The sequence below is a fragment of the Melospiza melodia genome, chromosome 5 (assembly GCF_035770615.1).
Source record: "Melospiza melodia melodia isolate bMelMel2 chromosome 5, bMelMel2.pri, whole genome shotgun sequence".
Taxonomy (NCBI): domain Eukaryota; kingdom Metazoa; phylum Chordata; class Aves; order Passeriformes; family Passerellidae; genus Melospiza; species Melospiza melodia.
Window position 1 is genome coordinate 43,094,667 of NC_086198.1, and position 72,089 is coordinate 43,166,755.

Sequence of the window (72,089 nt, forward strand, 5' to 3'; positions counted from 1 at the left end):
TCTCCTCCTTCCCTCGCAGCCGCGGGGCTCGGGGTGCCGGGCATTAATAAAGCCCTGAGGGCCGGAGGCCGGCGCCCCCGCCCTCGCTGGGGTCCCCACACGGGGCCGGAGCCGCTCTGCGGGTCCCCCCATTGCAGTGCAACACAGCGCCCCGCACCGCCGGGGCTCCGGCTGTCCCAGCATCACACTGGGGGGGTCCGAGTTACAGGGGCCCCCTCGCTAGGGGGGAGGATGGGGTTAGGAGGGGCCCCCTCCGCAGGAGGGTGTCCCTGGTGGGGGGGTAACTCCTCCTCCAGGCCCCGCCCCTCTCCGGGATCCTCTCCGCCGGACGGGGTCCTGGCCCTGCCCCCTCCCGGGGACCCCTCCTCCGGACCGGGGCCCGGGGGGGAGGGAGGAGAGGGCGGGGGCTGGACTATGAGGGACGGTCGTGTGTCTGACAATTCTTTTTTTTTTTATTATGTCTGTCTGTTTGCGCTGCAGAGTGACGCGCGCCCCCCTCTGCTCCTCCGTCCGGAGGATCCGGGGAGAAGGGCGGGGCCTGGGGAAGGAGTTACCCCCCCAGGCCCCACCCCCCCACCCGGACCCCACCCCCAAGGATCCCCCTCCCACCCTCCCCAACCCCCGGGCCGCCTCTGGAGGAAGGGGACCCCCACCCCAGAATCCCCCAGTGTGATGTTGGGACAGCCGGAGCCCCGGCGGTGCGGGGCGCTGTGTTGCACTGCAATGGGGGGACCCGCACAGCGGCTCCGGCCCCGTGTGGGGACCCCAGCGAGGGCGGGGGCGCCGGCCTCCGGCCCTCAGGGCTTTATTAATGCCCGGCACCCCGAGCCCCGCGGCTGCGAGGGAAGGAGGAGAGGGGAGACAGGAGAGATGGGGGTGGTGAGGACGGGGAGGGAGAGGGGTCGGAGTGAGGAGGGAAGCGGGAGAGGAAGGGAAAGGCCGAGGGGAAGAAGAGGGACGGTGGAGAGAGGAGGAATAGAAGGGAGAAGCGAAGGGACAGGACGGGAAGGAGTGAGGGGGATCAGGTTTGAGAGGAAAGGAGCGTTTCAGGGCGAGGAAGAAAGGGAATACGCAGAGAAGGAAGGACGAGTAGAAGGAGGGGCAGAAGGGGAGGCCAAAACCTACGCGCCTCACCTGTGGAGCCCGCACAGTGGGCTCCTGTGCGCACCGTGCTCTGAATGAGCAAATGGCGATCGAGGCGATTTCCGAGGTCTAAATCAACTCGACCCTGCCCCGCGCAGCATACCTGGGGCCCCGCACACCTGAGCTCTGCCCGCCCTGCACACCTGAGCTCTGGCCCCGCCCCTGGCTCCGCCCTCTGTTCTTTCAGGCCCCGCCCCCCTCACCACGCGGGCGTGCCGCGCTCGCACCGCGCTCCGTGTCCGCCAGAGGGCGCCCTGCGACGTCCCGGCCCCACACGGCGGCTCCGCGCCCGCACCGGGGAACGGCCGCGATCCCGCACCCGGCAGCGACCCGTGCCCGCGGCCGTCCCGGGCCCGAAACCGATCCCGGGCCCGGTGCCACCTCCATCCTCCCGACGGGGGAGAGGCGGCACCGCCCGGGACCCCCGGCACACCCCAGCGGCGCTCTGCCCCCCACCCCGGCCACGGTGGCCGTGGCCCCGCCGCAGCGCCCCCTGTCCGCGCTCCGTGGCCCCGCCCCCCTGCCCCCGCCGGTCCCGGGGCCTTCGCTCGGGAGCCTCGCTCGGTGCCGTGCGAGCCCCGCCCGACGGCTGCTCCCGCCGAGGACCGCTCGGAGCCCGGGGCGCTGCGGCGGGGCCGTGACCGTGGCCCGGGGTGCGGGGGCCGAGCGCTGCCTGGGTCTGCCGGGGGTCCCGGGCGGTGCCGCCTCTCCCCCGTCGGCATCGGGACCGGGATCGGTATGGGACGGGAGGAGCCTGGCTCTCCTGAGCCCGCAGAGCCCCGTCCCGGTGTCACCCTCCGTGTCCCCGTGTCACCCTCCGTGTCCCGGCGCCGCGGGCGAGAGAGGCGGGCAGGGAGCGGGAACCGCCGGCCCCGCGTTCCCGGCCCGCTCCGTCGGGCCCAGGGTCGCCGTGCCCGCACCAGGGTCCCCGAGCACCGGCCGGGACCCGCCCAGGCCCGGGGACACCGCGGCTCCCGTCCCGCCTCCTGCCCCCGGCACCTGCCCGCCCGCCCGGGAACGGCCCCGGGGCCTCCGGCACGCGAGAGCTCGGCGGGGGCTGGGCCCGAGCCCCGAACGCCGGCCCCACGGGCCCCGCAACGCCGCGCTCCCGGCTCGTCACCCGCCGCCCATCGGCACCGGGGAGAGGCCCCGAGAGTGTCCCGGCTCCGGGAACAGCCTGGGCCGGAGCTCGGGCTCCGCTGCGGAGCCCCACGAGGAAGCGCCTGAGCGCTCCTCTCAGCCCCGAAGCCGCTCCCGTGAGGCCGGGCCCGGGCCCGGACAGCGCCGGGCCGGGGCTCCGCGTTCCGAGCACTCACAGGATTTGGGCTCTGTCCCCGGGGCCCAAAATGCAGCACTTGGCCTCTGTGCTCAGGCCTGAGCGAGCCTCGTTCTGCACTCCCCAAACACAGGGCTCGAGTTGTTTTGCGGAGAAAATTAGAAACCTCACAACTTTTTAAAAGTTGTAGAGCCCGGTATGTTTATTTACGACGCGCGCTGGACGCAAGTCCCCCAACAAGGCATGCGTACTTCTGAAGACCTCGGGTCTTCTTTTATCCCCCTTCCAAATGCATATGCATACAGTTTCACAATAAGTTCATACATATTCATTCCGTGTGACATTTAGCACCAGTTCTTCTTTATCAAAGGAATTTCTAAGTCGGGGGCAAATCGACCTTGTGGTCTTTTCTGTTTTTCTTTCTCTGTCTCCTTGCTGTCTCGGCATGCGAGTTCTTCCTTCAGCTTTGGCCTCACAGACTTTTCACCTCTCTTAGACACTTCACCTAATTCAGAATGGATCTTTACTCTGTCTCATTCCCCCCTTTCCTAGGAAATAAGTAAATTCTTTTACTTAATGAAAACCTTCACAACAGTAAGTGTCTTTTAGTGCTTCACCATGTGCTTTTGACAAAGATGTTAGTACAGCTATTCATTGTAGCATTCTCCAGTTCCAAATTAACAATATAATAGATAATCCTAAGTTTACCCCAACTAATAGTAGTAAAACTACAATGGGGTGGCACAACTTATTAAAGATTCCATTCGCAGTTGGTGACCACCCAAAGATCACATCCAATAATCTTAACAAAATTACATATACAGAGATTAGAATGGTTTCTACTAGACAGAATAACATCATTGCTATCAATTTGTACAGCAGCACAAGCAGTTCTCAAGCATACACCCTTTTCCAGTATATACAAGCACAGTTTTCTGGTCAGTGACTGGATGAATTTCGAAGTGACAAATACTCTGCTCAGTGTCCAAACACACATCCTGAGCATTAATAGTATTGCTTTCACAAATGAATCCCATCTGTTCTCTAGCAGTGCAGGATTCTAAGTTTGCTGTCTGCCACTTCCCATTCATCTTTCGTGCCCACACTCCATGTTCTGAAGGATAGAGTATTGTTTTTTCATGGTTTGATCCTAGAGCAACGATGGGATGGATAACATAAACAGTGGCATTATGTATGGTAAGCACAAAGGCAGTTGCCACATTAGAAACAGGATCACAGGTTCACCATAGTCTGCCAGGATTGAAAGTTCCTTTCAAAATCAATTGCCTTATCCCACACAATTTCTTGAATTTCAGCTGGAAAATTACCTTCACCCCTTTCCCATATGATCAGAGCTGCTGTTGCTTGTATCCATAACTGTGCTTGTATACAACTGAAAGGTAAAGACACATTATCTTGTACTATACTTAGTGCTTCTACTATCAGCTTGTGGTCTTGGTCCCCGGCCTTTTCATACTTCCTTACTTTGGCAGTACTTTTGAAATCTGTCACTGGCTAGTTCCTAATGCCAATAGAGATTACTATAAAGGCTGCTTCAATTTTGTTAGGCTACCTGCTGCAGTGGCCAGTTTATTCACCAGTATTTCTGAATCAATTCCATTTAAAACTCCTAATCCTGTCCCTAATATGCCAGTTAGATGTTTGTTATGGGGAACAGGAATTGCTTTCTGTCCATGACCATCCCTCCCTGCCAGAGGGATGTGCTGGGCTCACACTGCAAATTCAGACACACTTCACAAGTGTATCTGACAGAGGTTTAGGTCATATTTGAGGCAGATGTTTGTTCTGAAATGTAGAGACCTCAGGAATCTCCTTCCCCCTCCAGAGCACCTGATTTCCCAGATGTGAGGCAAGCAGGAATGTCTCTCCTGGTCTACGAAACCTCACCCACCTTGCCCTTAGCTTCAGGTCCAAGCCTCAAGTAAATAATGAAGGGGAAGTCTGAGAGAAGAGCCTAAATTCATTGCAGTGCCTCAGAAGAAACTGGGATCAGGTTTCTGCTACTTGAAACACTCAGCACAAAAGTGATGCTCAAAATCCTACAGCCTGCTGCTGAGCTCTGAGGGGGGTCTCTCTCTACCTCTTTTAAGCAGAATCTAACTGCCTCAGACTGGGACAATCACTGATCCAAATCTCAGTAGGAAAAGGGATAGCTTTAAATAAAGAAAATCACCTTTCTTGCTTGGGTTAATTTACCACCTGCAGTTCAGCACCCTTTACCAGCCATTGCCTGAGTGTTCAGCCCACCAGCTTGGAAAATGACCTAAGGAGCTGTTGTTCACATTCTTTACTATGTTAGGTTCAAGTTTGGAGTTTGGGTAGAGTCTGAACTAGTATGGGGTGTATAAGGCCCTACTGTGGTAAAAAGTGCAGTGTCCACTTTGAATTCAAATGAAAGTCTGATAGTAATTCGAGCTCAAAGGCAGGTCACTTCTACAGGCTGTATCAAGGTGAAATTACACCAACAGTCTGATTCACTTAGGTTATCACAGACTTCCTGGTGTTCATATACACCGGGGGAGGTTCAGACACTGGTTTCTCATAAGCTACCCTATTGATGACCTGGCACCCTACTTTGATTTCTTCTCCTCTGATTCCTTGAAGTGTCCACAGTTCCTGTTCTTGCCATTCTTGCTCCTCACATACCTGATTCTCGTGGATTACTACAGTAGATATGTTTAAATCTTTTATCTCAGAAGGTTTTCCTATGGATCCAGTATACTGATTAAATGCCAGGGACCAAGGCCATTTAGCATTACTTTGAACAGAGGTACTCTCAAGTTCTGAAACTTCAGTTATGATTACACACAATACAATTCTACAAACTAAAATATGAGCTACTCCCGACCGCAATATACTCATTTTGCCCGAGTAAGTTTTAATCTCAGTTCATTGTCTCCTGGTGTCACTCCTTAAGGGGTTTCTGGGCCTTCTTCACCCGAGAGTGATGAATCCAGGCGTCCTGCTCCTTGATTTTGATTGCAGTGAAGGTGGTGAGAAGTACTCGCAGTGGTCTGTCCCACTGTGGTTCCGAAGTCTTCTCTGTAAGAGACTTAACATATACATCATCCCCAGGCTATCTAACTCCCTGCTCCGAGTTCCAGCCACATGTTTCTCAATTACTCTGAGCTGTTTGCTTAATGCCACCATGTAGGTGGACATTCTGGACATTCCCTTTGCATTCTATATGGTCTTCTATAAGGCATTCCAAAAGGACTCAGCATTCCTTTAGCTCAAGGTTTAGTTTGAATTTGCAATATTGCTAGTGGAAGAGCTTGGGCTAGGGTAGATTAACTTCTTGCCCCAGTCTTATTCATTCTCTCCACCTGGCCACTTGATTGGGGGTGATATGGGGTGTGAAGTTCCTAATCTGTGCCCAGATGGCTACTAATCTGTTGCACTATTTTGGAAATGAAATGTGATTCTTTATCTGAGGATATTGTGGCTGGAACTCTGAAGCGTGGTATTATTTCTTGTAAAAATAATCTGGTCACCTCTTGAGCTTTGACAGTTCTGGTGGGGAATGTTTCTGGCCACTCTGAAAATGTATCTATCAATACCAGTAAATACTGATACCCCCCTTTCGTTGGGAGTTCTGAAAAGTTAATTTGCCACTGCTGTACAGGCCCATGGCCTCTCCCAGTCTGACCGAGTTTTGGCTGGGGCATATTTTGGGGTTAGTCTGGAGGCAAGGATCACATTGTCGGCTTACCTGAGTGATAGTGGCATATAAATTCCTGACAATGATACAACGATTGTTTCAATCAGATGTGTGTTCTAGAAAGCCTGTGGAAATTACTGCTTCAAAGTCAACACTTCATTTCAATGTACTCTGTATCACTCGCAGCCTTGGTCATTTTGAGAAAGGAGCCACACTCTATAAAAGGCTTTTAAGTAGTTAGGCCCTAGTGTGTTTTCTAGTGCCCTTCCTTCACTAGTAACCACGAAAATGGGAGCTAGCTCTCTTTCAATGGTAGCCCACCCCTTGCAGTTGTACGTCTCTTTTGGTTAGTATTATTGTATTATGGCTTACCTTCGAGAAAAATCTGTACCTCACCCTTTGCTGCTTTCTTTGCCTCTCCATCCGCCAGCTCATTTCTTTCCTCCAATTTTAAGCTCACTCTCTAGTGTGCCTTAATATGCCTTTTCAGGTAGCTGAACCGCTTCCAGCAGCTGGATTGTCTCTTCTTTCCCTGTGAGGTCAGCAGTCCCCTCTCTTTCCAGATGGCTCCATGTGCATGTATGACTCCAAATGCATTCCTTGGGTCTGTGTAGATGGTTATTCTCCTCCCTTTTGCCCTTTCCAGGGCATGGGCAGGGCAATTATCTCAGCTTTCTGCGCAGAGGTACCTGTTGGTAAGGGTCCAGACTCGATTACCTCTCTGCAGGTAGTCACCATGAACTTTGCAATGTCGCTTTCCTGTCAGTGAACCAGGTCTCTGCATCGTCCGGAGGAGCGTCCCTTAAGTCTGGGCGGTGGGAGTAGGTAGCTTTGGTGGTCTCTAGGCAACTCTGGTGTCCACTGAGAAAGGAAGCTGAGTTGACAATATTAGTCACCACTATCTCTACATCGTCTTGCTCTACCATGATGGCCTGGCATTTCAGAAACCTCTGTGGTGAGAGCCAGTGGCCACCCTTTACTTCCAGTGCTGCGGACACTGTGTGGGACACTAGCACAGTCATTTTTGTCCCAGGGTAAACTTGCATGCCTCTTGAATATTCAGCACGACTGCTGCTACAGCTCTGAGGCAACCTGGCCATCCTTTGGCTGTTGCATCTAGTTGCTTAGAGAAGTAAGCAACTGCCCTTCAGTATGGGCCCAAGTCCTGAGCCAGTATTCCCTGGGCAATTCCTTGCGTGGGAAAAATAGAAAGAATGGTTTACTTACATCTGGAAGTTTCAAAGCTGGAGCCGACATGAGGGCACTCTCTCTAGCTGGCGAAAGGCCCATGTGGTGTCTTGTGTCCACTGGAGATCTCTGTTTCCATTGGCAATAAGAGCATAGAGGGGTCTGGTGAGCAGTCCATAATTATAAACCCACAGCTGGCACTACCCTGTCATGCCTAAGAAGGTTCTGAGTTCTTTCGTTGTCTGGGGTTTCAGGGTTTGGCGTATGGCTTCCCTGCCTTAAAGTCTGCTGCTCCGCACTCACTTCTTACCCCAGGTAGATTACCTGCTGTTTCACTACCTGTGCCTTTTCTTTGAGACTCTGCGTCCTTGGGGTCCTAGGAAATTCAAAAGGCTTACCGTCCAGGCTTCTCTCGCTTCCCTCATCCAAGTGGCTACTAGAAGATCGTCCACGTACTGCAACAGCCTCCTTTCCTCTTGTGGAGCTTCCCGGGACTCTGGGTCTTTGCAAGCTGTTCTCCAATCGGAGTGGGGAATCTTGAAGCCTTCAGGCACATGGAGTATGTGAGCTTGAGTTTGAATGCAAAAATTTCCTGGCTGGCTTCATGGATAGGGAGGCAAAAGAAGGCATCTCTTAGGCCTAAAACAGTGAACCAGGTTAGCTCAGGTGTTAAACAAGTCAGTAAAGTATATGGATTTGCTACCACAGGGTATAAATTCTGTGTTATCTTATTGACAGCCTTTAATCCAGTACTATCAGTTATTGGGCTGATTCCTTCTTTATTTTCCTTTTGAGGGTACTACTCAGTTCTCACTAGTTGTGTTCTTTCCTCAAACTTGATGCTCATGGGGGAGCATCTTTCACTCTCCCTGGTACAGCAGAGGCCCATACCCTTGAAAACACTTGTTTACTTATTCTAATATCTCTTTACTAATGTCTTTCTTAATTTCAGTGTCTGTTAATGTTAAGCCTAACATCTTTATATCATTTGCCTCCAGAGTAACCTTTCTCGTTTGAGAATGTTTAGCAAATTGAGCGAATTGTACAAAAGCTTTTAGGTACACATAGTACACATATTACTTTAAAGGTTTGCACAAGGATGCCAGGATGCCTTCTCAGACTGGCCAGTTGTTCAGTTGTTCCCCACACTGCAACATAAACATTTTCCACAGGTACTAAAGTTTTATTTAAAACTGAATATATGGCTCTTGTGTCAACAAAAATTCTTCCCTTTTGGGGAGGTCATCTTTACCCTTCCTCCCTTACCTTGGGAGGAGCCTTTAGCAAATCATATGTACTCATTTTGTGAACTGTGATTGCTTTGCATTTCAGCATGATAATCCTTGCCTGATTTCATACGTTTGCTATCTTATGCTGCATGCTGAACAACATGTTTGATTTGCTTTCTCTTTGCCTTGTTTTCCCTTTTCAAGAAATCTGGGTGATTTCTTAAAACACAAAGACATTTCAGCATACAAAACTCTATCCCATTTATCCTCCTATTTTAAAACAGTACTAACAGCAATGAAATATTATAAATCTTTTTATTTTCTGAGCTGCTCCTACTGGCAGCCTTCTCCCAGTGAGCCCCTCCCAAAAGGGGCTAATATAGGAACCTCTTTGCTCTGGTCAGTTCTCATTATTTATTTCTCCTTGCCCTATCTCGCTTCCACTCAAACCTTTTTACAGACCTTCACAGTAGTTTCTCAACTTTCCTCCTATACACACAGCTCCATGTGGCAGGTATCAGATGTGATTCCCACACACAAGCTCTAAGAGCTTAGGTTCTGAATCCGCTTGACCAGAAACCTCTAATTTACATGTGCCTTGACACTTATTAGAACAGCAAAACCAGTGTTTCTCATAAACACCGCACTGCAATAATAACTGCACATCTAGCTTTTGCTCACAGGCCATTCCCGTGTTCCCTGGGGAGACGGGGCAGCCAGAGCTGTCCCTGTGCCCAGGGGACAGCCACTGTCACCTCACACAGCATGCTAATCAAAAACGTGATATAGACACTATATTCTGATCAAACAAAATATCAGTCTTTTCTAGTTCTCTTCTTGCACAATCTAATTAAGCCCTGTGTATACTTACACTTGTTTTACTGCTTTGCAAAAAGGCTCTGCTAGTCACAGCCGAAACTCTGATATGCCCTCAGACACAAACACTCGCACCCGCACCCCCCCCTTTATCTCAAATTCACTAGAGCCAAGGCTTGAATTGCTGTGAGGGGGGGAATTCTTGGAATTCCTTTAACTCTATCGTAATTAAGCATAAATCATCGTACTATAGTTCTCCTATGTAAAATGCCATCTTGTTGCAACAAAATCTTAAAATCTCCACAAACACTACTATACAATCTGAGAATCAAATTACCACAATGCAGCGGAAGAAAATCACCACACAAAACCACTGGGAAAGGGCATATCTCTCAAAGTGCTCGCTTTTCTCAACACAACACAGCATACCATAATTCAGCATTTACTCACATCAATTTTCTTGGACACAATTAAAATCAAACATCCAAGGCAAAGGAACTCTCTGAGCTCATACTCATACTCACGGTTAAAATGTACCAAATCTACACAAATCACTACATTTAAACACGATAAATACCATCACTGACATTCTTCCACTCGCTTCTCTGCGGGGCACTTCTCTCCCTGCCCCCGTAGCCTGCTGCAGCCGGCGCCTCAGGCCTCACTCGGCTGCTTCAAACACGGGTAGTACTGACCCCCCCCGCACTGTAGATTTATTCTCTTTTATACACCATACACTTATACACTTGCACGATTAGAAACACAGCTCACCGACCACACAATGCACACATTAACCATACAGCAACACAGTGTCTGGACATCACACACACACACAAACAAAACACACACGGGCTCAACAGTTCTGCTCTATCAGAACTATGAACCCCCAATACACACATACACGGGTTCACCCGGCTCACCCCCAGAGCCACTAGCGGTTCCGCTCTATCAGAACGATGAACCCCGTCTCTAATACAGCTGCTCTATCAGCTGAACCCAGACGTCTCTGGGTGGTTTACTCCCTTGCTCTCCTTTCCCTCCCCCGGGGCCCCTCAGTACATACTGTATCTTCCTCCGCAGGCCAGCAGGTCCTTGTCTGTCCTCGCAGGTGGCAAGCGAGACGAGCGGGAGCCCCACCAGGAAAAAATCCTAGGGCGCGCCTTGGAGGTCCGTCTATCCCCCCTGCCCCTGCGGGGACAGAGATCTCCTGGCTGGCTCGCCATAATGTTTTGCGGAGAAAAGAAGAAACCTCACAACTTTTTAAAAGTTGTAAAGCCCGGTAAGTTTATTTACGACGCGCGCTGGACGCAAGTCCCCCAACAAGGCATGCGTACTTCTGAAGACCTCGGGTCTTCTTTTATCCCCCTTCCAAATGCATATGCATACAGTTTCACAATAAGTTCATACATATTCATTCCGTGTGACATTTAGCACCAGTTCTTCTTTATCAAAGGAATTTCTAAGTCGGGGGCAAATCGACCTTGTGGTCTTTTCTGTTTTTCTTTCTCTGTCTCCTTGCTGTCTCGGCATGCGAGTTCTTCCTTCAGCTTTGGCCTCACAGACTTTTCACCTCTCTTAGACACTTCACCTAATTCAGAATGGATCTTTACTCTGTCTCAGAGTCCCCGCTTCACAGCCTGGGCCTGGCCAGATGGGACTGGGCTCAAGTGCCAGCAGCGGAGACTTTGTCCCTGAGCCCTCCTCACCTTCACCACCACAAAAAAAGAACAACCCACAGGACTTAAGACTCAGATTCTGAGACCAGAAAAATGCCCAACTTATTAGTTCAACTCAGTTCACAGAGTCGTGGAATTGACTGCAGACATCCCCACAGATGGTGACAGGGAATGGACCTCTCACATTTGATTCTGTTGTGAGAACTGCTTCAGACTAGCAAAAAACCATATGGGATAAGAAGGTAGGAAGGCTCTCCTGAAAGGATGCCATAAAATGCAGCCTATCTGCAATACCGTGTTACCCCAGCAGTGTGATATCCCATTATCCCCACACCGGGTTTGTTGTGCCGCCTCCGGCTCATGGAGCGATGCCGCTCGTGGCTCCCGGCACTCCCGCGGCGCAGGAACACCCCCGGATCCACTCGGCCCGGGGGAACCGGAGGGGTGCCCGGTGCCCAGGCCGGAGCGGCAGCAGCGGGTGACGATCCGGGCGCTCCTGCCCGGGCCCTGAGCTCAGGCTGAGGGAGCTCCCCCTGCAGCTCCCCAAGGATGGCCGCGCTCCCGTGCCATGGCAGCTGCCTTGCCTCTCTCAGGGACAGCGTGAGCTTTGGGAGAGGAACCGGAGCTCCAGCGGGCGGGGCTGGGCAGCAGCCGGCACGGAGCCCCCTGCATTGAGCGGGAGCAGAGGGACGTGCCCGAGCCTGGGACTCGCGTCCCGCACGGGCACTCGGGAACGCGGGCTCTCTGCTCGGGCTCCGCCAGGAGGAGGAGGCGGATGGGAGTGCCCGGGAGGAGCCGGCACTGCCAGCTGACAGGGCTGGGCCTGAGGGGAGAATTTGCTCTGTGTTCCTTGAGCGGGATTAAGGGATGGCCAGAAGCTTTAATATCCATTTTACAGACTATCACACACCGACCGATACCAACGTGCATGATGCAGAACAGCCACAATGTCTGCAGGCTTCAAAACAAAGATAAACAACGCTGTTCTCCTTTCCTTCTTCATGCAATTGCACGTAGGTAAGATTAATAACACCTGACGCCATTTTCTTTTTAAAACTCTGGCCAATACCATGCCACTGACTAGATTTCAAAAGCAGAAAGATGACAGCCATAAATTTAACCTGATGCCAGATCTTTGCATATTTAGCTTTCCATTACAGAAATCCCTGGCTGGATCCACGTGCTCCTCTGCTCCTATTATCTCAGACTTTGTCTCACTCTAATCTCATTAGGGTGCCCTAAATCCAACCTGTTCTGCTTCTCAGACCAAAGCCTGCTGCCATCTCTGCTCGTGAGGTTTGCATGGCACACATTGTTACCACACTGATCATGGCAAAGGCAATTGCCTCTCCTTCTTTCTGCAATAAACAGTTCAACTTCTGGGGAGTTGCAGCTGTGAGACTCATGAGCAGCTCTCAGCATTATCTGAACGTGGAGCTGCTCTTTTTCAAGTCTTCCCCTGTAGAAAATACACATTGTTGTAAAATGTCACCAAAGCAGGAATTGCTGCTGAAGCTCTCTTAGCGCACAAGGGAAGAGCCATTCACGGGGCTAAAAGGGTCTCATTCCCACTTTTCACTTCTCTTGGATCAACCTATGTGTTAATTTCGATCTTCCTGATAAGTCTTGATCTTTTGTAGTGGAATCAAAGCAAAGCAGAGGTGAGCAAAACCCCACCTGTTGACATGATCCTTCCAAGTGCTTTTATTTATGCTGTTCCAGGCAAATTAAAGAGTCTTTTTATCTCCACGGTTTCTGTTGTCTTTCCCTTGCTCAGACTTTTGCTCCCTGCCCTTTGCCACTCTTGGCACGTTCACCTTTCCAGGATTCCCATCCTCTGCCCTGCCCGGGCTCCTCTGGCTCAGCTCCCTCGGCAGCCGCTGCTTTCACCAGAGCTCTTTGCCTTCAGCTCGTGTCCCTTTCCATCGGCCACGCCTCCCAGCTGCTCCAGCCCGGAATTCCCGCCGTGAACAAGCAGGGATTCCCTCCCCTGGCCCAGGGAAGCCTCACCCCTGCACACATTGCCAAGGGTCAGGGGGCTGCTCCAACCTTTGGGGTCCCAGAGCTCCCGGCTCACTCCCAGGGCAGAGCCGGGAGCCTGTCCTAAGGACCGGGACTGCCGCACGCGGTGACCGCAGAGTCCCCCACGGAGATCGGATCCAGCCGGCAGGAGCAGGCGCAGCCAAGGCAGCAGCCCATTCCTGCCCACTGAGAGATCTCCAGCGCTTCAGCCTGGTGAGGCTGGCACACAAATCCCTGCTCTGGGGCACAGCAGCGACTGCAGCACACTCAGGAGAAGGCAAATGCAGTGATCGTGGCTCAGTTCTGAGGCTGTGATCGAGATTCATTCTCAGTAATTTCAAACAATGATTTCACCCCGCCTTAGTTCTTTCTACAGCTAGGACTCCAATAAGAGGAGAAAGGAGGCAGTTTACTGGAGCTCCTTTCCTGCCAAACATTGAGGCTCTTTCAGGTCCTGAGAGAAAGCACAGCCAGGGAGAGCTGCCCCTGCTCTGCTGGGATTGCACCCTGCACTCACCAGGGAGAGGTGTCTCTGTGAAAATCGGTCTCAGTACTTTTATGCCTCATAGTTTCCACTGAAATGATTTTGACCAGAACTGAGACTGCTGAGCATCAGTGAGCAGCAAAGGAGACTTTCAGCAATCCCCATGACCTGGCAGAAATTATTGCTGCTGATGGCCTGAGCCCTGGGCTGAGAGTTACAGTGGCAGCAGCAGTAACAGCCACCCCGGTATTCCCCAGAAATAGGAGAAACTGCCCCTTCCCTTTGTGGGGAGAATGGCTGTCATGCATCTCCCAGTTACAACCTCAGCACTCACTTGACTTCTACGGACATTAATTCCTTAGATCTCCCTCACAAGGCATCCCTACTATTCCATCGTCTGCCTGCCGGGCACTGCTCTCCTCCTCATTTCAAAGGTGAGAGTGAGGAACTTTGCAATTGCCCCTCACTGAGCTCCTCTCACATCATCTCCCACTCCTTTCATTTCCTTACCAGCAAGGAGAAACATTAAAGAGGGGAAAAAGTGTGTTGTGGTCTATGCAAGGCCAGAAATTGGCCTGAAGAGACAGATTTTGGATTAACTCTGGCTATATAAAACCAAAGTCAATTAGGGTTTCCTCAAAAAGAAAAAGAAAAAAAAAAAAAAAAAAAAGAAAGGAGGGGATTATTAAAACTATTTATAGAGTCAGATTCATGTCTGTTCCTCAAGGTTTTGGCTTTTGGCACTTCTGTAAGCAACACGACAGACTGTGGGCAATTGTGATAGACTGCACAGAGGAGGACTCTGAGGAGGAATTCATTCCCTCATCCAAATCAACTGAATTGACTTGGACAAGGACAGGAATTCCCTCTGGAGTGTCAGTGCTGCCCAGGTACTGGCAGGGTGACTTGCACTGCCACCCTTGGCACCTCTGGTGCTCAGTGGGCACGGCTGAGGGGCTGCTGGGCCTCTCCAAGCTCGCTCCTTTGAAGGGGCACTCGGTGGCATTGCTGAGAGGATGCCCTTCCCTATTTCCCCTGTGTCTGTGTCCCAGAGCAGCCCCTGCTGCTCCCACAGGCCCTGCCTGTGGCTGTGACCAGCAGAGCAGAGCCCTCACTCCCCCTGCAGCTCCCGTGCCCTGCTGGATGTCACATCCCAGGGCTGGGCGGGAGTGGCACAGGGCAATGACCAATGACCTGCTCGGTGTCCCTGCAGCTCCGGCACAGCTCTGCGGCCAAGGGAGAGGAGCCCGGTCCCCGGTGGCTCTGACACTGCTGGCATTCACTGCCACAGGCCTGTGTGGGGTCACCTCACCAGCAGAGGGACTCCATGGAGCCCATCCAGCGCTTTCAGGGCCTCTGCCTGAGGGCTTTGGGCACCGGGACACGGCTCTGACCGAACTCCCCCTGAACGCTCTGCTACAGGAGGGAATTCCAATGGATGCCTGGTTTGCTGGAGCGTTACCTATCAAGTGGCCCAGTGAGGTTTTTCTGTGTACCAGTTTTAGATTGAACCTTTGTAGAGCTAGATTCATGTTTTGTACAGGATGATGTGTCACATCACTCCTGAGCTGGGCTCACCTTTGAACAGCCTCAAGTGCACAGTGCTGCCGAGACCCAAGGCAATAATTTCTTTGGGGGCAGCCCAAAGCCCATTTAGAATTCCACCACTGGACCCAGTGACCGTAAGGGGTTTTTTCCAACCTAAATGATTCTATGATTCCACATTCCCAAACTCAGAGGAATCCAGACAAACAGATCTCATGTAGAGAAAGTACCTTTCAGGGGTGTTTATGTAAATTGCAATTATTTTTCCCCCAACAGATGGACTATTTTCTGCTCAATATAAAAGGCATGTGCATTCCTACTCAAAAGCTGTAATTTACCTGACATCTTCTACCATCCTAAACCAGAGCAGTAAGATGCAGCCACATGGAAAACCAGCCAGCCTCACCACTGCCTCTGCCCAATCCAGGGACAAGTCCAGAACTGGCTCCTAAGAGAGATCTGGAGAGTTTAAGGCTAAAATCACCTGACTGTGAGGACTGGCCTGCTCTCTCCCAGGCTACAGCTCCCTTTTTATTGGGAATTTACTGGGCCATGGCAGAAAATTCTGTTTAGCAATATTGACTTTTCTCCCCTGCCCATGAATGCTTGATTTGTTTTTTGCATTCCTGAGAGCTTCCTGCATCAGCAGCACTCTGTGGTGCCACCTTCAGAGGGTTAAGGGCCTCTCAGGTTTCAAACTGTCACATGGTAACTTCAGCTGCTGACCCAAGCCCTTGAACTGAGGGAACAGGGAACCACTGCTTCTGGAGATGCTGCTCATCACAAGTTATGGGCCATTTATTCTTCCCGTTCCTTATCCCAATCAACCTTGTTCTCATTCTTTGTATCCATGCTTATTTTACTATGCCAAACACTCCAGCCAAACCTGCGGTGCCCCTGTGGACATACATGGAATAAACCGAGTTGGTTCAGGGTTTTTTCAAAATATTTTAAAATTCCTTTGTCTATTTTTCAGCTCCAGAAACACAGATTAGAATAACACAAAGTATCTTTTTTGGAGCTCTTTTGCCAGTAAGGTCCTGCAAAACCTGTTCTGTCTGGAGGGCACCTGTGCAGATTTAGTTATGCAGTCAGGTTCACCGACAGAGTAATCCCAAATGACTGGGAAAACTTGGCACCTGCCTTGATGCCCCAATGTTTCTCAGCTATGACATCCATCAGTTCTGGTCTGCTTCAGCAAAGCTCAGGCTGAGCTTTTGACAGCCCCAGAAGTGCCTGTGCTGAACATCCCCAGTCCCCTTCCAAGAGCAGCTCTCAGGCTCAGCTGATGAAGAGCAGATTAACCCATCACGGATATTCTCACTTGTCACACGGGGCTGGCAAGGAGCAGCTCTGGCCTTTAAGGCAGGAATGTGTCAGGTGCTGTCAAAATGAATCAGAAACTCGAACCAGCTGTGAGACAGCGTTTCCAAGACTGCAGAGAGATCACTCCTCATGCCCCCCAGAAGACCCCGTTGTCCAGGAACAGCAGTGGTGAACACCAAGAAATCCCTGCTTTACTCAAATATATCTTGGTGAACTTTACTGCGCTTGCAAGGAGGGGTGACAATAAACAATGAGTGGTGCAGACAAAGCTCTGTCCCCTGGCAAAGGGACCTGACCTTGTGCAGCTCTGTCACCTCAGCCCTGGAAGATCCCAGCCTTGGCACTGAGGATTGCTGTGTGCCCTGGGGAGGCTATAAGGTGAGTTACAGGAACTGACAGGGAAAAGCTCCCCTTGCTCAGCTATCACCGAGTTCCACACACCCTCAGGTTTCTGTGGACAGAATCTGCTTCTCCTGGAATGGAAAGATTGAGCCTCTCCTTTTACACAGGAAGCAGCACTCGCTGTTACCCCATTATGTGCTGCTTGGTGTCGTGGGGTGACAGCCTTTATCCCAATATCGTGTGTTGTGTCTGGCAGCTGTGCCTTTTCTCTCTCCCCCCCCACCCCCCGGCCGTCTTGCTGCGGCGGGGCAGGGAAGAGAGGAGTGAGTGTGACCGGGCACTTTCGCTTTGGGCTTCTGGCTGCTTGGCTTGGCTTGCTGCTTGCTTGCTTGCTCCTGCCTCGGCCCCTAGCTGATAGTTTTTTTGCTGCTTTTGCTTTCTGCGCTGTTTTTTTTTCTTTTCTTTTGTTCCCTCTTTCTTACCCTCCCCTGAAGATACTGGACCGGCTCCGGACCTGACCTGAGACGTCCAGGACCCCCCCGGAGTCTGCAAAAGAAGCTCAGCGCCCTCCACAACACTGCCTGTTTTCTTTTCTTTTCTTGTGTTGGGGAGTGTTCTTTTGTTACTTGTTAATAAATAGGTTTTGTTTTCCACTTTGCTCCTCCGAGGAATTCCTTCCCAAACCTGGTATTGGGGGAGGGGTGGTTGGAGGTTTGTTTTTTGGGGGGTTCCCTTTTGGAGATTTCCCCTAATTTGTCCTAAACCAGGACAGTATATTTTTTGGTGCATTGGCCAGGAAACGGAGGCCAAAGACAGTGGGATAAAAACCTATAACAATAGTATTTTTGTTTTGGTTGTTTTGTGGGCATATTGGTAATTCATAATATCATTTGGGGTGGAAGCTTGCCGGTATTTCTGGTCCCTAGGGGTTGTTGAAATTTTAATACCTTTGTGGTCCCTAGGGTTATTTCCTTACCCAGAAATAGCTCTGGTGTTGTCCCTAATAAGTAGCTTTTGTAAGCGGGGGGCACTAACCAGAATAGTCATTGGGCTGGTCTTATGTGTGATGATTTGTCGGAAGTTTATAAAAATGCTGGACTTTGTTTCCGAAATGTATGGATTGTTGTTATGGCTGTGTACTCAGTTTGTTGGGGGAGAAGAAGGGGAAGGGACTTTTCAGCCTTTGTCTTCCTTCTTCTCCTCCAAATTGTTGACATCTCTATTAGAAAATACTGAATTTCCCCTGAGTTTAAAAGAAACCATCTTTCTGGCATTTAATTTATTAAGCCTTTTCTATACTGTCTGGAGTGTGTATAAAATGAAAGCTGAGATTTCGAGAGGGGTTAGAGAGACTCCTGATTTAGGAGTAAAACAAAGCAGGAAAAATCTTGACTGGAGTGGGAAATGGGAGGATATGGGCCAGACTTTAAAGGAATTTTCTGATCCTATAGACTGGGACTTTCCATCTGATCAAATTCAGAACCCAGTCGAGGTGGCAAAGTATTTGAGGGAGAAGTGCTATGGTAATACTAAGGAAGAAAGGGTTACTGCAGTGAGCTGGGCCTTGGCGTTTGTTTACCGTACTCTGCTAGATACTGTGGAGCAGCAGATAGCAGAAAGGGAACAGGGAGATAAGTTAGTTACTATCCCAGTGACCCAGGCTGCAGCTAACATCCCAGGCTCCAGGCTAGCAGCTGAATCAGACAATAGGCCACAAACCATGGCTGTTGCAGCTAATACAAGAGGTGGAAAGTGTAAAGGCAAGACCGATCGAAAGGTGGAGGATGATGAGGATGATGCGACCGATCGAAAGGTGGAGGATGATGATGATGATGCAGGAGAAGGACCCTCACCAAAATCAGAGGCCACATCAAGGGGCACAGAATCTGGAGCTAATATTGACTCCTTTTCTCTGAAGGGCCTCAGAGGCCTAAGAAAAGATTACAGACGACAACCTGACGAATCTATAATTAGTTGGTTAGTCCGCCTTTGGGATGCTGCAGGGGAGGTTACGATTTTGGATGGTACTGAAGCGAGGCATTTGGGATCCCTGTCACATGATCCTGTCATCGATCAAGGTATGATGAGGGGGGCTAACCCTCACAGCCTCTGGGAACGGGTCCTGGATAGTGTAGCACAAAGATACTTATGTGCAGATGATCTCTATATACAGCAGACACAGTGGAAGACCATAGAACAGGGGATCCAACGCCTGAGAGAGATGGCAGTGGCAGAGCTCATTTTCTCAGATGATACAACAACTAGGAATCCGGACCTGGTACCATGCACACCTATAATGTGGAGGAAACTTGTGCGACTTGGGCCACCTGAATACGCTTCTGCCCTAGCAATAATGAAGCGGGATGATACATATGAGACTGTGCTCGATATGGCAAAGAAGCTTCGAGCGTATGCAGATGCTGTGCATGGCCCAACTCATGCCAGAATTGCAGCAGTGGAAACCCGACTGCAGAAACTGGAGGACAAAATAGAGGAGAATCATAAGAAACTCCGGGAAGAGATTAAGGAGGACCTTATTCAAATCTCGGCTGTACAAATTAGAGGCCCTGGTATCCAACGCTGGTGCTCCTTTGATGGGGAGAGAAGGTACATCCCACGAGCTGAGTTATGGGTTTTTCTGCGTGAGTCTGGAGAAGACATGAGGAGATGGGATGGAAAACCCACCGCTGCTTTGGCACAACGGGTGCGTGATTTGATGAAAAGAGAAAGCATCACCAAAAAGAGAGCAGCTCCGGTCACTCGTAGCCGAGATGTTAAGTATGCTGATGATGATGACATGTCTGATCCCCTTGAAGGAACGTCTAAGGCATATGCCCAAGGAAAGAAGGACAGTCTGGCTTAGCGGGGCCCTGCCTCCAGCCAGGAAGAGGCACGGGAAAACTGGATTTTTTGGAAGGTGTGGATCATATGGCCTGGCACATCAGAGCCACAAGACTATGAAGCATTGGTTGACACTGGATCACAGTGTACCTTAATGCCATCGGAACACGTGGGGACAGAACCTGTTTCCATTGCTGGAGTGACAGGGGGATCACAACAGTTGACTTTGTTGGAAGCTGAGGTGAGCTTGACTGGGAAGGAGTGGCAGGAACATCCGACTGTGACTGGTCCAGAGGCTCCGTGTATTTTGGGCATAGACTTCCTCCGGAATGGCTATTACAAAGATCCTAAGGGATTCAGGTGGGCTTTTGGAATAGCTGCAGTGGAGATAGAGGGTATTAAACAATTGAATACCTTGTCTGGACTATCAGAGAACCCATCTGCAGTAGGACTCTTGAAGGTAGAGGAGGAACGAGTGCCAATTGCCACCTCAACAGTGCACCGCAGGCAGTACCGGACGAATCGAGATGCCGTGATCCCCATCCACAAAATGATCCGAGAGCTGGAGAGCCAAGGGATGGTCAGTAAAACCCACTCATCCTTTAACAGCCCTATCTGGCCTGTGCAAAAATCTGATGGAGAATGGAGATTGACTGTGGACTATCGTGCCTTGAATGAAGTGACTCCACCACTGAGTGCGGCTGTACCGGACATACTGGAACTGCAGTACGAGCTGGAGTCCAAGGCAGCAAAGTGGTACGCGACCATCGATATTGCTAACGCATTTTTCTCCATCCCTCTGGCAGTCGAATGCAGGCCTCAGTTTGCTTTTACATGGAGGGGAGTGCAGTATACCTGGAACTGACTGCCCCAGGGGTGGAAACACAGTCCTACCATCTGTCATGGACTGATCCAGGCTGCACTAGAAGAGGGTGAGGCTCCAGAACATTTACAATATATTGATGATATCATTGTTTGGGGGAACACGGCAAGAGAAGTGTTCAAGAAAGGAGAGAAGATCATTCATATTCTCCTGAAAGCCGGATTTGCCATTAAGAAGACAAAGTCAAGGGACCTGCCTGAGAAATTCAGTTCTTGGTGGTGAAGTGGCAAGACAGACGGCGTCAGATTCCTGCAGATGTTATTAACAAAACCACTGCTATGTCCCCACCAACTGATAAGAAGGAAACACAAGCTTTCTTAGGTGCTATAGGTTTCTGGAGGATGCACATCCCTGAGTATAGTCAGATTGTGAGACCCCTTTATCTGGTTACCCACAAGAAGAACGACTTCCATTGGGGCCCTGAGCAGCAGCAGCAAGCTTTCGTCCAGATCAAGCAGGAGTTCGCTCATGCTGTAGCCCTTGGTCCAATCAGGACGGGACCAGATGTGAAGAACGTGCTCTACTCTGCAGCCGGGAGCCATGGTCTGTCCTGGAGCCTTTGGCAGAAGGTGCCTGGCAAGACCCGAGGCCGACCATTGGGATTTTGGAGTCGGAGCTACAGGGGGTCTGAAGATAACTATGCTCCAACAGAAAAGGAAATCTTGGCCGCCTATGAAGGAGTCCAAGCCGCCTCGGAGATGATTGGTACAGAGGCACAACTCCTTCTGGCACCCCGACTACCGGTGCTGGGATGGATGTTCAGAGGAAAGGTTCCCTCTACCCACCATGCCACCAGTGCTACTTGGAGTAAGTGGATTGCCCTCATTACACAGCGCGCTCGAATTGGGAAGTTAAATCGCCCTGGGATCCTGGAAATAATTACAAATTGGCCCGAAGGTGAAAGCTTTAGTGTCGCGGATGAGGAACAAGAGCCAGTGACCCGGGTTGAGGAAGCTCCGCCATACAATCAGTTACCAGCAGAAGAAACGCGTTACGCTCTATTCACCGATGGTTCTTGTCGCGTCATAGGGATGAAATGAAGGTGGAAAGCAGCTGTATGGAGTCCCACTCGACGAGTTGCAGAGGCTACTGAAGGAGAGGGTGAATCCAGTCAATTTGCTGAAATCAAAGCTATTCAACTGGCCCTAGGTATTGCAGAGAGAGAGAAGTGGCCAAGGCTCTATTTGTATACCGATTCTTGGATGGTAGCCAACACTCTATGGGGATGGCTGAAGAGATGGAAAGAGGCCAGCTGGCAGCGCAGAGGAAAACCAATTTGGGCTGCGGAAGAGTGGAAAGATATCGCTACTCGGTTAGAGAAGTTACCTGTGAAGGTTCGCCATGTAGATGCCCATGTCCCCAGAAGTAGAGCTAATGAAGAGCCGCTAAACAACCAGCAAGTACACCAGACAGCAAAGATAGGGGAGTTGAAGATAGATCTAGACTGGGAGCATAAGGGAGAGTTATTGTTAGCACGATGGGCCCATGATGCCTCAGGCCACCAGAGTAGAGATGCCACCTATAAGTGGGCACGAGACCGAGGGTTGGATCTAACCACGGACAGTATCTCTCAGGTTATTCGTGACTGTGAGACGTGCGCTGCCATTAAGCAGGCCAAGCGGGTGAAGCCCCTCTGGTATGGGGGGCGGTGGTCTAAGTACAAATACGGGGAGGCCTGGCAGATTGATTACATCACACTGCCTCAGACCCGCCAGGGCAAGCGCTATGTACTAACCATGGTAGAAGCCACCACGGGATGGTTGGAAACCTATCCTGTGTCTCATGCCACAGCCCGTAACACTATCTTGGGCCTTGAAAAGCAGGTCCTTTGGAGGCACGGTACTCCCGAGAGAATTGAGTCGGATAATGGAACTCATTTTAAAAACAATCTTATTAATACTTGGGCTAGGGAACATGGCATCGAGTGGATATACCATATCCCCTATCATGCACCAGCTGCAGGGAAAGTGGAAAGGTACAATGGATTGTTAAAAACCACCTTAAAAGCATTGGGTGGGGGGTCTTTACAAAACTGGGAGCAGCATTTGGCAAAGGCTACCTGGTTAGTTAACACTCAAGGTTCCACCAACCGAGCGGGTCCTGCTCAGTCTGAGCTCCTTAATATAGTAGATGGGGATAAAGCCCCAGTGGCCCATGTCAGAGGTTTGTTGGGAAAGACAGTATGGATCAACCCTGCCTCGAGTACAGACAAACCCATCCGTGGGATTGTCTTTGCTCAAGGACCAGGTTATACATGGTGGATAATGCAGAAAGATGGAACAACACGGTGTGTGCCTCAGGGAGACCTGATTGTGGGATGAGACTCATATATGAATGTCATTGTTTGTTGAAAGTGAGACAGAAGGAAACTGTAAGTGTCAAAGGTCTGAGCAAGTAAGATGAGAGGAATGCATAAGTGTCAAAGGTGTGAGTAAGTGAAATGAAAGTTTTTTATTGTATGTTCATGATATGGGATAAGGGGTGGAGTGTCGTGGGTTGACAGCCTTTATCCCAATATCGTGTGTTGTGTCTGGCAGCTGTGCCTTTTCTCTCTCCCCCCCCACCCCCCGGCCGTCTTGCTGCGGCGGGGCAGGGAAGAGAGGAGTGAGTGTGACCGGGCACTTTCGCTTTGGGCTTCTGGCTGCTTGGCTTGGCTTGCTGCTTGCTTGCTTGCTCCTGCCTCGGCCCCTAGCTGATAGTTTTTTTGCTGCTTTTGCTGTCTGCGCTGTTTTTTTTCTTTTCTTTTGTTCCCTCTTTCTTACCCTCCCCTGAAGATACTGGACCGGCTCCGGACCTGACCTGAGACGTCCAGGACCCCCCTGGAGTCTGCAAAAGAAGCTCAGCGCCCTCCACAACACTGCCTGTTTTCTTTTCTTTTCTTGTGTTGGGGAGTGTTCTTTTGTTACTTGTTAATAAATAGGTTTTGTTTTCCACTTTGCTCCTCCGAGGAATTCCTTCCCAAACCCGGTATTGGGGGAGGGGTGGTTGGAGGTTTGTTTTTTGGGGGGTTCCCTTTTGGAGATTTCCCCTAATTTGTCCTAAACCAGGACACTTGGGAAGGGCTTAGGTTTGAAAATTCCCCTACAGAGTATTTCTAGAAAAGAATCTATGAGGGCTGAAATACCAGTGGTGAGGTTTTATCTCATATCATCACCCACCATGATCAAATGGAATGGTGAAAGTCCTGGCTTTGTCTGTCTGACAAACTGCACCCATCTTCCAAATCTGCTGAATTATCATTTACTGTTTGCTTTTTTGGGTGACCAAACATTTTATTGCTAAAGCTCACACAGCACTGGTTCAGAACCCCCGAGAAACTCAATGTCAAATCTGAAAACATCTGAGTAGGTGTCCCACAGGTGTCCCACAGACACCAACCCCACACCTCCTCATCCAACAAACCCACCCCCAAGACAATCCTCTGCCCAGGAATCAAATAGGAGCCCCAGTCCTGGAGAGGGTCAGCCCTCAGCCCAGGGCTAGCTGTGAATTCCTGCAAGGGAACACAAAACCACAGGGACTGATTTTCACCTACACCCAAATCCACAGCTCTTGGGAAGGCCTGACAAATCATTTCAACTTCTGGCACTGATTGTGGTTCTTAGTGAACACTGAATCCCAAACGTGCACAACCACCCCATTCCTCTGCCTGCTAGGCCTGCTCTGAGCCTGGGCCAGAAGATGCAGGATGGAGTTTTCTGAGCGGAAAGGCCAGAGGGTGTCCCTGCATCCTCAGTGTGTCACAGTGGTGAGATTGGAGATCACCACTGCAGTGCTGTGGCACTTACACAGAGCCAGGGCACCTCTGCCTGCCCAGACTGCTTCGGGCACAGCACCACTCCCACCCCTGCGTGCTCAAACCCCGGCACCAGAGCTCAGAACAGCTGGAAGAGCCGCCTGCCCATTTCCTGCCTACCTGGGTTTCCCACAGGAACCACTGCAACAGCAGGGTCCTAGGCCCATGCTGTTTGAATCTTTGCTTTCTGCAGCTTTTTCAAAAATAAATTAGAACACAGATTATTCTCCTTCCAAACCTGCAGCTACAAAATATTTCTTCTGTAGGAAGCAGAGGCACCAAACCAAAACACCGACCCAGCAGCCACTGGACTTAAGGGCAAAGTTGTGATGACAGAAGGAAAGCGAGCACCAAGATTTTTAAAAGACAAACGTGTCAAAGCTCCATCCTTTACACATCTGCCCTCGCTGATGCCACGTTATGGAACACATCCCCGCTCCCAGAGGTGCAGGAAGGATCCGCGGCAGCGCCGCCGCACCTCGGCTCCCAGCTGGAGCTCCCGGCTGCCGCAGGGCCGGGACGTGCAGTGCTTCCCTCGGCAGAGGGCAGAGAGCAGAGAGCGCCCCCAGCCCGGCCCTGCCCGGGGGCACAGCTGGCACCGCTGCTCGGCTCCCTCCTGCCCTGCCCAGGTCACAGCTGGCACCGCTGCTCGGCTCCCTCCTGCCCTGTCCAGGGTCACAGTTGGCACCGCTGCTCGGCTCCCTCCTGCCCTGCCCAGGGCACAGCTGGCACAGCTGCTCAGCTCCTCCTGCCCAGGGCACAGCTGGCACCGCTGCTTGGCTCCCTCCTGCCCGGGGCTCCCTCATCCCCTGTCCCCCGGCTCGGTGCCACCGGGGCCTGCCCAGAGCAAAGCCCATCACTGACCATGCCCAGGCACAAACCAAAGCCCATCGGTGTCACCATGCCCAGGCACAAACCAAAGCCCATCACTGACCGTGCCTGGGCACAAACCAAAGCCCATCACTGACCGTGCCCAGGCACAAACCCAAAGCCCATCGGTGTCACCGTGCCCGGGCACAAACCAAAGCCCATCACTGACCGTGCCCAGGCACAAACCAAAGCCTGAGTGCTCTGGTTCCTCTCCCCTGTGCCGGAGCCCGTTCTGCTCCTGGGTACAACATTGTTGGAAAAGAAATGAAATTTAGCAAAATATTTAATTATAGTGAGTTGCGTGTGAACTGGTTTGTTAAAAAGTAGTTTTGTAGCCGTTGAAAAGTGTGTTGAGTTTTGTGTGTAACCTAGCAGGTAGTCTTAGGGATTTAATAAATAATTAAACTAGTGCAGGAAAGTAAGAATGCTAACCTGTCTAGAGGCAGCATACAATGCTCTTAGAATAAGATAAGCAGAGGATTAATGATCTTGTTTGTGAACCAAGGAATGTATCACAAAGGGTCTGTGACCAGGCAAGGGGAACGGAGAACTGTTTCTTGGAGGCTAGGCAAGGGGAACGGGAAACTGTTTCTTGGAGACTTTGTTGTGAATCGCATGTATAAGAGGGAAGCACCCATACATGAATTTGGGGGCTCGGACTTTGGGACGTGAGTCCCCCAGTTCCCCGGGCCCTTAATAAAGCACCCACAAAACTTATCCGAGTTTTGTGTCATTTATCAATCAGGCAACAACATGAGGCCCAAAGCCATCGCAGCCCTCTCTGTTCACCTCTTCATTACTCAGTCAAAAAAAGAACATCCATGACTGCAGTTTTCAAATAAGTTTCCTTCTTCAAATTATTTCTTCAGATTTGGCTCAAACTCCCTCAATGCAATAAATAAATTTAATTGGTTCACTAACTGAGGATTTAGCTGTACTTTTCCTATTAAATCCAAACAGTTTCAGTAAAACATGTCCATAGCCACTTTTCTTTTCTATCCTTTGCATCATGACTTGCCTCTTCACTTTATTATAATCAATTTTATATTTCAGATTTCAAGCTGAAGAAAAATTCCTCTCTCTGAAGAAGATTTTCCCATGTGAGCCATATATATTTTTAAGAGGGATATCAAACCCAGCCTGATGGCACAAACACCTTGAGACACCTTCTGGACATGAATGTCTCTTTAGAAATATTAAAGCTCCAAAGGTTTTGAATTGTTTGCAGGTTATCTGAACTGAAAGAATAAGACATGTTGCAATAGGACAAAGTGATGACTCAGGTCTCTAGGACACAATCAATTTTAGAGGATTTCTCCAGCAGCCCTCGTCCATAGGGGTTTGCACTCCTGTTTACCCATTTAACATAGAAAATATGTACACTTAAAAAAGGGTTACCAAAATATAACACCCTTTCTTTAATCCATTAACAAAAGCTAAATGAGATACTTGAGAAAATCCTAATGCAAATAAACATTTTGAGTGTAGCATTTTACTATTGAATAAGCCCTTATTATCTTAGCCAGATTACTGGGGTGGAATCTGGCCTTTAGCTTACATTTTGAACACTAATATTGTGAAATGGGAGGAGAGGACCTTTAGTTCCAGCTGCCTGTGCTGGTTTCTGCTGACCCTATATTGACACCAAATAAACACGGTGCTGGGGGTACATAAATTGCTGCAGTATAAAGAGAACTTCAGTTGTTTCTTCAGAAAGAGTCCCCTACAACACCATAAAATTTCTTCCCAAGCCAAGGGAAGTTTAGCTCCCCTCTATTAATTTTACTGTGTGCGTGCTAGGTGGAAATACAGCACTGTGAAAAGACTCATTTTAGCAGGGATAACAGCTCACACAAGTTATTCTGAGGACAGGGCTGGAGTGAATCCCATTCCCACGTGTGTGTGCTGGCTGGCAGCAATCAATGCTTCTTCCTCTTAGCAAGGCCACTCTGGGGGATGGGGGAATCAGAGCTGTGACAAACCCAGGAAATTCTGCCCGACAGCTCCTGCAGGCAAACCGCCCTGCTGGGCACTGGGAGCATGCTGGGACGTCGGGCCCTGCTGCTGGGAGCAGCCATTCCACAGGGGCTCCTTGAAGGGAAGAAAATCAAAGCCTGGCGTTCCAAGAGGAACAAACCCCACTGGCTGGTGCCCCATCCCATTCAGATTTCTCTCTGGGGCCCAGTTCAGCACTGCTGATGCCAGTGCTGCTGCAGGTATTCCCTGCAGTGTCCCCTCGGTGTGCAGGTGGAATGTGTGCAGCTGAGGCTGCCCAAGCAGTGCTGGTGTTTGAGGGGCCCCTTTTAAAACAGCCCCACCTCACTGGGCCCAGCCTGCCCTGCTGAACAATAATCCTGCCTAGAGTGTGAATATTCCTGCAGGCCCAAGCCACAGCACGTGGCCATTGGATCTGCAGCCTCTGACAGCCCCTGGGAGCAGGGCAGAATGCCTGCTCCTGCCTGGGAATGCTCTCTCCTGGAAGGGAAAAGCAGCATTTCCCTGCCCATCACGGACCTGGCAGCCCCGCCCCTCTGCCCGCCAGCCCTGTGAGATGCAAAGCTGTGTTTCATGTCAGGTACAAACAGGTGATGTGTGTATCTGTGAATGCGAAATGTGTGGACCCTGACAATGGGAGAGCTGTGAACTCTAATAATAACTGAGGAGAATAAAGCATGGAAAAAGGCCTTTGAACCTATCTTTTGTTTGCAATTAACCCTAGTTGATTTAGGAGCATTGGAATTAAGGTGTTAAAGATGTTGCTTTTTGCTTGCATTTAATCCATAAAAAGCTCTGCAATGATAACCTTTTGAAGTATAATTTTAGAATATTACTTGTATCCTTGAAACTATAACTTTGGAATATATATAAAGGAAATATGCTTATCTCACGCCTTATTGAAGCAGAGAAAAACAGCTTGAGAAAGGAAGATGAACATCACCTCAAGGATTTATGGTTTCAACCAAAGGGAAGCTGGACATCACTGTTATGAGATTTATAGTCTCTGCAATTAAAAGGTGGACACACATCTGGGGAGCTGAACCCCACCAGATGGGATTCGTCTTTCTTCTTTCGGAAACTGGACCGTCACCACCTGGGGATGCTCCTTTGAGATACATCCTGAGAAATTAAAATCACAATAGTGTATGGAATTGTGATGTAATAATTTGGAATAAAAATTGCTGATGAGTAAAAGATTGGAAATAGAAACTGCTGAAAAAAACTGATGAGTACCCCTATAAATACCTGTAACCATCAATTGTCGGTGTGCAGTTGGAGGGAAAACTTCCCCCACTGTACGCAGTGCTGTATTGCTCATACTTTGCCATATTAATTAATAAATTGCTGCTTGAATATTGGCCTAGTCAAGCTTCTTATTCATAACAGCCCTGACCCCGCGCTGCTGCGGCTCCTGTGGGAGGGAGCAGAGGAGAGGATGGAAGGTGCTGCTCCAGGGTGGTGCCCACAGCCCCCAAACTGCCTCTGGCCCCTCTCAGGAGCAGTTCTGGGATCCGAACTCAGTGCCTGATGCAGCCCTATCCAACTTCCCAGGACTGCAGCCCATGGAGCAAACGGAGGGAAATCACTGCAGTGATTGCCGGGCTGGTACCAGCAGAAAGTAAAGAAGTGAATGGAATTGAAAAATTACACATTTAACCAGCAGCTGGATGGCAATAACTGCATTAGGCCAACACCAAATTCTGTCTGGGGCCATTAATTGCGTGAGTCAAGCTGCTGATCTGAGTGGAAGGGAGGAGTTTGCAAACCACAGACACCACAGAAAGGATCCCTCCCACCAACAGCCTGTTACCAGCTCCTCAGGATTTACAAAAAAAAAAAAAAAAAGTCCTTTTCCCTGTTGCTAAATGCAGCTTGACAGCACTCAGTGGCCCTGTTAGTCCAGCTCAGCCTCTGCAAACATCCCTCAGTAACGCTGCAGACAAATCACAGCCAACAGAGGCAACTTTGAACTCTGCAGCCTCTGTAACCCACAGCCACAGGGATGGGAAATGAATAAAATGAATAAATGGAGCTGGACCAGTGATGGTCTCTGGCCAGGTGCCAGAGAATGGCACCAGCAGTTACCAACAGGAATCAGAAATGAGGCTGAGGAAAACACCGGGCATCTTGTGCTCCTTGTGGTTTTGTGCTACAGAGATTGGCATTATTTTTTTTCATTTACCACCATGCTGATGAGTGCCTCCAAACTGCACATGGAATTTCCACCAGATTTCCATGGCCCAGCGTTGCTCTCTATCCCATGCTCAAGGCTTCACTGGATCCACTGAGAGGCTGGGAAGGAAGGAGGAGGCCCTGGAGCTTCCTTCTGCTGAAGGAGCCTGGAGGCTCAGGAGGGCCTTTGGCCAGCGAGGGAAAAGGGCTCGGTGAAAAGGGCCCTGTGTGGGATGCACAGGCATGAAGGCACTGCTGCAGCTGGGGTCAGGCAAGGAAAGGCAGAGAGTGCTCCAGAAATCACAACGTTGTAACAAATGCACAAATTATCTCTTGGAGGTACAGAAAGAGGCAGACCTTAAACACATCCTGGTTTAACCCCAGCCAGCAAGGAAGGCTCACACAGCCCCTCCTTCATCCCCCTCAGCTGGGTGGGGGAAAGAATCAGAAAAGTGACAGTGAGTGTGCTGCTCAGCAATAACAAAGTCACTGAATCAGCAACACTGATTTCAGCACAGATCCAAACCACAGCCCTGTGCTAGCTGCTGTGCAGAAAGGGAACTCTTTCCCAGCCAAAACCAGCACACCTATCAAAACCATCTGCACTCAGAATTATGGATTTGCTGTGTCCAGACCAAGTATAGACCAAGTATTTTGATTTTATGTTGACTTACAGAAAAATAGCGCCCAAAAAATCTTTGCTTCACAAATTCCTTTCCCTCACCTCCCTACAGAGGGAAATGCATTAGATGTGAATTTAGATATAAATATTTCAGTTGTTAAGATTTTAGTTCCTACTGCAGCTCTTGCTGTAATGCTAACTTTAGCATAACCCTTCAGCTTCAATAGATTTTTAAAACACAGGAAGTCTTCTTAACACAAGGTTTACTACAAGGAGTGACTTTTGCATTATCTGTACACTTTTCAAATTCTCGTCAAAATTCAAACTGCCTGATGAAATATGTGTTCCTGCCCCTGAAATGTCCACATGGAGTGGTGAGGGGGAAATCAGTTATTACACCACACTTAGTGCCACATACATGAAACACACTGGAATCGTGACATACAAAGAACAAGAAAAAATGTGGCAACTCCTACAAGTTACTGCAAGCATCAGAAATCTTGCTATATTTTCATAATCTCTTGATGAAGGATGTGCACATATCCCAGCAGAGTTTTCCATTCCCAGGTGAACAAGGACCAGCTGTCTCAATACCTCTCCCAGCTTCTTCTGTGCCTTCAAACCAGGAGCACAGTGACAAAAATGTCACATATCTGACAAATCCACAGGGTGATGCAGGGTGCTGTTAATGCTTCTGTGTATTCAGCTCACAGGCCATAAAGCACACCCTGGCTGTGCCTCACAGTTTCTCTCCAAAAACCAGTCAGCCCTTCCTCATAAACAAAACAAACCAAAATCTGAAACAATCTTTGTCTTTCTCACAAATCCCTCAATTTCTCACTTTTAGCCACGATTTCTCCTCCTCATTTTCCAGCTTATGTAGCTTGGATTCAAACCCTCTTCCAGAAAACATGAAAAAATGAGTAACAGCTATTTCAGAATAAACATTGACTGTCACATCTCTTCAAAGCCTTTTCTGAGTTTCTGCCCCATCCTACACCCTGCCACCAACGCCTGCAGAATTCCTTGCAGACCTTCCAAGCCGTGATCCTTTTCTAGCCTCTCTAGCCCGTATCCCATTCAGCTGCTGTGGTCCCACCACCCAAGGGCAATGACAGCGTCTCTGGTGACACTGCAGACACATCCTGCCTTTTCTGTATGCATGGCCCAGCTGCAGAGGAATAATTCACAAGGAGGAGAATGTTCTCTCCCGTAAATGCCAAAGATGCACCGGCCCGGGCTGCTTTTCCCTTTGTCAGGGCAGCCCTCGCACAGAAGATGTTGGTGCCGCTGTTGGTGCCGCTGAGGGCCCGCCCTGCACAGCCCCAGCCCCGGGTGCGGGCACAGCCCTGCCCGCAGCGCCAGGCTGAGGAAACGCCTTCCCGCCGCTCCTGGACAGGCGCCAGCGGCACCCACGGCCGTGCCCAGCCGTGCCTCCTCCGTGCCGCTCCTCAAATGCCACAGCTTCATTTAAAGGGGAAAACCCACCAGCCCCATCCCCCAGAATGTTACACCAGACATCTTTCAATCACACCAAACCATGTGCACCCTCCTCTGAGGCGTTCATGGCTATTGCTGTTGAAGGTACTTTCTAACTTTCCAGCTTTTATGTCCGCAGGAACTTCTGTGGGAAGGAGGAGCTGCTCTCCCTTTTTTAGCCCATCTCTGAGCACGAGGCCTTCTCGCCTTCTCAGCCCCTGGCAGAGCCTGGCAATGTCCCTGCTGTGCCCCCTCGGCAGAGCTGCCATTTGGCAACAGAACCAGCTCAGGATTGCCTCCCAGCAAAATGCCATCCAGTGGCTTAAAGTTTGCAATAAGAAGATGCTGTCGCTCAGTTTTGTATCTAAAATTTTCACTTGATGATGTATTTAAGAAGATGACATGAAGAAAGGCTGCAGTCAGAACAATCCCCATTTGTGTTTCAGAACTCCCAGGTTCTCCATCCCTTTCCGTCACTTCAGTAAATGCCGCTCCTCACCGCCTGTCAAGCACTTGGCATTTCTTGAAATCCAGGCAAATTATTAAGGAGCCTTAGCAAGGTCTGCAGGATGTACCTGTCAGTGTCTTTTCTCCTTTTAAATATCAGGAGCTGCTTTAATTCACTGCATTTCCCATGTAGGTGGCAATTTTCTTCTCAGCTACACCAGGCAAAATCCCAAACTTCCCCGAACTGCAGGGTAAATTGTGTGAAAAGTGCTCAGCACCACATGTAATAAAGTTTAGGATATGGGAAGGTGAGAGTGTGAGGCTTACTGAAAAAAATACAGATGCTGAGATTTGCTTCACTCACTGCAGTGTAACTGGAAACTTTCATGTTCAGAAAAACTTACATCTGAATCTTCCAGTTAGCTTTCATGTCATTAAAAATAATTTGAAAAATGCAGTTTGATGCTCTAATAATTCCAAACGTATGGAAAGCCTGCCAGCTGGACAGACCCTCAGGATAAACTGCAAGCACTTGGGCAGTATCTTCCCTCATCATTTTGAGGGATTTTAGTTAAAGACATCTCTTAGAGCACAGGCTAAAGGAAGGACCCTTCCAGAAGCTGGATCCTCATGCCAGAGCCAGGCCTGGTTTCAGAGCTGCTGGCTGCACAGAGCTGTGGACACAGCAGTGGCTGTGCCAGCAGCGTTCCTGCAGCAAGGAACTGCCTTTGGTCCCTTCTGGAACAAAGCTCTCCTCAGTCACACATTTAAACCGTTTGAGGAAAGAAGGAACGAGACCTAAACACACCTGGAGAAAACCTTCAGAAGCTGCTGCTGCTGCCCTCACAGCTCACACAGAGGGGTACCAATGGGCATAAAGGAATGTCAGCACTTTTTGCTGCAGATCAGGAACTCCCCTCCCAGGGACATCTCACAGGTTCAGGGCGCTCCTACACCCAAGAAACACTTGGGATTTATTAAACATGCAAAAGTGCAGGAAGGCAAATGGATGAACACAAACTAATAAGGCCAAAAGAACCAAATTGGGTAAAAAACCCAATAGTTGCACTATGGGTAAAAATAATGTTCCTCCAAAGGCAGTAGAATAAATTCTAAGGGATGATGCAGCAATACATCTTGCTCTGACAGGCATCCCCTGGCCCTGATAATGTGCACATAGGGTGAAAATACAGAATTCACAATCCTAACAAATTTATAAAACTAAAACACTGATTGCACTGAAAAATCAAACTCTACCTGCATTATGTTATTAACTAATGTTCAATGCCCAACAGAATGTAGTTTTGGAACTGACAGATTGCTGGGTTCTTATCTCCCTTAATTTCTTTTCAATAAATTAAACCCCAGCAATCTGCACAGACACCCTTACAGGTAGAGGGAAGGCATTTGTTTGAGAATGTTCCTAAATAATGGCACTGGGATGAATTACCACTTCCCAAGATTAGAAGATTATTAGGTTGTGGGCTCTATTTTCTACTTCTTCACTTCTAAAGCTGTGATTCCAAGAAGAAAATCCTCGTAGATGTTGCTCCTTTTACAAGAAAGGTGATGTGTGGGGATACAGAAAATCATGGTTCTCTCTTTCCCAGGAGTATTTTGGCAGCCTGCAGGGAAGCCTTGGGAGAAGCAATGCCAGGCAGAAGATGCAGGACAGTCCTAAATCCAGACCAATGCACTGCATTTATGGCAAGGCAGGGGCTGGATTTAACACGAGGATGGTGCAGGGAGACAAGGAAGGAGAGAGGATGAACAGATGTGTGCCTCTGACATTCATTTCCAAAAAGCCACTGAAGAAGTTTGCCTGGATGTGCAGAAATGTCTGGGCATGGCTTTGTGGATCAGGAAGAAATAGGTGGAAAGGACCTGAACCATCAGCCTGGGAGCTTCATCTTTAGAAACCTCATCCATCCCCATGGATGTTCAGTAACAGAGATCTCAAAGCTCCTTTAAGCAGACATTGCAGGGCTTGTGTGCAAAGTATGTGCTCACACAAAGCTGTTATCTTCAAGTTTGCTGGAAGTAAGTACTGCAGATCTGGAGTTTTTATTTAAAACTGCTCTGTTAAAAGAGTAGTAAATTAAAAGACTTAATGCCACTTTTCAAGCTGCCAGTAGAAATTCAGAAATTAATTTTTAATATCTCTAATAGCACGTTTTCCTATACATTACTAAAACCATAGCCAAGGGGAACCATTATTAGCAACATGAGTCCAGGGCATCAGACAGCTAATTAATAGCAGATTGCTCTTCTCCCAGTTCCATGTTTTTATAAATGTGAGGATCTCCATAACTGAATGTCATACAAAACATTATGCAAAGCATCCAGCATTTTCCCAAGTCCAGCAGGAGCTGAGTGCCAGGGAGAGGATGTGCCAGCACAGAGCTGGAGGAGCTCTGATGTTTACTCATTGAAAAGCTACAAATGCAAATCACAGCAGGACTCAGAAGGGAGCCTGAGGGAATGTGAGAATAACTGGAGCCCAGCTGGAATGAAAAATCCTCTGGAGCAACAAATTCAATATGCCAAGAAAAAATATAGGTCTGAATCCAACAAAGTCCTGCAAGCAGACTGGCAAACACAGCAGCAAAAGCTGTGCTCAGAGATGGAAACCAAAATATAAAGGGGGAGGTTACCGTGGTGGGAATGGAGACCTGAAGCACATTAATTAATTGCATTCTCCCAAATTAAAACAAGGACACTGCCATCCCTAAACTCCTGCATGGAACCAAGTGCCTCAGCCTTCTGTCGTCCATGCACAACCAAGCTTTCTCTGTGTCTTCCTAATGAAATATGTGCAATACCCAATTTCCAATCAGTTGCCAATTAAAACCCTATTTCCCAATAATATGATCCTGCTAACTGAATTTCCATGCAGCCCTTGGCACCCTGGTTCATGAGCAGCTCTGCCATCCATCAGTTCTTGTGCTGCCAGGTCTAGGGATGTGCTGAGCAGATGGCCAAGGATGCTGCCTGAATTCCAACTGCTGGTTTCCACACAGGCAGAGGTGGAGGAGGTGGCACAAACATTTCCACGTGGAACACGATTAAAATTGACCCACGAGGTGTCACTGTTGATCCAGAGAAATTCAGCAGCCAGGGGATTTTTCTGGGCATAAGCTGAGACGGAGTGGGGGACTGACTCCAGTGGGGATGCACCAACAGCAGCTCTGGTTACTTTTCCTCCCTTTCCCAAACTCCACACGTGCCCACACCTTTAAAGAGAAATCCAACAGCACCACCCACCCAAATGCTTCCTTCTGCCCCTGGCTCCCTGCCTGCTGTCCTGTTGTCCTGCTGCCAAACCCCCAGGTGGGATGGAACCAGGCTCTGCCATGGCTCCAGCTGCTGGAACTGGCCAAGTGAGGGCAGCGGGTCCCAGCTGCTTCCAGAGCCCACCTGCAGCTGCCTCGGGGAACCAGAGAGCAAAACCAACAGGGAACAAAGTCACTGCTGGTCACAGCACACACCAGGGACCATGGGCTTCCTTGGGCTGCTTCATGCCAATGAAATATTTACAGAAAAAATAAATACTTCAGTAAAACCTTCCAGAACATGCAATTTCAGAGCATGACTGGCTGTATTCAAGCCTACATATTCCCAGTTTTAATCAAAAGAGGGATTCATAGCATTTACCCTGTATGGAAGCACACCTACTGTAAATATTACAACATTTACAGGAGCAAAGATTCAGACTAAGCAAGAGCCCATCCCCACAGTATCAGGGCCAGGCTTCCCTAACAGCTGTCCATGGATTAACTGTGCCAGTTTATTTTTCCCAAGCTCTGAGAGGAGAGAGGTCAGTGGCTCCTCTGTGCTTGAAGATTCCACTGGAACTTCCCAGCACCCCTCTGCAGGTGAATGTCCAGCTATGTCCATCAGTGCTGAAGGTGTGGGATGAAAGGAGAAATAACTGCTCCTTGGGAACAGTGAGCTTCCCTTGGGATGAAGACACTGGCACTCTTAAAAGGAAAAATTCTTGATTTTCATGTTAAATCAGTCTCAAACCCCATGTGCACCATTTTGCATCTTTCCCATCTAGCACCCTTCAGGACCCCTCAGGATAATGTGCTTGTTGGAAATACAAGTGCCAAGGCTTTGTGATTTCCAACACCCCCAAGGACCAGCCACGCTCTCTTTGTCTATAGAAGTTATCCCTGCTACGGATCTGCCAAGGACTTTGGAGAGCTGGAACAGAGTGAACAGGAAGCTGCTCTGTCTCCTGAGCAGTGCCTCTGCTGCTTTGGGATGAGAGGAGGCCCAAGCACCTCCCTGTTAGAGGGCTCCCATAAAAAGGGCTGAAAGAATCAGACCCAGGTTTGGTGCCCCCAGAAGGAACCCAAATTTCCAGTCCAGAGCTCTCCTGGCTGGTGTTCCTTTGGGTAAGACTTTCACAGAGCTAATCCTCAGAACCACAGCCTGCAGGAACACTGGGGTTTAGGCCATGGGCTACAAAGGCACCCCTGGGTTTGCTGAAAGGGCCCCATATCACCCCAAAACTGCAGAATAAATGGACAGTGCTGTGCAAGGTAGAGCAGTCTCAGTATGCCCTGGCCTCTCACTCCCTTTTAATCTGAATGCATTAAAAGCTCTCCAGACCCAAGGCAGCGTCTGTGCCCAGATATTTGTGCATTTATGGGGCACGTGAGGCTTCCACTAAATAAATTCTGGGATCTCTCCTGGGCTCAGGAGTCCCCACAGCTCCTTCCCACAGTGCCAATGGATCACAGCTCCATCGAGCAGGGAGCTGGAGCCCAGACTGCCAGGACCTCATTTACTGAGTGGGGACATGGAGACAAAGCTGCTGCCCCTGGTCCCTGCCAAGTGTCCCAGTCACATCCTACACCAGGGATTCTGTTTCCCTACAGCAGTTGCAGCTCCCACCCATTGTCCCTGTGCCTGCAGAAGTGGCCTGAGGCTTCAGGGGCTGTGCTCAGCCAGGCCTTGAGCCCCTCTGCCACCATGGACAGGCCAGGAAAGGAGGAGGAAAGGAGCCAGTGCAAGAGTTGTGTTCGGAGCTTGCCCGGACAGATGGATTCGTGCCTGCTCCATACCCAGCTCCAGCTTCCTGAGCTCTTAACAGCCTTGGCCTCTCTCAGTGTTAGCCACAGGAATCCTGCTCAGAAAAAGGGGCCATTTCCTTGGCCCAGCTGGGAAGAACAGCCCCTCTACACTGGGAATACCTTTCTCCTGCCTCACTGTCTCAGGACTGTCCCAGCACAGCAAATACAGCTTTGGAACACACATCTGGCCTCTGAACTGAAGAGTTACATGCCTAATGCTAACTAATTGTACTTTAGAGACTACCCAACTATTGCTCTGCATTTGTCAGCACTTCCTAGAAATACTCCTAATACTAGATTATTATGGAAAATGTTTAAAATTGGGTTGCTCCACTTGAATATGTTAGATTACCTTTTCTGCAGACAAAGGACCCAGTAAACAGTGAGCTTTCCTGCAAGATTTACCTGCTGTTTTGAAAACCACAAAGGCCACTCGAGTTACCTCAAAGACATGGGAACCTTCTCTTTTCTAAAGAGAAGAATGACCCATGGATGCTGCAGCAGAAATTGCTCTTCTCCTGCTCATTATCCAGGGGAGGCCTTTCCCTACCACGTTACAGAATCATTCCATTCTATTTCAGAGTTCACTTTCCCCCAGGTGCTCTCCAGTGTGCCTGATATGAATTATTTGTGATAGTTAACATTTACTGAACAGCACTGGAATACCCTGCCAGCCATGGGGAAAGGGAGCCAGGACCTCAGGCAAACACAAAGGGGCTTTCCCTATGGAAAACCAGCTGTGCAATGTGAGGATCACTGATTTCAGCAGGGCTGGCTGCTCCACACCAGCCCTGACCCAGGCAGGGCTGCCTGCAGGAATCTGAAAGGAGCAGTTCCTTACATGTGGTATCCACAAACACATTACAAATTGGCATTACAAAATCCTGACCATCAGCAGGAACTCGGGATTCCCAGTGAGTTTTTCTGCCCAGAAATCTTAAAACCAAAAACTCTTAAAAACAAACAAGTGGGAGTTAAGTGTTGGTAGCACAGACATTACTCATGACTTGGTTTGAAACACACACACAAATAGGAAAAAAACCAACCCTGTCACTAAGATATTTCTGAGTTGTCCCAGCTGATTAAAAAGCCCAGCCCACCTGTCACATCAATATCCAGGTTTCATACTTAGTCCCATAATTGTCATAAAGGCCACCAAGGGAAAGTGGTTTTGCTGCATTTGCCAAGAAGGCACGTGCCAACAGTGTTTAACTACATCCTTTATTTGAGATGGACCAGCAGAGACCCTGCATGTCTCTCTAACCTGGAACTGGGTTTATTTGGGCTGCTCGTACCAATCTAATCCCAGGGAAGTGTCAGGAAAGTCAGAAGCTATCAGAATTTCAGCTTTAGTCTGGAACAGAAGCAGCAAGGGCCTTGCCTTTCATCTCCCTACAATTTCAGAGTTCCAGCACTTGCCAAGTGCTTGGGAGGCACCTAAACAATCTGAATCCTCAAATAACACCATTACCTGGGCAATAAAATCGAATTTTTGTAGATTGTTTAGGATCTCCAGAGAGTACAGGGCAGGGGGAGGGAGGGTGAAGCCTTGTGAATGGAAATACAAAGTGAAATTGGAACTGAGGCATTTTGGGAACATTGCTGAGCTGAATGGCAACTCAAAGAACCCTCACTAAGTGATGGACAAAAGCCCCAAAACAGCTTTAATTTAGGCTTGGCTGCGCAGGGAACTGTGTACTAATAAACGGAATCATCAAAAATAAATTGTTTCCATATTCATTCCTTTAGAATGAATACTTGTAACCACGGTTTCACCACATTCATTAAAGCTTGTGCTCTGACGTTGCACAGGACAAGTTTTGAAGAACTGTTCTCTGTGCAGAATTGTGCTACTTGCTTTTCTACAGGTAAAGTTTCCTCTCCCAGAACAGCAGCCATCCACAATGATGAGGTTTCATTAGGGAAAATTTCGCCTACAGTGCTCAGCTGCAGGGGAAGAATTCTGAGAGGACACTGAGGAATCTGGGCACATAATGCCATTAGCTGAAATACTGAAGGACATTGCTGAATTCCTTTAAAATAAACCAAAATTTACTGCCTAATGCTACCTGCACCTCGGTAACTGGTAGCGGATCCAACTAAGCCAAAGTCCTGTTTAAGCAGCCCTGGTACAGCAGAGGAGAGGGGAAAAGGTGAACATCACAAATGCGAAGCTACTTCAGCATCAGCTGTGTGCACAGCCTGGAGGTGAAAGTCACTGCTCCCAGTAAACGGGACCGGCAGGAAGGCACCTTCCTCCTCCTCCTCCTCCCTGTGCACAGCGCTGAGCTCGGCCCCAGCCCTCTGTGCCAGCCCCACAGGACACTCCCTGCAACGGGAACTGCGAGAGGTACAATCGGCAAAGCCGTGAGGGCTCTGCGGCTGCCCCACCTCAGCTCCCAGAGCCCAGACTGCAGGGGCAGATCATCAGCTTGGCCAGAGCCAGGTGGTTTTTTTTTTGCTTTTTTTTTTTTTTCTTCAAACACAGTTCTAAGCATCTTTCAGTTAGAATTTCACAGCATATTAAACAAGTGATAGCTATTAAAAATGGTTTTTTAAAACCTGGCACTAACAGAAATAAACATCCCACACCTCAGGCTGCAGTGCTGCCCATCCAACCCCATCGCTGAGACCCGAGCACGCCGTGCCTGGAAGTGCTGCTGAGGGACACAAACTCCCCATGAGCATTAATGGTCCCCTGGGGCAGGGCAGTGCCAGCCTGGGCTGCACTGGAACAAAGAGCCCTCGTTACACTTCTGTGATCAATATCTGCCTTGCACTGCTGCAATTATCCACGGGCTTGGTTAAGGGACTGACCTGGATGCAAACAGCAGAACTGGGCTGTTGGTGAGGATGGAACAGGAAAGCCTTATAAATATGATTGCCTGGCAAAAGATTTTGAGAATATAGAAACTATAAGCGAGATTGAAATGAAAGCAAGTTTTGAGATCCCTTAGTTACTGAACAACTAGAAAACAATGGTGTGGCCAGCTGAAGGTAATCCCCTCTTGATGAAACAATACCCTCTGCAAGCAGGCAGGTCCAAGGGTCAGAGCAGGCCCTGCAGCTTGGCAGATGGGGCCCAAAGAGTAAGATTTAGGGTTTAAAATGTAACACAGTATGGCAATGTAGTGATTCTTATAGGATGTATGGAAATGTTATAGGATATGCATGCTCTAGTAGATTGGTTGATGAGAATCTGAATATTCAACACTAAAGATGATTTATTGTATTGTAACGGGAACTTCGCTCTCTTCCTCCGCTCTTCCTCTTCCTCTCTTCCACCTCTCTTTTTTTGCTCACTTCTTCCTCTTCTCCTCTGCACTTCTTCACCCCTCCTTCCTACATGCTCTCTGCTCTTAAACCTTTGCCGTTGACTCTCTTACACTTTAAACCTCTCTTCTCTCGGCCCTGCTCCGAGCTGCGGCTGGCAGCTCACAACAGGGCCCTGCACCCACGCCCTTCGTAATAAACCGATAGTTTCATGACTTAGCTGCAGAGATCTCTCATCTCTGTCCGTCCCGACCGTGCGTGACCCCCGTCACTCCTACAGACACTCCTACAGAAGTTCTTACACTGGCCCATAAGAAAAGAGGAATGGATGTGGGCAGGGCAGCCTTTCAGGGCAATACAAAGAGATGGCAGCACAGGGAAATGCCACTTGTCACAACTCATCATTTTGCCATTCTCCTTCAAATGAAAAAAAACAAGAGGAGATTTGCATTTTTGCATACACAGTTTATACAATCACCCAACAAATGAGAGAGCTTTTTGAATAGCCTTCAGAAAGTTTTAACGGTTCATTTTTTAAAGTGCACCCATAAAGTCATGATCTATATTGGCTGGGATGTGAAAAAAATGGTAACGAACATTTAGCCACAAGCCCTTTTCTGAACAATAAACAACAAGATTATTGGAATAATACTTCAGTCTGTTGTCACTTGCTAGAGAGCAGAGATAAAAATCAAGCAGAGAGCTGGAACTTTTTGAACTCCTGAGGTCTGATTTCTGGAGCATTCAAAGGATATTAAACTGTACTCAGAGTGTACATATCAAATATCTGGGACGCCTCTCCTTTATTTACCACAGTTTCACCCCTGTACTGACCTGAACCAACAGCACTCAGCGTGCCCTCAGTGCATTTCATCTTCCAGCTGCCCTGGGCACAGCACCTTTGGGAGAGGGCAGGGGAGGGCATTTCCTCACCCCTCACCTTACAGGTGGAGAAACTGCAAAGTGAGGGCAGCAATTAGGAATTGTTAGGCTCATGTTTCATGTTCATGAAACCTCATGAAAGAGGTTTCAGAATTGGGTCTAGCTTTAGCTAAGAAACAGAATGTTGTGTGGGCAGCTGAAAAACAGGTAATGTCCTCAACTATTTACCTCTGTGCGCTGCAGGGCTTGGGAGGGAATAAAAACTGCCACAAGAAGGGCACAGTGAGGAGTTAATAAACAAAAGGAAACAGAATCTCTTGGGTTCCACTATGAATGCACCTTGCAAAGGGAAACCTGTTCCTGTGAGCAAACTGACTGATGAATGTGGTTAATGCACAGACAAATAACAAAGGCAATGCAATCACTGAAATGGCATCTCCCTTGCACCCTGGAATTGCTGATGAAAGATGAGTGACACTCTTGGAAAGGCAAGAACACGAACAGTGTTGCCTTGATTTGTTCTGGAGCACCAGGGGAGTCTGCCAATGTCCCAGTAGGCACTGATCTGCTCTTCAGGGTAACATTACACAGATTTGCACTGTTCTTATCTCAAACTGAAATAACTCCTGAAGCCACACAGCAAACAGTTCTGGGGGTGCATTTACATCAGCCTGATCAGGAGGCATGAAAAATGAGCACTCCAGTCAGTGCATGGTGGCTGCTCAGCTTGTGCTGCTGCCACTTCCAGTTCTGCTGCTACAAGCCACACTTGAGCATCACTTAACCCATTTCCTTTACATTCTGACAAATAAATCTCTAAACCACCATCCTTTTAGCTCTCTATCTAACCAAAATACCATCCGATTTAAAAAAAGAAAAACAAAAATTGACATTTAGTGTTGGTAGCACAAAGCCCACAAAACTAAGACTCTGCAATTACTAACCAATAACTGAGGTATTCTGAAAGTCTCAAGCCCTTTGTGGGAATTCCAACCAGAAAGAGAATCACAGGACTAATGCCAAACCCAAAAACCACATCAGTGCCATCACAGCACAAGAGGACAGGAAAAGCCTTTTTGCTCTCTGAAGTGGCTTCTTCAGGGCCATGCTAGAAAATCTTCAGGCCATTCAGAAACTAAATTGTGGCCACTGAATGTTGTAACTCTTCAACTGAACAAAAGCAGATATAGCTCTCCCCATATATTTATTACACATTAACAGAGATAGAAGTCTTTTTGAAAAAAGGTCTCATCTGAAATTTCATAAAAACATGTGAGTTACAGAAATGTGCCAAAAGGATAGCAGGAGTCTTCATGCATCCCAAGACAGCAGCAATGGTGATGCATGCTTTGAATATCTGAATTTCTGTCCATACTGCAAAAAGCAGTCAAAGAGATGTGAGCTGGTGATAACAGCAAAACAAATTAAGCTTATGATAAAATACATTTTTCCCATATTGAACTGCCTGAAGAATTCTGGCATCTCTAGAACTGAAATGCAGAAACAATTTCCTTCTCAAAAAGATACACTTAGTCAAAACTCATCAAGTCCAGTGAGTTCCTGACCTCCAAGGAGGACACAGTGAATGTCAGCACATAATTCCCTTGATCAGACCCTCAAAAGCTGCCCTATCCCAAGAGTGCCCAGTTCCCAGAAACAACCTTTGCCAGCCAGATTGGGTACTGATGTGCAGCTCAAGTGTGCAGACAGCCAGGGCTGCTCCTGGGAGCAACCCCTGCACACAAACACTCCCTCCTCACCTCAGGGATGGGAGGGGGCACAGCATGGAGGGAACGTGGTCTCTGGTAACTCAGCTGAAAGAAATGCACCAGCATTTCCTGCTTTACAATAAAGTCAAGTATTAACTGCAGAGGCAACTGGAATCCACATCTTTCCCTTGTCTCACAGATCTCTCTGACTGCAGCATTCATTCCCACTGTCCTAACAAATATTCACATATTTTACATAGCCTGGGGTGCACTCACTGCAAACAGAGCCAAACAACCCTTTGAAAACCTACCTGGGTATTTCTGACAGGGTTTCCCACCTCCAAAGGTGGTGTTAAGAGCAACAAAAACTGAAGGACAAAAGACACAATATGCACCCCATATCCTGACAGAGAGCTATAAGTGTAAACCTCTGAGTTCCAAAAATGTCACTATTACCTGCAGTCAGCAATGTGTCAGCAAAGGCTTGCTTGGTTTTCCATAAAAAACCCCCAAGCATTTAAAGAGCTGATTTATGTTGTGAGGTTTGTGACTGTGCAATATTCAGGCTGATTTCACCAATCAATAATCAAACCAGCCCTAGAGAGTCAGGAGTTGCTGATTATCTCCAGCTTGCAAATGAATTCCTAAGACAACACGGAGCTGTGAAGAGCAGTGGGGTCCTAATGTGGTAGGAGGGGACAGAAAAGATGGGACCAAATCAAACTGACATTGCTTGTATGGCACAGAGTGCCTGAAATCCTGCTGCTCAAATAAATGAACCAGCAAAATAATACGTGGAGGGGCTCTTAATTGGCTTAACTAACCAGCCATTTAAAAAGAAATTCAGCATGGCGGACTTAATGTTGATTTTTTCAAGCCAGAACCCTTTTGTTTCTGTTATGATTGTTATAATTAATACAACTCTCCCCAGGTTCCCCAGGCCATTTATTACCACGTAGCAGAGATAAAACTGAGCAAGGGGAATGCAAATTAGAGAGGTGAGCACCCTTTACAGCACAAAGCTTTGCAGCCAGAGGTCAGCTCCCCATCCTTCATGCAACATCTAGCAGCAGTGGCAACACATCAGCTCCACTCCCAGCAGCAGCTGGAGAACACAGATTCCCCAAACAATTCCCCTGCCTTGAGCTAAGCCAGGTGAAACCCAATTCAAACAGCCAGGAGATGAGAAGATCTGAAACTCCCATAGTTTCACTTTGGGGTTTAACTCAGCCTGCAAAGATCTGCAGGAATGCTTTGTCACCATCTGTCCCCAGGTATGTGGTACCAGGACACAGCATAAGGACTGGGCTGCATTTTCTGTTCTCTTCATGTGGGGCTGGTGCTTGAATGCACAGATTGGATTCACCTTTCCTTCTCTTTAGACAGAGGCTTCTTTGCTCCTTTTTCTGTTTTCTCCTTTTGCCACCTTTAATCATTTGAAGACTCAGAGTTTAAACTATAAAATATTTATTATGTACACATTCAGAAGAATAAAGATGCTTTGGAGCTAGAGATGCTGGTAACTCTTGAATAATTCAAGCTATGTTTTTCAGGGGAACACCTCAGTTAAGGCAGCAGCCACCAACACCCAGGTGCTCTGCTCCTGCTGCTGTTTTAGCTCCTTCTCATCTCCATTGCCCTAAACAGGCTTCATTTACCCTAGGTTCCCTCTCATCTGCTTCATTTGCAAAAGTGTTTCTGATGAATAAATAACACAGAGGATGAGGTAAATGCACACAGGCAAAGCTGACAGTTGTCAAGCTTCCACCAGCACCTCACATTAATGTTCTACATCTCCCCACCCATCTCTTTAATGTGTTCCTGACTTCTGCACTGAATGTGTTGGGCACAGATGTGAAAAGGCCACTGCAGGGAAGGCAAAGAAATGTTCAAATGCTCAGCAATGATGTAAACCCTGCATATTCTATGTTCTGTGTTCAACTTAGGCTTCCAATTAAAAAGAAAGAGAGGAAAAAAAATTAAAATGGAGAATCCAAAAACATACTAGCACTGCCTGCTAAGCTCAGCTGAAACACTGCCCTAATGCTGTCATTAGCAAAAGGAGTGACATTTGTTAGAACAGTGACAAAGTCATTTAACTGCTAAGGAGAGCTTTGGAAATGTGTGAGCTGCCTTGAAAAGATCTGGCATTTGATGACAGGGGCTCTCACCACAGGGCTGCAGATGCAGCTGGATGGTTTAGAAACCCAGATTTGGATCTGGAGATCATCAATCACACTTTAAACTTATTTAACAGCATAGGAAATATTCAGAGAGATAGACTAGGCTATTTTAAAAATAGATACACCCTTCTAGGAGTTTTTGTGTGTGCAGATGGACTGTCAGTAGCACACTGAGTTTGCTCTGCCCCTCTGTCCCTCACAAGCACTGCTCTGTAAGGGCAGCTCAGAGCCAGCCCCGAGCAGCCCTGGCTGCAGCAGCACCAGGCTGTGCTCCTGGGATCAGGGACACGCAGCTGCCCTGTCCCATGTGTCACTGAGGCTGTGACAGCACTAGGCTGTGCTCCTGGCATCAGGGACATGCAGCTGCCCTGTCCCATGTGTCACTGAGGCTGTGACAGCACCAGGCACCACTCACAGGCCTGCACAGCTCTTCTTTGGGCCCTCAGCACAGCAAGGCTCTCTCATGGCAAATACCAACATTTTACCCACTCCCACCAGTCTGCCAGATGTCCTACAAAACCAGTGAGCCCTGTTTCCCTCTCCAAATTTAATTTCAGGAAGTTGAACATCATGTGCCACATCAGTGGGGTCCCATTTCTTAATTTAGAAGACAGAGTCAAAATTATGGGTAGCCAGCATGAGCCTTGGAGGTACTCCTGAAGTTTTCCTGCCATGCTGAAGGTAGCTGCAATTGATATTCATTATTTCCTTTAACATGAGAAATAATTAGCTATCACATATCCTTCCATGGACACATCCAGAATGGAGTCATAATGTAGTCCATAAATAAACACAGCAATTGTTCACCAGCATGATAGTTTGACATTCCACAAATTAAGAACAAAGAACAAACTACCTAAGAAGGTTGTGTGATTATTTTAAAACTAGAATTAATTATATTTGTAAATAGATTAGCAACAGCAACAGCTCTGGACAAGCAATTAGACAGCTAATTACAGGGAAAATGCAACCAAAGGCTCCAACAGATGACTGCCCATCTGCTCCCCAGCCCAGGTGCTCGAGAACTCTCAGGTTTGTTTGTTTGTTTAGCTTTAAAAAAAAATCTGTTCATGTAACTCAGACACAGCCACAAAGTGCAACACACAGAAGTGAAAGAGAAGCTCAGCTCTCCCACAAACAGTTCCCTTCTCCTTTGTCCCACCGCTGCTGCCAGCCAAGGAACAGTTCTTGTACCACCAAAGCAGAGAAACTTACACGTGAGCTCTGCTCCCTTTCTCCCCTCATAAAACAACTTTCCTGTTGGAAAAGAAATGCTATGATCCTTTACATGGGAACATGCCATTTTTTCCTGGGTTACTGCAGTTCTTTTAAGATCTACTGGTTTACCTCACTAAATACAATATTTGAGAAGGGATGTTTTTCAGTAATTTATTCCCTCAAGAGAAATTTACAGCAACTAAACTGATTGGGCATGAGTCTAAGTAAACATAAAAAGTGCTGATATGCTTCCAAGTGCCTGCACCCACTTAATTAGGTTTGGTTTGTATTTATCTCTCAGCCTGTGTGCAGTCTCCCATGTGGCAGGAGCCCTTCATTTCCTTCCCACGTTCAATGCCACCTCCCCCTCACAGCTCCTGTCCCAGTCAGGAGGGGAGAGTGCCCCAGGCTGTGCCCCAGCAAAGGCAAAAGGAATTATTTGGCTGAGAGCTGCCCAGTCACGGCTCAGGAACCGCTCCCAGCCCAGCTGTGCCTAAACCATTCCGGCAGCTCCAACCCTGCTCATCACGGGGGTTTATCCAGCACAGCCCAGCTCGGCACAGCCGGCCCGCGGAGAGGCTCCAAACGCGGCTGCACTGCCGGCTCTGAGAGGCGGGGATTGCAGGGAAGGGCTGGGAACGGTCAGGATGAGGTGCGGAGCAGCAGGGAACCTTTACCTCAGGTACGGAATCCGAAATGGGCACCGGGCAGCAGCAGGACCGTGCTCTCCCAGCCGCACATCCTAGAGAGGCACAGGGAGCATCCATGGGGTATGGGTGAGCCCTGTGGGGAGCCCCGGACCCACTGGGGGCTCTGTGAGCATCCATGGGGTGTGGGTGAGCCCTGGACCCACTGGGGGCTCTGTGACCAACACCCACAACTACGGCCCCAGCTTCTCCTTTGCCCTCATTTTAAGAAAATGCCACAAAGTTCTCTGTATCAACAAGTGAAACTGGAATTCTGTAACTCAGAAATCCCAGCTCTGCTACTCCACATTTTTCACAGTTTTACAGACAAACAGAAAAGCATCACTTAGCTGAACACCTCTAAATATATCATTTGTAAAGTTATATAACACAATGTCAAGAAATGCAGCAGAAAATAAAAATAAATATTTTTGCTAGTTATTTTTCTTTCAACTGTATTAAAAAGCCCACAAAGGTGCTCCTGAGGACACAAAAACATTGAATTTCTTACCTTAATGATGTGCAGAGTCATGAATCAGGTGCCTTCCTCCTTTCTGAAGTCCTCCCTCATAGCTGGATTCTTTGACAGGATTCCAGTTAATTTTAAATACAACTACTTACCTGCGGTCACATCTTTTTGCCAACTATGAGCTGGCACTAGTGCTAACACACCATATACACCCACTGTATAAAACTTTAAATCCCAAAGGGCAAGATTTCACTCTGCAAGCATAAGTTCTTTAGGGAAAAGTGGCCTCTCCTTTTTTCTACCTTCTTACCATGCTCTCAGAACAACCCCTAAATACCAATAATTTCCATAATGATTCCATGTTTTCCCAGCCTGTGACTCTCAGCCTTGCCAGGAGAGATGGTGGCTCCCAACCACTGGCTCTCAGCAGGAACCACTGTGTGCAAAACAGTGACATACTAAGGGCAGAGCAAGCATTTACACAATAAAGCTTAATTTAAAATCTTCCCTTCTCAAAGTACAAATATTATATGGAAACACTTGGTTTAAACATTAACATCAATTCTAGGGGAAGAAAAAAGATCTCTTGATATTTTTGAAAGGGGAACGTTGTTTCTTAGTTAGCCTTGTTTAAACTGTAGTTTACATTGGCTGTTTGTTGGAGATTTAGGGTTGGCAGACAATCTGGCAATTAAAGCCTGAGACATTTTCTAGCTACCTGAAGTTCACATACCATGAATTAGACAAAAACCTTGCACTTAAAGGAAAAGTTGCTGAGAGCACCTGAGGGCTGCAAGTTACCATCGCCCTCAGCCTCCCTCAAACCCTCCCACACCAAATGGAGACATAATATTGAAACACTTTCATAAAAGCTTTTCTCCTACTGCAAAATAATTATCATATAGATCACACAAAACCATCAGAATTATTACAGACCAGAAAAATTCCAACAAACTTTTGAAGTTTGTGGATATTTACAATTGCTTCCTTTCTCAGTTGTTGCCCGTCTATAATTCACAGCTCTAAAAACAAAGTATTTTAAAAAACGCAGCACACACCCGGTCACGGTGTCACAGTCCCGGCTTCAGCAGAAGGCAGAGGCAGTGGATGAGGAACGCTGGTGTGGGATATCATTGGTCCTTTGCACCTTCACCCCTTGGGCCTATCCAAAGCATTTGCATCAGTTTTCCAGTCAGGTTTCAGTGAAAAATACAAATAAAATAACAAAAACTACAAAGTCAGTGGGATTTTGTGAACAGTCCTCGTCCGGGGCTCCTGCCTTCCCCTCATGCACACGCTGTGCGTCTTTAAAGCTTGCTGATGATTCAGGCAGAAATCATTGAGTCCATTCACATTCAATGACTCCTTCAAGGGCTGTTTTACCACTTTTCGAGCTATAAACTCAATTAGGTATATTTTTTTGTCCACACTTCACAAGGAAATTTCCTCTCTGGAGCAGGGCTGTAACATTGACCGCAGCTGACGGGGCTGTGGTGATGGCGGCGATCCCAAGGCAGGGCCGGACGGGCTCGGGGCGGTTTGAAGGGCAGCCAGGGTTTCCACAGGATCCTGGGATCCCCCATATCCACAGCAATGAGGTTTCCAGGAAGGCAGCCTGGGAGCAGAGCTGCCAGGGATGGCAGCTCCCACACCTCGGTCCCATTTTCACGGGAGGGGCTTTTGCCCTTGAGGTTGAGGCGGCTCTGAGCCGGCCCAAGGGTTCGGCTCTTTCCAGCCACAGCAGCTCGCACTGCCTCAGAATCCAAGCTTTCAGCAAGCAGCAATGAAATTTGCTGGGGTTCTTAAACTTCCTCCATCGAGACTCCCAAGTTTGAAGTGGAAAACACGGGATTCCGAAAGGTGTCACAGAGCCACCTCTCTGCCAGCTGGGCTGAGCCCTCAGCCCATCAGGCCATCAGGCCTCAGAGCCACCCAGCCCATCAAACAGCAGAAACTGCTCTTTCCATGTTCCTGAAACAAGTTTTTTAAAAGAACTTTTAAAAAACTTGGCATTTTATATTCCTGATCATCCTGAAGTAGAAGGCAGTATGTATAGGCCTCCCCTACATCAGCATTTTCTCACTGCATTTGGACTGACACTTTCAGTTTTTTTGTTTTTTGTTTTTTGTTTTTTGTTTTTTGTTTTTTGTTTTTTGTTTTTTGTTTTTTGTTTTTTTTTTTCCTTAGGGAAAAAAATCCTAATTGAAAGTCCCCCAGAGAAGCTGTCAAGTTACATCTCTGACAAAGGCAGCTGCTTCTGCAGGTCGGTTTTCAAATCCATGGCTTGAAGTATGACTGACAGAGTGACACATGGTGACAAGAAAAGAGCTCCTTTTGAAGGACTTTTAAAAATCAGTGTTTTTATAATTGAGCTGAAGTTCAGGAAATGGGAAGACAGAGATGCTTTGCTGCTTTTCCATGCATTTAGGGGCCGTGTTTCAGAAAATGAGTTTCTCAGGAAAATGTCTCCAAGGGCAGCATTTAAGGATACATTTAAGTCCCACAGAGATCCAGCAACAATGAAGGCTGAGTACAGATGTAAATGCTGCTAAAAGGGTTGATTTTCCTGACAGGCTTTCAGATCCACTGTGAAGGGAATATGCTTTTAAAAAGGGGCTCATACCCCTAAGCAGTGCCAATGTTGCTGGCAATAATAAAGTACTGGTATGCAGGCATTTCTGAACCTCAAAGTTCCAAAATTTCCTCTTAGCTGCAATTTAGTCCTTTTTTTCTTTTCTATCCGAAATCTTCTTTCCTTCCAATGCTCATTTTAACTGAGGTTGGTAGATTAGCATATTTTGACAACTGCTGCAGTTCCACTTTTGACTGTAATTAACTTTAGGTTAGGTCCTGAAAAAAAAGTACAGGCTATTTCAATAAATGACTTTTAAAAATCTTAATATCTTAAAAGTATTATGGAACAGTGCTTTAAATGTATATTCAACCACCTTTTTAAAAATTATTCTAAACAGAAGGTCTGGTTTTCCTTGTTTTCAAATGAAATCACTAAGTCTGAAGAATTTCCTTAAAGACATCAAAATTGCCCTTAAAACAATGTCTTTGTATTTTGGGATTGTTTTATTGTCTTTTTATTTTTTTCTTCTGCATTTCTTTAAACACTGACCAAAACCCCACTTCTACTCTCAAAACCTTTATTTCCAAAAGTTTCCTTACTCAACACATATGTTTTCTCCAGAGCCTTTCAGAAAACTCCATAACAATCAGAACTTTTTTTCAAAATTAAAAAAAACAAAAACAGGTAGGTAGAAAAGGGCAGACAAAGGAAGAAAATAAGCCCTGACAAAATGCAGGTTCTTTCAGCTGTTACTTTAATATGGCAAACAAGTCTTCTCTTTTCCCAGTGCCAGGAAATGTTTCAGGACTGCTGGATCCTCAGGCACAGCGTGGTGCTGCTGGAGAATTGTTTTTAAATACCAGTCTGTTGCTGGAGGGTCACAGCAGGACCACAGCCTTGCTAAATGTGTTCAATAAATGTGGCTGTTCAGATGCAGCAGAGGTGCACCCTGCACTCTGGGATGGGGCAACAGAGGGGAAAACCACAGGGATGGTGGCAACAGGAGGTGACATCCTTGTACCTGGTACCGGAGTGTGTCTGAGCCCTGGGTCACTGATACTGGTGATCATCCTGGCCTTGGGGGCAAGAGGATGTGCTTCTTTGGGAGCTTTCCCAAACAGAAATAATTGGCTCTTTTCTCCAAGACACAATGCCTTGTTGCATCGACTGGAGTGGTGAAAAATTCAGGTACCTGGACAAGTGTAGAAGAGAAACACAGATTAAAAGGTAGAGCTATTCTAATCCCCAAACTATTAACTATAAATATTTCTATTCATTATACACAGGGTGTATCATTCATGTGCCTGTAAATGATGAACATAACTGAAATTAGATGTAAGGACATAAAACCACGAGGGCTGTGTTTATAGATAAAGCTTCAGTCAAATGTATGTCACTGGTGTTGTGACTGTGTTGCAGCAGAGTAAGGTGAAAAGCAGAGATCCAGGTTTCCACTCCAGTGCTGTGCTTCCTCCCAGAAGAGCCCAGAGTAATCAATTTATTTATCAGAGCAAAAATAGCTGAAATTTTACTGTTTCCTTCCTATTGATTCCTGCTCACTGACAAGCTTTATAGGGCCCTGATTTACATCCCATTCAGTTCATGTTATCAGTTCATTTAGGGCCTACACCCAGAGCAGCTCCTGACTTCACATGTGGATGGTGACAGAAGCACTGATAAAATGAGCTGTTTATGAAGCTCAGGTACTGATTATTGGAGACTGCTGAAAGGTGCCTTTTATCTGCACAGTATTGCAGACAGACAAGTCTCATCTGTTAAACTTCAAAACTCGAGCCAGGGGTTCCAGTCACAAACCAAGTCTGCTTTTCCCAGACGAAAAAAAAAGGGGAAAAAAACCCCAAAACATGAAGGCCTGTTTCTCCTAGGAAGTAAGAAGCACCTTTGGATGCTGCAATGGGTTGCTTTGTTTAGGAATTCCTCCTTCCTGCTTGACTTCTGACAAGAAACTGCTGTTGAGGCAGTTCCTTTGGTTGGAATTCTCAAGCTAATCCCAGCTCCATTTTGTCTTATCTTTGTCATGAAATAAACACCACTGGTATCTGAAACAGCTGTACTAATTATACTAAAACAGCACCTTTATTTAAGCTTCTTCTTTAGCACTATTACTAAAGAGTAAATTGAGTATTTACACAACAACATATTAAAAAAATGCAGATTACACATACCAAAAAACTCTGCACCTGTCTGGAAACCATTACAACATATGAACTGTGCAATTGATAAAAAATGCAGTTAAGGCAGCCTGGTGGTGGAAGTACCTGACTAATGTTCTCTCTCAAAATGGGCAAGAGTTACATGAATCCAAAGGGATTTGCAGTGCTCCTGACAGAGCTGCAATCAGTTGTAACCCTCCAACCCAAAAGCACAGAAGCTGGGGACAGCACAGCCACGTGGCCACAAACCACATCTGGTACCCATGGATATCAGCAGCCATGAGGAATGGGTCACAGGGAACCAGCACAGAGCAGCAGCACCTTTGGAAAACAAAAAAAAGGCAAAATAAATCAGCCTCAGCAAACAAGGACAAGTTTGTCCTGTTTTGCCTTAAATGTAAGTGTTCTGACAGTCATGAAAGTAAATCTGTTGTCTGCACAGACCATCCATGTCCAAGTGCTACTCCTCATTAACATGGATAAGATCTTAAATTTCTAATTGATATTTTTATCTCATTTACAGGAGAGGAACATTTTAATCTTGGAAGTACTGAATTGGGTGTTGAATATCATAGATTATTCTAAGAGAGGCTTTATCAGAACAGAAGTTTTAGAGTAAATTTGGCTTATTCTTATCAAAACATGCATGCTATTGAGAAATTCCTCCTCCAGTACTCCAGAAAGGCTGATAACTTTGTATCTCCGTGCCTTTGGCACACCTTCTGTAAAAGGGGGTACAAATGCTTCCCAGGACTGTTCTGCTGTCAGCTCATCAGGCACATGAGGCACATTTACAGAAGTGGTTTCCATGATGGGATGATAATAAGGGAAATCATGGAATAGAATGCATTTCATTTCACTATTGTTCATTTTATTGAGTCCCATTTAATGGATTTATTTCTCTTGGCAGTGTTATCTTAGTGCTTCACAATACAGTACAAACTCTGGATTTAATTGATAATTTAATTAATATTCCCTTTGCCTTTTCACAGGATTGTTAAGAAAAATATAAATACAAGATCTAGGAGTTGATCATGAGGTACCAGAACGAGGCCACTTCCTGAGAAAAGTTTCCTTGTCACTTTTGTTTCATTCTCTTGCTCACTTAATTGGTTTCATTCCCTTTTGTGCATTGCAACCCACTGTAAAATTACTGTACACTTAGAGTATTTGCTACAGAATAAATTAATATTGCCAAAATCCAAGTGGGAATAAATTAAGTATGCCCTCGAACAGCTAATATCAGCTATTTCCTAATTTTTGAGGCACTGACTGCTGGTATGGGTTTAATTGAATCCATTTTGATAATATGTATATTTCTTGTACACAGACTTGCTTTTCTGAATTATCTTAATATGGGCTATACCAACTATGATTGTGTCTACAGGGAAAATGTATTACTAAAGTTGTTACTTAATAATTAATCAGATATTAATCACAGTTTTTTGTTTCCAGCCAGCTCAGGCATTAATGTTTTTTCAATATTTACCAAGAAGTGACACTTTTATATAGAAATTATTTTTTCCAGTAGATGGAAGTGTTGAAGATGTATATAGACAAAAGCCCTTTATTTCTCACCATTCTACTCAGTAATTCTCTCTTCATTTTTGCACAACATACAACTCTCATCAAAATCTGAGTTTTCATTTCTGAGTACAATTCACATTTGCCATTTTAAATGGCAGCTCCTGTTTTTAGGCCTCCAATCAGCTTTAAACCCCTTTAACCCCACTACCTCAGAAGTGGGGATTTTCCCCCCTTCTTCTTCCCCTCATCATAACTTTTGGAATTTCTTTGATTTCCCCAGACCTGGCTAGCCCAGACAGCTGCAGTGGATGCTGACTCCATTATCCCGGTGCTGTGCCTGGCTGAAAATTGGCAGAATTAGTGAAGTGGAATGGGAGGAGATCAATAAAACACCTCTGTGCTGTCGCTGACGGACACGAAAGAACACAAGCACACCACCTCTCTCAAGGTGAAGGAAAAAAGGGAAGTTTTATTCTCTGACTCCAATATTTATAGTTTTACAAAAGTGACAGTGGATTGGAAGGTGACAGTAACACCTCTGCAATGACACAGGTCAAACCAACAGTCCATCAACTCTCTCCTCCTCCATAAAGGAATGAAAAACAATGAATTATTTACAGAAAGTGTGTGAGAAAGTTCACTACAAGAATGTCAACATCAGAAGGCTTAGAAAATCTCAAAAAACCAGGGTGACACTGTGCTGTTAGCCAAGTACCTCATATGCTGTGCTCGTGCGCTGCACAAAGAGCAGCACTGTAAAAGCTGGAAATAACCTCCCAGTTGTCTCAAACAGACATTAGTCACTTGGTTTAATGTCATCATTTGTACTTGATACAAGAGGTTTAATATCATCATTTGTACTTGATACAAGACCAGCCAGGACCCAGTGCACAGCCAAGACACAGAGAAAGGTGGATAAACATTATAAATATTAACTAACACATTTCAGGCCATAAACTCACTTTGGATCCCTCTCTTCCTGAAGGATTTATTCTCAAACACAGTGACTGTGTACGTCCTGTCCCATCATGGCTCTCCTTTCAGACAGCTCTTTTCTCCCCTCATGGTATCTCTTCCCAAACTTCTCCCTGAATCTCATCCACAGCAATGCTATGTGCCCATAATGGCAACAGTATTTCAGAATATTTTTGGAAGCCCACTGAAGCAGCTAATTCATCTCATTTTTTTCCCTGAACATTTCAGCAGCATAGAGAACTATGGGGTGAGCTAGAGATCACAGTGAAAACAGATGTTGTGTCTGGAGCTGACCTTTTTGGCAAATAAATTACAAGGAAACAGCCATCCTTCCAAGGCAGGTGGCATTACCCTGCTGTTCCCATGTGCCCCCGTGTACTCAGCTTTTTTTTAGAACAGAATTTTTCAAAATACACAGGATTTTCAACCTGAGTTTTCATTTTTGCTTTGCCCCTTTCTGTTTACTTCTTTCTTTCTGCATTTGAATGCTCACATTTTAGCTTGTGTCTGAATTATCCAAAGGCTTTCCAGAGGATACCAAGAAAGTTAAACCTAAATTCTCTTTCTCTAAATGACAGAAGGGTCTTAATGATTTTTGTTCCCAAACCTTAGCACCAGTGGAGAACAATTTTGTTGGTAAACAACAGAACCTTTTCTTCCTAAATATGTGGGATCAACCACAACTGTGTTATCTTGTCTAAATGAACCTTCATTGCTGCTCAGAACAACAGCAAGTAAATCTCCTCAATCTTGTAATTAGAGAATTTAATAGAATTCTGCATAAAAATGTTATAAAGGAGCACATTCATTGCCAAGTTTCATAGGATTGTCTTCTGTCTCCCTAGATCCTCTGGTACACAGAAAGTACGAACACCACATACTACAAATGTGCATTATACAGTGTAAGAACACTACTTACAAGTGTGCATTACGCAGTGTATCAACACTGCATACCAGTGTGCATTACACAGTGTATGAACACTACATACCAGTGTGCATAATACAGTGTATGAACCCTACATACAAGTGTGCATTACACAGTGTATGAACACTGCATACCAGTGTGCATTATACAGGTATGAACACTACTTACAAGTGTGCATTACACAGTGTATGAACACTGCATACCAGTGTGCATTATACAGTGTATGAACACTGCATACCAGTGTGCATTACACAGTGTATGAACACTACATACCAGTGTGCATAATACAGTGTATGAACCCTACATACAAATGTGCATTACACAGTGTATGAACACTGCATACAAGTGTGCATTACACAGTGTATGAACACTGCATACCAGTGTGCATTACACAGTGTATGAACACTACATACCAGTGTGCATAATACAGTGTATGAACCCTACATACAAATGTGCATTACACAGTGTATGAACACTGCATACAAGTGTGCATTACACAGTGTATGAACACTGCATACCAGTGTGCATTATACAGGTATGAACACTACTTACAAGTGTGCATTACACAGTGTATGAACCCTACATACAAATGTGCATTATACAGTGTATGAACCCTACATACAAATGTGCATTACACAGTGTATGAACACTACATAACAAGTGTGCATTACACAGTGTATGAACACTACATACCAGTGTGCATAATACAGTGTATGAACACTACATACCAATGTGCATTATACAGTGTATGAACACTACTTACAAGTGTGCATTACACAGTGTATGAACACTACTTACAAGTGTGCATTACACAGTGTATGAACACTGCATACAAGTGGGTATTATATTAGTGTATGAACACTACATACAACTGTGTACAAGTATGAACCCCAGAAACTGAGAAACAGCCATCCCTTTAGACTTAACAAATGCCGTCTAATGCTTTTTAATTACTAATGCTTTTTAGGTTCCTAAATGAGAAACTTCATTTGGAGTTTCTCAGTAAAATGAAATAGTCCTCTCAATCATGTCCAGACTTCAGGCAGACAGGAGTTTTTCTCATCTGATTTTTCTCATCACATTTGGAAGCATCTGCTCTGCTGAAAATGAATGAAGTTTAGGATCCCAAGCCAGTTCTAGTCTGAAGGTCACTGCCCACATTCATCACCTCTTAAAGGCCCTCCCAGAATGCATTAAAGAAAAGCTTTTCTAGATGTTTTCTGAGAAGAACAGAGTGAATTTAAACTTGGCACAAGTCAGCAGCTTCCCAGATGGCTTACCATAATATTTACATCATTGCAGCAAGCCTCTCTTTCCTCTCAGAAGGGGAAACAGTTGAATGGAATAGGATGAAGAATCTAAGTATATGCTGAAAATGATTTTTTTGGTGAGATTTCACTAAGAAACAAACATTTAACTTGACGCATAACTCAGGACCCTGCTGAAGCGTGCTATTCATCATCTTCTCCTGGTGAGATTGCTTTCCTGAAGTACTGCCAGAGGACCACAGATCCCTTAGACAAAACACTGGAAGTGCAAAAGAACTGCTCCAAATGGATCATTCAAATACATATCCAGCTTCAGAGCTAAGTTGAAAGCTCACTTATACCCTGTAAATATATGCATTTTCAAATATAACAGAGGTGTCTTTTCAAGCAAGAGGTCTGTTCATAAAGCAATAATTGCAGAGCACAGCACTCTAATATGCTCTATCAAGTCAAAGCCAACAAGTTATTGAGAGACTGAAACTTCCTCTTCTCTACCCCACAAGCCGCGAGGAATAAGCTGCATTCAGTTTGCTTCATTAACAAAGGTTATTGAACCAATCAATCCAGGAACTAGCACTTCTATGAATCAAAAACAAGCATTACTCCTGCATGTTGCTACAGCCTGAATGTTCTTTAAATTAACTTCTAAATCACAGAAGTGCCCAGTCTTGAATCTGGTCTCCAGAACACAGCTGTGTGAAAGACTTGAGGTAGTTTTTAAGCAAAACTTGCACAAAGGGAAAAATAAATGGTGACCAACTGTGTTTTGACACAGGCCACTTTCTCTCCATCAAGTTTGCTCAGAAGAATCAGTGGAGCACAAAAGGATGCATCACAAACCCCAGCACAGTAACTGATTCCAAACTGCATTTGGAAAGACTGGACACTATATCCACTAAACTTCTCTTACTCCTACCTGGACTTCTGTGATTTCCCTAGGGTTTATTTTAGAAGAATGAGAGTCTCCAGAGAGAGCAGACTACAAAGGGATGTGAAAGGAGTAGCACTACAATAAATCCCGAGGAGAAATCTTTGGTGGAAGAGCACTAAGCAGTAGGATATGAAAGAGCAGCAGCTTCTCAGGTGCTGCACGAAGCTGGAATTATTTAAACCAGACAAAACACTCACAAAAATGGATTAGATGAGAATTAAGAAGGTCAGAGATGATACAGATGCAAGAACATGGTTATTAAGCCTCTTTCACTCTGGATCACTGACAAAGACCACTTTGTTGTGTCTTCTGGGTTGGATTTCTCTTAAGCCACTTCCCATTCATTAATTTAGAAACCTCACAAGTGTTCCCAAGAACAGGGAATGTGCCTCTCCCTGGGACACAGAGACACCCTGTGACCCACACAAGCTGTGCTGAGGGGCTCCTCCCATGGGTTTGCCTTCCCTGGGAGGCTGGGCCTCTGTGCTGGAGCTCACTGAGCTGTTCCTGGGTATCCTGGGACAGCCACTCTGTGCTCCTCAGCAGAAGCACGGAACAGAGCTTCACCAGGGCTCCCCCAGTGTGTAAGTCCCCAAAGAAGTCATCTTCCCCAGGTGATGCATGGTTGGTATGTAACACCGCTCCCACCCTGGCACTTTTCCGAGGCAGTGCAATTCCGCCCTTTTCCGAGGCAGTGCAATTCTGCACCCTCCCACTGGCAGAGCCCATCTGAGCCTCGTGCTGCTGCAGCAAAGCAGCCCTGAGCCCATTGATCACAAACCTATTTACTTTAGGAGGGTACTTTACTATACAAAGTAATTTTTAAAAAATCCTATTTCAGTGTGGGGGAAAAAAAAAAACGGTTTAATAAGTTTTAACCTAAATAAAATGGCCAGTTTGAGAAAAATTAAGTAATATGTCTAATAAAATCATGACGTACAATTTTAAGCTACAGTGAGCTGAGTAAAATGTGGCAGAGGAGCCTGCATTTTTTATTAGAGCTCATTAATCTTGTTAATGACTTATTGAATATCACTGTAAAAATTGATCCCAGTGGCTACATCGTTGTCTGCTTTACCAACCTGTTCCAAGAGCCCCCTTGAACTGACAGAGTTTCTCCATCCATTGCCTGCAGCTCTGCAGGGAACACTGCAGCAGATGTGCTTGATAGTGGCCATGGGTTAAAAGGTCTCCCATGGGTCTGAGCTGAGCAAGAACATCTGTTTTTCCCTCGTTACATGGATAAGAGGAGTCTCTGCACACCCAGAGTAAGTTACCTGTGAATGCAACCCATCAGCTTTGCATCTCTAGTTTGCTGTTCTGGGTTAGGCTGAAATCGTATTTTAATGTAGAATATTTCAATAAATCTCACATATAACAAGAGAATTTCTGTCCCAAGCTTAGGAAGTGTGAGCACTATTTGGGGAAAGCATTCCAGCAAGACAGACCAAATGAATCTGATTTAAATGAAGCAGAAAAAGCTGGCCTAGAACTACTTCCTGGAAATGCTTTTACTGTCCAACTTGGCATACACATGTTTGTTTCTTTGCAAGAAATTACTGAATAGAAGAAGTGAACACACCCCTATATTTATATGTTTACTGAATAGAAGAAGTGAACACACGCCCTAATTTATAAATTTATATTCAATTTATAAATGAAATTTTGACATATTTAGGAAAAACTTGAATACAGCTAAACACAAATAAAACTTCATAGTGCACATTAAAATGAATTACTTCAGGTCTTCTTTTTAAGAGAAGCAGCGTCACTTGACAGTATCATTAAATACTATCAATGCTACCTATTATCAACTCACAATTTCAGGAAAAACAAAAAAGGAGAACAATTTTTCCCTAAAAAGGGACAGACTTGTAATAAAGACAAAACCAAGCTACTTCAGGTAATTTATCACTACAGGAAATGACACTGTTAATTGTATCTTAATTCATCTAATTCCAGTAACGACTAGATTAGCACCACTGTTGCTTTATATTAAAAAAAATCTATTAAAAATCTATTTATTAAAACTGGAATCTAAGAAATGGGATTCAGCAAGGCATTGGCCTTTTTAGCTTTGTCATACCACCTATGAAGTAGCTTTTTATGCCAAGTCTTTGGATTTTTCTGAATTCTCCAAGCTGATTCCCATTCCCTCAGTGGGTCAAAGTTTTGTCTGAATTAATGGACTTTCCCCAGACATATTTTGTGGAAAAATGAAGCAAGAAATCACCTCCATCTAATTTCTCTCACAAACCCTTTTATCATTCATGCTCTCATTCATCATGTTCCATGGGCACCCAAGACTGAAATAACAATAGATGGCAATTAATAATTTAAATACCTGGTCACATTTAATAGGAAATTAACTTCCATTTTATCTCACAGTTTTCTACCGCCCTAATGCATTTTTGTGTTTCCCCCTTGCTCTTTTTGCTTATGGAAGTCAAGAATCCTGATAAAATGCTGAAGTCAGTGATATGCCTATTAAAGTAGATCCCTGGAAATCATGCCAAGCCAATTGATTTGCTGTAATAAATATACTAATTTATTTTATATATGTAGGAATAAATGAAATGTTTGCCAGAGGAGCCTAAGCAGATATGATGGAAACAAGCAAAAGCTGCACACCTGCTGCAATTGTTTGAGAGGGAGGATTCACATTTCACTAAAAGAGCACATTTTATGTTCCTGAGATTAATCCTATTACTCTTTGGCTGGAATCCCAATGCTCTCCCATTTAGTGGACAGCACATTTCATCATATTTTTATACAGCTCATAAAGCAGATGAAGTCTTTTCTGTGTATGTCACCAAGTCCTGTGTTGCCACAGCTCCCTGTACTGGAGATGGAAGGTGCTGCTTTGGAGCAAAAGCATTTTCCAGGGGCCAGAAGGTTCAGTCTGTGGCATGTGACAAACCTTGCTCTCCTCTGGGGCTCCTGGCAGGAATGATCCCAGTGCTGTAAGTCACCACAGAGAGAGAAACATTTCCACAGATTTAACAACAGAACAAGGGAAAAAGGGGGCGGGGGAAGACACAAATGGAAGCTCTAAAAGCCCACCTAGAAAAGGCACCAATAGATTTCATATGATGGCAGCTGCAGGAAATGAATTTATAACCCAAGGGAACAGCAGCATAAACCCTTCATACACATACGAAGACATTCAAACCAAAGGTGAGGAGCCCTAACTCAGAGCTCAGGGTGTGAGCCAAGGGCACGTTGGTTTGTATCACTAACAGAGCAAAAACTATTCATTGTGGCTGCTCATGGTGATAACTGAGCTCACTTCTAGCCATATGTCAGGAACAGAATCTGATTTTCCATGTCTGCCTGAGCTGTTTTCTACTTCACTTATGCTACATCAGGCTGTGGGCACGTAGATGTCAAAACAGAAGACACAACAGAGATGGAGAATAAATTGATTAGGGCAGACCTGCAAGAGATTGGCACAGGAAGAACCAACTGGGAGAGGACTGGGATATTTCAAGAGGTGAACACAAGAAAGAATGCAAATTTAAATGAATGTTTACTTTCCACAGTGCTTTGTGTCTTCAGGCAATCACTAGCAACACTCAGCAGCACTTCCAGAAGAGGCAGACATTTAAGGCAGGAAAACACCAGCCAGTGCTCCAGTGGGCTCCAGGCAGCTGCAGGCAATCCCAATCCCTGAGTGACAAGGTACTAACTATGGGCTGGGCTGGGAAGGAAATTCCAGCCTCTTTTTGCTGAATTCTGCATATTCTTGTTCAACAGACCAGGGACTAGAGATGTTTTTATTCCCTCTCTTCTGCAATGGCAGGCACAGAGCACTGCCCTCAGCTGGGTTATCTGCACCTCTGGTGTTTCTCAGACAGGGGAATGGACCTGGCTGGTCTGGGCCAGGGCTCTGTCCCCCCTCGCCTGCTGAACAAAGATCATTCCTGGCCCTGTTTCAGCAGGAATGCCCAGCTTGGTTCCTTCTTCAGGAACTTCCAAGCAACAGCAGAACTGAACTGCAGAGCAGCCTCCCAGAACTCTCATTTCCCCATCTTCACTAAAGGCTCATCTGGAATTAATTCAGTACTTCCACAGCCATGTTAAAGAAGCATATTTTCCTTAATAAATAGAAGATTTAGTAAATTTAAAAAGTAAGTTTCTGAATTACAATTTAGGTAGGATTTTCAATTAAAAACCAGCTATAAAAATAAATACAAAGTTTGTCCCACTGCAGTATAGTCTCTGAAACTGTTCTGATCTATACATGTTTTAATCAAGATTCATCTACCTGACTTTATTTCCACTGGATGATTCCATCATTGATTTGATACATGAAGCAATTTACATTAATACAAACAATATCACATCAATTATTTCTTTTATAATCAAAGCAGGACAATATCAAAACCTTGCCAGAAACTGATATTAAAGGGTTTCTAAAGCCTCACATTTAAATAGCTGTAAAATAGTTTAACTGCACATATTTGGTAAAGCAAATCTAATGGTTTCAGAGGAATTCTCAGATTGTGTAAATTAAGCCAGGCTTTCGGAAATCTAACCAATAAAGCATTCCTTCCCCCCTGCATCATTAGGAATTGTGAGGATACTTCTCTGAGCTGGTAGGGACAAAATATAAAAAGAAAAGAACATATGCCATCACTTTCTTCTGCTTAATTTTTATGTCATAGCTTATGCACAGCTTCATGGACCATATTCCTGGGCTCTATTAAAATCTAATTCCTGTGTGCAAGTAAAAGAAGTACAAGTACTCCATGAAAACAGTGGATCTAGGAGTGAAAACTTGCAAGGTAAAGAGAACAGCTAAAGCACAAGAAAAAAAAAAGTAAAAAGAGAATGAGCTAATTAACATTCTAAGGATAAATTTAGCCACAGAACATCTGATTCCACATGTCCCTCTGCTGAGATCCAACATGAGGGCTTGTGTGGGTTGGCTTTGAAGCTGTATTTTATTATCCAAGAAGAGGTTATGAGTACAGATTTTGAGAGGGATTATGGATATCTTAGTAACAGAGGGACCCCTGGGCCCCTTCTAACTACTCTTACTTCCTTGATTTCCACTTGACTTGTATCCATACAGCATTCTCTATTCCTGGTTGAAAAATTCTCCACTGGGTACATTTACAGCTTATATTCTATTTTAACAACATGAAATGTTCCATCCCTCATCTGCTTTTCCACAAAACAGGGCATTTTAATTCTTCTGTCCTGTATGTTTTGCTATACAGCCAGCTAATTACCTAAAACTCAGACAAAGCCCTTACCCATTTCTTTAATTCTTCTGCACTTGCTATTCCCCTGATTTAATGGTTGTTTTCCAATAGTGTCTTTCCAATCATGTTCATGCAGATCCAAATAAGATTCCAGAGTTCTAACAATAAAGGAACCATCTGCAGCACTGTAAGAAATATCTTTTAATCTGGAAAGTTTCTAAGTCCCCTGCTTGCCCTCCTGATTATAGAAATGAAATATAAACTATTTTAAATCCAGACAAATGTTCCTGGTGGCGCTCTCTGTGGACAAGGCTGATGGATTTCTATCAGAGAATACCCATGCAGAAATTTAAGGCTTTTAACACAGCAAATCTGATCAGTCCACACTGACCAGAGTAATTAAACAATTCAGATTCAGAGATCAGCAGCAATAATTCATGTACACACAGAGCTGGCCCAGTAAATTAGGGCTCAGGCAATTTGGTGGGCTCTCAGCAATGGTGGCACTGGTGTTTTTGAGCTGCACCCGTTCCATGTGGAACAGATTTCTCAGGCTTTCAGCAGTGGCCTACCCAGACCTCTTTATGAACAAAGAGTCATTTTCATGAATGAACTGAACCAATCCCACCACAATTAGCAAGAGGCTTGTTTTCCTATCTGCAGGTAACACAAACTTGCAGGTCATTAACTCCTCTCCCACTAGATAAAGTCATTAACACATGCAATAATGTTGTTTTCCATTGCTCTGTGTTATTTCACTGAGCATCACGACTACAAGATAAAGCACTGGATTGACAGCAAAGTCATTTCAACTCACCCACCCCCAGCTAAACATTAATCAGTCTCTAACTTGGTCATCACATCAAAATCATTTCCCAGGAAAAAAGTGCTAAACTTGTCGATTGCTGAACAAATGGAAGCAGGAAAGAGCCTTTTGTATTTTTAAAGGAATAATTGATTCAGCTCTGTGGCTGCTGGTCAATACCACAGTAACTGGAATCATCATGACTAATGCACAGACCCTTTTACAGGCCTCTCTTATTAGCATGAACATTCCTCAGCTCACCTCTGGTGTGCTGGGCCAGGATGCTGCCCCCATTCTTGGAAGAATCAGCTGTTAAGCTACACATGCAGATCTGATTAGGCAGAGCAAAAAATCATATGGATGCTTCAGTTTATTAAAAGCAGAACTGAACTTGCTACTAAGGTACTGTTCTGAGTATGTGTGTCTAATTACAAGGGCCCACACAGGGAAACAAAATCCCTTCTGTTCCATCTTGGGTGTATTATCAGCCTTGATTGCCATTTTATATAAAAAAGAAGGATTTTCAAAATACTGACCATCTTCTTCTTATTCCCCTTTTGGAAGTGCCAGTTTGGAGCTCTGGCATCTCACTGCTCCCTTTTGGAGAACATGAAAATAAAGGCCAGTGCACCCTGTCCTTGTCAGACACAGACATTTTCCCAATTCCTGCATAAATCCTGTGCTCCTCCTGCATCTTCTGAAAGGTTTTTATATATTTATTAGCAGAGAAATGATCTGTTCCTCAAAGACTTTAATGCATTCCCTTGTCCTGGACTTGTACCTGCAAAGCAATTGTGATTCCAGCTGTGTCACTGTTAAATATGCCATTAATTACCTCAGGAAGGCATTAGCCCATACTCAGAACAGACTGTAAACATTTTGCGTCATTAGGTAAGGCACTGAGGCTGTTTTTAATGCCACAACAGCTCTATTTCTATACTGTGCTGCATAATTAGCTACTAATGAGGCTCTAACTTTCACTGCTGTAAGGTCTAGCTGTTCCTCTTTCAATGAATTCATTTTTGCTGTCTCATTAACACACTAAAAAACCTGCAAATTGTATTTTAATTAGAAGCTAAACTCTGTCTGGAGACACTAATGAACAGATACACTCCGAGGGAGATGCAAGAATGTTGCCAGTCAAGAGGAAAAATACCTTGCCAGAAGAGCAACACAAAAAGATAACACAGCTCACTCTCTTATTTTCAAGGACAGGCTCTTCTCTACTACCCCCCTTTTTTTTCCCTTACTTTTCTCCTTTTGTACCTACCCTCACACTGACAAATTGCAAGCCAGACCCTAAGAAACAGCAAGACTGCCTTAAAACCATGAGGGGTGTGTATTTTGAATCTTCCCGATGCTTGCTATTCCCATCAGCCTTCTGTGTCATATTTCCTGGCTTTTTCCTGTAGCTGCAAGGGCTGAAAACACAGCGGCAGAAACTCATCCAACTCCATGACTTCACAAGCTCTGCAATAAAATCTGAGCACTGACCACAGTGCCTCATTTCCTGGCTGCTGAGGGCACTTCATGCAATTCATCAAGGAACATTGTCAAATACAGCAAGTCGCCAGGAGGAAACAGGGTTTGAAATGCACTGGGGAAGGAAGAGCATGCCACTGATCTTACCAACACACACAGAGGCAATTGATTGTACAGTGCTCCAGTGGCAGAAACAGACACTCACGTTTTTTAAAAAGACCTCTTAAGGCAACATAAAACATAAAATGGAAAATGACATTCAGAACTAATGTTCCACACTGTGTTAAAGCACTGTGAACACATCCATCTGCAAGGGAATAACCCAGGAGCAGGACAGAATTAACACAGGAGAGAAGGAAGCAGCACTTTGAAACAATACACAGTTCCAGGAATACTCAGGAGGAAGCTCCCCTAAGACCCTACAATTAGTGACAAGGAAGGGACTGCATTGTTCTTCCTGGACATTGCTGATAGGAGCTGTATCAGAGAAATAGAGCAGAAGGAAGATCACCATGGAAAGGTTTCTGGATTAACTGCCTGATTCCCTTGCAAACACAGGATCGTGACCTTGCTGCTCTGCCTCACTTCATGGGATAACTGGCAGCTCACTTCATGGGATGACTGGAATCTCACCTTGTAGATGACACCAAACCCCTAAATTAGTCTTAAATTCAGGTACTTCATTCCCATCTCCTTCACATGAAGAGTTCCTTAATTTCTTGTGAAGGGTTTTCCTAATATTCAACTAAGTGGCAGATATTAGGAATGCTTAGCAGCCTATTCTCCCTAAAGATGAAAATCCAAAGTAAGCCAACTTAATTAAGAATTAATTCCCTTTACATCACAGCCCAAATTTCTCTTGCTGATCAATTATTTGCAGCATGAAATCATTTACAGGACACAGGGGCAGATTAATTTAGCTGACAGAAGTGATTTCAACTCTCATCAGAAATTTTCCATCCTGTTTTTTAAAAATTCACCTTTGAAAGGTAAGTTTTGGGCTGCTTACACAAGGCTCTGTGTTTTGACTTTGATATTGCTTCACACACAGAGCCTCAGTGCCATTTTCATTCTATTACAATCCCTTCTCTCCTCTTGCTAAGACTTTACTTTTTTAAGAAATAAGTCTTTCTGACAAAAAAGCAAATAATAAAAGCAGAACCTTCTTTCTCATGATCAACTATGAAGGCTGAACACATAGGATTAGAGCAGAAAGCTGGTCTTGAGCAAAAAAACTTTCCAAAGTATTTGAATGTATTGCAGATACCATTAGGGAAGGATATGAGACAGCCTTCAGCCCAGACTTATGGAGAACAAAGGGTCATTTAAGAGGATCTATAGCTTTACTCCTCAAATATTCTCTTGAATTATGTACCACATTGCACAAATCTGATCTATTACAAAAGCAACAAAATTGCTGTAAGGAAGCATTTCCCTCTCTCCTGTTGATGAGGGTCATCTGTTTACAAATTCCAGGATGAGGAGCTGACATATTTCATCGAGTGCTTCTCATCAGTCCCAGGAATCCTGTCCAATACACTGCCAGGTGACGAGTTTTAAATGCTCAGGAGAGTTTTCATTTCAAACTCATGTTTTAATGAGTCACACAAACAATGATGCAAGCAGGATGCTGTGTGTGAGCAAGAGCAGCTCAAAGAGCAACAGCTGCATGAAAGCACGGCTAGGAAAACTAGGAAACATTTGAAATATGGAATAAATTATGCAATAAAGGCCAGGGCTCTGCACCCACATTTGGGTCATCAATAAGTTTATCCAGTGCTGATAAAGGAATACAAGGGGTTTGAATCAGCTGCAGTGCAGCAGTTAAACCACTCTTTTCCAGCCTGTGCTCCAGAGACCTTTGGATGTCCATGGATTGCCTGTGGAGTCCCAGGAAAGGCTTTGCCCATAAAAACAAGCATTATTTGTCCAGAGACTAAAACTAAAACACACAACCCCTCAAACAAACCAGTAGGAGATGGCTGGAATTTCCCAATGTCTGCTGTGCAGCACTGAACACTGGAATAGCAAATTGCATGAAAAGAACCATCATCAGCAAATACTTCAACAAAGAAGTTGGTATTTTTCACATGAGTAATTCTTATACCTGTCCCAATGTCATCTGATTATGCTTGAAAAATATCATTAATCAATGGGACTTCTTGTGTGAATAAGGATAACTCTCCTGAGAAGCTGAAGAATTAATTCCCTGATAGTTAATTCTAATATACAATGGGAGCATTTCAAATGGCCTATTTACACAGTTTTAATCTGAATAAAATAGGAAATGCCACCTCAGTGCTAATACAACATTCCTGTAAATTATGCACATTTTAAAAGCTAATGAATCTGTCATTATCTCATTAAAATTTGTCACAGCAGTTATTTTTAAGTTATTATTGTGACTTTTAAAATATTTTGCCTTTAAATTACTTTAATTCATTTTTATTACTTGTAAGCTTGTATGAATTTTTTTTATCATGCCTATTAGGATGAATGAGACCACTGTGCTTCATTACACATGTTCATGTGGCTGCCTTCACTTCCCACATCAATATGGAGTCTTTCAATCCTGCTCTCAGTGAAAGCAGAAACTAAATTTCAGTTGATTTCACTGGAAGCAGGTCTAAATAATGAATTTATGCTGCTAGGAATAAGGTCCAGGAATTACATTTAACACCAGTTTTCAAGAATTTACTACGTATGGAACAAAAAGATCACAAACACACTGCTTTTAATTTAATTTAACTGGGTAAATGTAGCTCAGGCCTTAACCAGTGTAAAGAGACATCTCTTCATTTGAAGACTTGATGTGTCCCTTTATTGAGAGCAGATTGTCTGCAGGTGTAACAGGAGCCCCCAAACACAGGTTCAGTGTGTGTGGCTGCTGGGGACCACAGTGACAGCAGTACAAACTAATCACCTGGGAAAGCCTGCTAATTATAATTACACTCATTCCCACAATTGCCCTTTTCCCTGCACATTCCTGCAGTGCACTCCTGGCCCTGTGCCCCAGCACAGACACCACCTGGCATGTGCCCACGCAAAGGCAGGTGAGCCTTCTCCATGACACAAATGTCACCTTCAGAGGGCTGAAGGTGACACTGCCAATGCCTCATTCTGCCCCAGCAGGACCCAAAGCCACATTCCCATCCTGTCTGCAGCAGGGTCCATCAGCTCTGACTGCACACTCCAGTCCTGTCAGTGCTGGGAGTCACAGCAAAACTCCTCCCACTGAGACTTTACACACAAATTCCTGTTTCTGGAGAAAATGCGGGGAAATATTGTATTCCTCTCACAGGCAAGTGATGGATTAGGCAGTCCCAAAGGATGTTCTGGCTCTGTCCTGAGGCTGTTGTGCTGTTTGCTTTCAGATTTAGGCAGCTTCTTAGCACAGACCTACGAGTGCCATTTGTGCAACCAACACAGAGAGCTGGAAAAGTCCCTTGGAGAATGGGGAGCTTTCAGCCCCAGAAAGACTGAGGCAGCAATTCAGGATTCATGTGCAACTAAAGGAGAAAAAGGCCTGCAATTAATCGGATGCTTCAGTAATGCCTAAACTTTTTTCTGTGATTCTGCTTTCCTCAAGAATGTGTAAATGAGACTTCAAAAATACACTTAATAATTTTTTTTCTTTGTAATGAAGATAAAAATTCTGCTGCTAAAATGAGAGACGCTCTTGTAAGGAAATGAAAGTGCAGCTGGAAGATGTGGTGGTATTTGCTATGTCACAATGCATTTATAGGCATAGCAGCTGCCACTCATCAGAGGAAGAAAGCTGAGTAAAAAACATCTGCTGATTTCATCACTCATTTAATGTTTTGATAAGAACTCAGCTAAATCACTGTCCAGTAACTCTGCTTATAAAACAGGACTTATGGAGAGGTTTATGGGAATAACACTAGATTAAAAAAGCTCTTTGCAGGCTTCATTAAACAAGATACAAGGCAGTGCACTGCAAATACAACACATCATTTCACAAGAAGAGGCTGGAGAACTGGAAATTTCCTCCAAGAAGTATGAAAACATAAATGGAAACATGACCTTGCAGGATTAGGACCTGGAACACGCTAAGCTGACAGATGTGAACTCAAGCATTCACACAGATGTCACACATGATGAAAATGGGGTTGGTTCTCCAACACCAGCAAAGGCTCTAATTGAGAGAATCCCTGAGACAAAACCCATCAAGTGACAAATGCCAACTGCTGATTTGCCTTTCAGGATTTCAAACAGGACCTGCCACAAAACCTTAAAATGCCCATGGTTTTCTGTAATGCCCCTGGCACAACAGCACAGCCCCAGGCTCTGAACAGTGTGAACAGAGACACTCACCGGAAGCTGCCACTCTTCTGGCCCCACCTGAACCAGGTTTAGTGACAGAGGCCATTTTAGTCCACAACAAGTCAAACTCAGCCTTGCTAAGGATTACAGAGCCAAGGGCTTGGCTCTCTGGCAGGTGTGTTTTGCCAGCCAAACAGTGCATTCCTGCCTGTGGAGAGGTGGAGAAGCCAGCTCATCAATGGCTCCATCTATGGATCACTCCCATCAAGGAACTGGATTTTGTTGTACCAGCAGTGCCAACACCTCCCAAACAGCTCCAGAAAATCACCTGGGGGCACACAGCAACGTGGACTGGGCACTGAGCAGCTCTCATCAAGGGGAAGTGCTCACTGCAAACCCTCAGAGGAGCTGACCAAATGCCCACACCCCAGTAAGGAATCCCTTCAATAAAGATCTAGGCTAAGAAGCACATTTTGTCATTATCTTCCAAGAACTTGGAATAAACTGCTCCTGTTTGCCAGAGAGCTAGGATTCCTGCAGGCTGCCCCTCCCCAAAAATACCCTATCCCTCCATTAGTATGAAATATTTGGATTCTCTAGTGGGACATAAAATATAGACAATTTCTGTAGATGAACAAGTGAAAGTATACTTCACAGGTTAGGGAAAAAAGAGACACTCATTTCTGCAGGTGATACAGATTCTCAGAGTGACAAAGACAATTGCATTTTACAGAGTTTTTCTCTGCAGTTTCAGAAGCAGAACAGAAGGAATTTTCCATTGGGGCATGAGTATCTTATCATTATCTCCAGCTTATTTCCTCATTTGGAAAAGTTACTTTTCTATTACAGGCTCTTCAAAAATGGAATTAAGATGAGCAAATACATATTACAAAATCAATTATGGTCTTAATGGTGTTTTCCAATGGCAGACCAGAGAACAGCATCATTTTATTCAGCTCATCTGTTACACTAACTTATCTGAACACATAAAATACACTGTACATTGAAAGAAATAAACAAGGATGGATGGAATGGATGGAATGGAGAGAGTGACATATTTTCCTCATTCCCTAAAAAAATTGCCTATCTCTTGCAAAGTATAATCCCTGTTTTCCCACAGACTTCTGGGGAATTGTTGCTATTAGTCCTTTTAGGATGAAATCCACAGTAAGTGCTACACCCATAAATGATTTGTAGCTGACATTTAGATACTCAGCACCAAATGACCATGCCCAGTTAGCTCAGTTCACATGAATCCACTAAAACACAGTGGCTTGAGGGAGCTGGCCCACACATCCAGAGGGATTTAATGCACACTCCACCCTTTCAGAACAAAGCGCAATCCCCTGATGTACACCTCTAAATGATTTTTCTCTGACATGATACAAATGATATTAATGGACTCAATACAGCCCTACTGTATTAGACTGCCCTACATAATTACTCTGAATAACCTTTATTTTACATCCATCAGGTAATTTATGACAAGTCCTCATGTATATCCTTCAAGATATTCAAGTGCTGCTGAAAGGGGCTTCACTTCTTAAATTATGGCTATATATGTAATTTTTTTTGTCTTCACAGAAGGTACTTCTTACCACATTAAAACAGACATAAATCTACATTGCTGACTCATCTCCATGGTTTGTACTAATTCAGATTTCATTCACATGCCATGAGTAGTCATATATTTTAATGAAGTTTTTTGCAGTGAATACAACCCATGCCAGAAACTTTTTAAAAACAAAAATAAAAATTAGAACTGGATTGCTATGTATGATTGAGAATATTAATTCATCAGGTTAGTATCCATTTACTCAGGAGCCTTAAACTACCTCTGTAACTCCTGCTCTGCATTTTCAGGGGTCATTGTTGGACAGAGAGCTATGGAATGTTCACTCAAAGTCAACCTATGCTGGGACCTTGGAAAAGTCCAGCTGTAAACACTGATCCAGCTGTAAATACTGCTCACCCTAATCACAGCAGTCTGGCTCTTACTGACATCAAAACCTCCTCTTCTGCCTCACCAGTGCCTTTGGAAGGCTCCAAGCAGCTTCCACTTACCTGGGAAAGCGGCCCATGGGAGCTCCTTGGCAGAACAGATAATGCTTGGCCAGTGATGTCACATTATAAACAGCGGGGGGAAAGTGTTGATTTTTCCATCAGAAACACCATGAAAGAGTCTTCCTCTGAAATATCTCTGACATCTCAAAACCAACAACACCATGGCAAATTATTAAATGAAGTGCAGAGAGAGGAATAATTATTTTCCAGAACAGCAGACATTTTCCTTACCCTTTGTTCAGTGGTCCCAACAGATGTTGTTCCCTGAACTGGACTCCCCCCACTCTTTTGGACTTGTGGTTTCACTGAAGAGCTAAGTCTTACAGGATGACCCTGTTAATTGAATTGACAGATTAGTGGTGATCTGAACTGAACCTATGTTAAATCCACTGATGATCTCCTGGGTCTCAAAATAAAGAAATTATACAATATTGGTAAAGGTAGGTTTTCATTAAAACATTTTAGAATTAAAGCTTTGTCAAATTCAAGCTTTGCACAATTTGTAGATCTGATCTTGTATAAATAGAATCT

The 72,089-nt window shown here is 45.9% G+C and overlaps 1 long non-coding RNA gene across 1 annotated transcript; it reads right to left on the minus strand.

Moving 5' to 3' along the window:
• Window positions 1-5,250: 5,250 nt before the first annotated feature.
• On the minus strand, window positions 5,251-52,282 carry LOC134418636 (uncharacterized). The gene is made up of 4 exons (XR_010027833.1): window positions 52,193-52,282; window positions 50,935-51,105; window positions 48,397-50,188; window positions 5,251-5,482 (listed from the first exon to the last, which is right to left on the minus strand). It is a non-coding gene; the product is annotated as an uncharacterized LOC134418636 (long non-coding RNA).
• Window positions 52,283-72,089: the final 19,807 nt, after the last annotated feature.